The sequence below is a fragment of the Aquila chrysaetos genome, chromosome 2 (genome assembly GCF_900496995.4).
Source record: "Aquila chrysaetos chrysaetos chromosome 2, bAquChr1.4, whole genome shotgun sequence".
NCBI classification, from domain to species: domain Eukaryota; kingdom Metazoa; phylum Chordata; class Aves; order Accipitriformes; family Accipitridae; genus Aquila; species Aquila chrysaetos.
The window spans coordinates 81644615-81716703 of record NC_044005.1 but is presented as its reverse complement, the minus strand read 5'-3'; the positions used below and the strand labels follow the sequence as shown (position 1 = coordinate 81716703).

At 39.9% G+C, this 72089-nt stretch overlaps 1 protein-coding gene across 11 annotated transcripts; it reads right to left on the bottom strand.

Moving 5' to 3' along the window:
• Window positions 1-40905: 40905 nt before the first annotated feature.
• LGSN (lengsin, lens protein with glutamine synthetase domain) lies at window positions 40906-67264 on the bottom strand. Of its 11 annotated transcripts, none has more exons than XM_030007069.1 (6): window positions 66709-67264; window positions 63865-63960; window positions 57672-57734; window positions 55542-56538; window positions 46911-47089; window positions 40906-44670 (listed from the first exon to the last, which is right to left on the bottom strand). In XM_030007069.1, exons 2-6 carry the CDS (start codon window positions 63892-63894, stop codon window positions 43471-43473), a joined length of 2469 nt encoding a protein of 822 aa, XP_029862929.1. In that variant the 5' UTR covers window positions 63895-63960; window positions 66709-67264; the 3' UTR covers window positions 40906-43470. The 11 variants fall into 11 exon arrangements, 10 of the variants coding, with proteins under 10 accessions (XP_029862929.1, XP_029862942.1, XP_029862935.1 ...); XM_030007082.1 differs by having other exon boundaries at window positions 63865-63944; XM_030007075.1 differs by having other exon boundaries at window positions 66735-67264.
• Between the last annotated feature and the right edge of the window lie 4825 nt (window positions 67265-72089).

Sequence of the window (72089 nt, the reverse complement as noted above, 5' to 3'; positions counted from 1 at the left end):
TTAGAAGTCTAAATACCTCTGGCAGTTGAAGTGTGGTGCATGTAAATAATTAAAATTACAAATATCTCTAAACAAATGAAATTGCTAGTGATCTGGTAGCTTGCCAATAAACTCTTGCTCAGTGAATTCACTGAACTGAGAACAACAGAGAAGATGCTGTAATCGGACAGCATATGGCAAAGTTATGTTTAAAGTTTCCAAGTAGTGCTCTTCTTCCAACTCACATTTAAATGATGTGCTATGGAAACAGAGGGTATATAACTCAGCTTGTGGTAGAAGACAGATGTTCCAGGCAACAAGAAATTAAAGGAGTATACTTCAAGCATCTGACTTTATGGTTTTCTTTGTATTTTTATGCCCCAGAAGTAATAACACAGATGTTGAATGTAGGACTTGAAGTAGTTTACTGATAGAAGTCATTTTACATTCTTTAATAGAACACACCTCTTGTTTAAAATAATTCAATGAGCTTCATGAATTAAACATTTTGTAACTGCAGGGTCTCACTTCATTTTTGTTTACTCGTACTATAAGTAGTAATAATATCTTTATATGTGGTAATATATGGTGTACAAATACATCCATTTATTTATGCATCAGAAATAGCCAGAGCTGAGTTAAAATCAGACAGGTAAGGAAGTAAAGCACTTTGCACAAATATTTATGAGATTGTCATTTGGTCTGGAGTGATGGCTTACAGGTCCAAAATTGTTTTCAGTGCACATTTTGGAAACATCTGTGGATTTTGGTATTCAAAGATGTGAAAATTCACTTCCACTTAAAATGCTTTACTGCTGCCTGAGTAGCACCTTAAATAATTAATTTCTTTTTCTATTTGAATAGAATTTCTTCAAAAAAGTCATCTGTCTGTGAAATGTAAATAAACACACTAATAGTCTCAGAGAATAAAGAAAACCTGGCCACACTCACATATCACTTCCATTTTGTGCAAGTGTGATTAGAAATAGTGCTTGCAGAAATAAGATTTACAGCATGACATCAAATTCTGGTCACCTACAAATGGCTATACTGGATGAGAAAAATGGCCCATCATTACCCTATCTCCAGCAGTGGCCATGAACACAAGTCTAGGGAAAAGCAAAACCAGAGCAAGCATTTATGATATGTCCCATGAGTACACTCAGCCTTTGCTTGTTTTATGCTCAGGGGGGTTCCTGAGACTGACTGGACTGTTACTTAGGTCTCCTCATCTGATCTCTCTTCCAAGAACTTGTCCAGTAACCTTTGAATCCATGTAAAATTTTTGCTTCCACAAAATCCTTTGGGAAGGATTTCCATGGGAGTAATACCCACTGCAATGCCCTTGTTCTCCCACTGAGAGAGGTAATGAACAGTTTCTCATCATGCTTTCCCTGTCTCCCATCATTCTTCAGATCTCTCTCATATTCCCCCTGCATCAGCTCTGTCTGGGCTGCAGCAGTCTCATCGAGTCAGTCCTGCCTCACACAGAATCTGTTTCCTACTTCTGATCATTCCCATCACCTTTCCCTGAATCTTTTTTACTTCTAATGTGCCCTTTATTAGAACGAGGAGATCCAAACTGCACACCATGGGCGGGGTGTGGAAGAACTAAAAAATTTATTCCAGTGGCATAACGATATTTTCTGGTTTGTATTCTGTTTTTTCCCTATTAACAATTCTTAACTCTGGATTTGGCTAGATGGCTACTAAGCACTGAGCTGATGCTTTCAGGGAACTACAGGACAGAACCTCAGATCTCCCTCCTGAGAGGTAGCAGCCATCTCAAATGCATTTTGACCAAATGCATTATTTTACATAAAACTGAATTCCGTCTCTTATTTGACTGCCTAAGCATAAAATTTCATAAAGTCTTTTGCAATTCTTCACAACCTGCCCTTGTCTTGTTACTCTGAATAATTCCAAATCACCAGTAAACTTTCTTCCCTCACTTTACACCCTGTTTTACAGATCATGGCTATGCAACATCTTTTCTTCGACCTGTCCAGCCTTCCTCTACCCAAGGTGATATGACACATTAGGATGGAATAAGTTCCTAAACCAGTGTTTTTCCAAGTCACTTCCTAACAATACACTCTTCCATCACCATTTGCTATCTGTTCTCATAGTTATTCTTGTTTGTTTCCAGACAAAGTCAGCACGTGAGCAGAAAATGTATTTAGCAGGCTGCTTGAGATGAACCTTCATCCCGGGCTCCGGTGATGACTGACTTTCCAATTGCAAGTTCTTGCAAATATCTTTGGTACATCATAGCCACGCTTACTAGTCTGGGAATGTTGGAAACAAAATAATGAATGCAAACGAAAGTCTGCCTTTAAAACTGCAGTAAGACCATTGCGACTTCTGTTATTGTGGAGACAGTGATTAGTTACTTTGCGTCTTTTAAGCCTTTGACCAGTTTTGGTGCCATTGGTAGAGACAAAGTGATATTTCTTGAAAACCTCTAAGACAGTATGTGCTGGAAGAGCTGTTATTCACCACTATTAACTGACTATCCTAAATTATTCTGGTCAACATTCATATGTATTTCTTTGTTTCACGGGATTCTTCAGACAACTGATTAGGTCAGTTCTCTTGTCTCGCTGCATGTCAGTATGACCAGCCAATGTTATTCTTTCTCTTTGCTTCTTCTGTGCTACTTTTAGAAGAGAATTCTTTTCTATCTTGTCTGTTGATTTTAACAAATTTTCCTGGGAGTGTAAGGACCCAATCCAGTAAATATTTTTTTGAAAATGGAGACTACCATAGTTATTTACAGCTCTGTGTATTATAGAATTAGGTATAAAAGTTTCATCAGACTTCAATTAAAATAGAAAAAATCTGAGGTAAAGAGGTCTTTCAAAGAGACTTTCAAAGGAACTTTGCAGGGCTCCTGGCGTTGGTTCTGCTACAGCTATTACCGTTGTTGTTGCAATGTTATGATACATTTTTAGCTGTTGATTTTTTTTCCCCCTGTAAAAATATAATATGGAAATTATCAGGAATATGATAAGGAAAGAGTCCAATATTAAAAAAAAAAAAAAAAAAAAACCTCTTGGGGAAATAGTACCCCCTTGACATTTTGTTGCAGGAGAAGGACACCAATTTTACCTGTCCTGAAATAATAGCTCCAGAGGTCACATCAGCTAATGAGATGTGACTGAATATAGAAGAATTCAGTGTGACTTATCCATCTAATTCCTTCAGAAGCTGAACAAATCCATAGGTCAAGGTTTTCAAAGAAGGGTTACGGAGGTCCAGTTCTGAAGTATATATACGCTGAAGTAAAGGTCTAGACCTCTGTCCTAACTCTTAAAGCCCACGAAGAGTTACCGAACACAGGCAGAATTTCCAAGCAAACCATATGCAGAACAGGAGGCTCACTGATCTGCTTTTCAAAAGGTTGACCATTCAGCAGTTCCCACTGAAACCAGCAGGTCCTGGGAAAACTTGGCACTTCTGACAGTACCACTTTCTGTGAGTCCAGCTACAAGTTAGGAGTTAAGCTAAAGATCTGATAATACATTCCTAACATACAAACAGAGGATGTGGGAATGGGTGATTGCATTTAAAACATCTTTACGGATGTTTCAGAATTGTTCATCCATACTGCATACAATTTTCATTTAGTGTGTTAACTCTTAAAACTATATTCCTCTCTTCATTTCTGCCAAACACTATTTTCATTCTCCTAATCTAAATTGAACTGTGTGATGCAGCAAAGTACATTTCCTCAATGATAACTCCAAACTTATGTAATTTTCTCACATCCCAAAGTCTAATGTGAAGGATACAGCATGAAGTAATGCTACTTTTATAGATGGGAAAGTAAAATTAAGATAAAAATGCCATTACTTTACTTCAGGGGAAAATGTAATTGCAAGGTTTGAAAGTAATTTGAATATTATTTGAGAAACTGGATGACTGTGTGCAGAGCTCTGCAGGACGTGGCAAATATCCTTGTTACTCTCTCCCCTTTGAAAGATGCAAAGGTAAAAGATGTTAGCATTAAAGTGGAAGGCATCTGGGGATTTTTACATTATTTTTATTTCATTCTCCACCTGAGCATGGTAACAGTAAGTGTTTTTTTTTTTCCCTGGAAAAAGACCTACTTTAAATTAAGCTTCATATGAAAAGGAAGCTTTAATAAAGATGTTCGAAACATTAATTAACAAGAAATGAAGTAGTCGATGGATAGAAAGCTTCAAGAGCCATGGTTCAGCTACTGACGTACCTGTTTACATGATAAATCCTTATTAGATTGTCATCACTATAGTCTCCAAAAAAAGCAGAACTGTAACATCTTCTGTACATCTCAGTGAAAAATGGAAGTAGTTTCTCCATATTAAGCAAGAAAGGAACTGGGTTATGGAGAGGTGAAAATGATCTTCCTAAGGTCACACAGGGCATCTGAATAGGGCCTTTCTCATTGCTCTTCTGTTTTTTTCTGTCTAGGCTACAGTCTCCTGGGATTAGTGACTGTTTTCTTTTCTAAATCATAGATATGGCCCAACATAATGTGACTTTGTGCAAGTCTGTGTTAAGTGCAAGTCTGCTCGGTGTTAACATGGTGAAATCCTAAATAATGTAATTCATCAGAAAATGAGAGATAAAGAAAAACTGTAGAGAAAAATTAGAAGCCTTAATTTAATTTTAAATATTTCACCTTTTAATTATTCAAGAGAAAAATCAATTTAGACAATTCCATGCTTCATTTGCTTTGGAACATGTAATTTTAAATGTTTGGGTTTGTACATTGTCTCACTTTTTGTACTACTTTTACTGGAAAAATATAGAATGAAAGCTAGAAAGAATATGACAATTACTTAAACTTATTTTACATTGTTTGAAACTTTTTCACAGAAAAAGAAATAAGAAATGTAAGTGAAGTCTATTTTTCTCCCTAGCTTTACAAGTTTCCCAGGCTTTCTAGTGGCAAGAATGAAGAAAAGGGAAATTTGAAAATATTAGAAATAAAATTATTCCATTATTTCTAGAAACCTACATTTTCAAAATTCTTTTATCAGATATGAAAAAAGAAACATTGTGAGAATGAATATTCTCAGTAACTTTTTGTTTCAATTAAACTCAGTGTTTCTCCTTGCATTTCTTGAAGTAAATCTCAGCAGCATTTGATAATACTGATGATAATGAAAGCTGTTTCATGTTAATTTTCTGGCCCTGGGCTATAGTTTCATGATACGAATTATTCAGAGAAAACATTAGCTTAAAGTATTTCAGCGTCCTTTTGTCTCCTGCCACTTCTTTCCACCTCTCAGTCATTCTCACCTACTCCCTTTACTGTGCCAGAAAATTGTTCATAAGGTCACGCTGCATACTAGGTCCTGGAGCGGAGGCACACCAAGAGCGTAGCATAACACAAACGTGAGACCAAGGAAGACCCTTTGTGCTGTGAAACCAAGACGTTAGTCATTGTTAAATAAGTTATTGCAAGTAAGTATATGTCTTTTTTGTCCACTCAAATAGCAGTTGCCCCAACACTAGTCATCTGAAGTTGGGGCTGCTCTCCTAGGCTCTCTATAAGCACTGGAAAGAAACAGCCACTTCTTGAGGACAGTATGTCTCATTCTAAATCCACTGTCTTAGGAGAGATGAGTAACTCTTTCGAGAACCATATTTCTCTTTTAAAAAATTAATTTATAATTAAATGTTTAAAGTAGGTGAGATCATTTCCATCTACCACATCATTCTTGAATTTAAGGTTTTGATGGATGCATATAACCACACATACATAAAGTATATGCATAATCTCAAATGTGTAGACAATTAAATAAGAAAAAGAAGGACCCAGTCCCTGGTTTAGGAATATCCCGCTAAGGAGGTGACATATAGATAAGAGGAAATAAAACTGACTGACTAGTCGAGTCAAATATATCTTTCATGCTGGTGATCCAGGCTTTTCTGAGTTGAAATTAACTTCACGTTTAAATTGAGCGTTTGGGGTCTATACATTTGAAATGTAGGCCATTACCCCAGTTAAGCACCCTGTCCCTGTACTGCAGATCCTGACTTGCAGGTGGTGCGCACAAAGCTTACACGCGCCCAGCTTCTATGCTGAAGGACAGAACTGCAGCAGCATTCATGGCTATCTGCACAGGATACCAGATTTACAGAATCAAAATATGATGGTTATTTGGAGCACATGAGATAAGACCATCATAATATTAGGCACGGTACAGGTACATGAAAATACAGTTCATCCTCCCAGAGCATGATTTAAAGCTACAAGGTGAAACAGTGGGAGGTTACTGTGGAGGTGTGCTCCCTGCTCCCCGCCTCAACCAGACCTGTATTTCCCGTAATCCTGATCAAGCGATAACCACCGACAGCAATCGTGATGGATGTGTCTGGTCATGATGGCTGCATCACATCTCAAAGTGGATTTGGGGGATACAGATAACAATACAACTGCCAAGGGCTAATTTGTGCCCACCTAACCACGGTGCTGATCAATGTCTGACTCAAGCCAATTTTGGAAGAAACTAACACCTGTAGTCGGTATGTAAATATGACTATAAATCAATTATCTCGCTCCATAAATAGTGGGCAGCCCAGGGCCCGTTGAGCAATCCTGCATGGCAGTGGGCTGCATGCCAGGATCTCCCCTTGAGTAGGGATGCCTCTCAGGGTTACTCCTTGAGGTTGAGAGAATCCTTATCATGTCAGATAGTCAGTAAGTGAATTGGGAATAAGTGCGCTGAAGCTTGGAAATCTCAGCTAAGTGATATGAAGGATTGATTGTGCACACATATAATCCTTTAGACATAAACCGTTGACCAAGTCTGGGACTAAGTCTGGACCCAGCCACACCTAAAATCCTTTCTGGGGAAGGGGTATAGAACACAAGGGAGGTCCTTTCTGAACCTTGCAACTCAACGGGAGGGTCTCCCCGACAGTTTTGTCTGACCCTGTCCTCTGTGCAGTAAATATCAAGTGAACCTTGCCATCGAATCTTGTTAAACCACTGTCGCATTTACTATCAAACTTCATTAAATCACTGTTTTATATCAATAAACATATTGCTACTTCTCTCTTTACTAGTGAAGCGCATCACTCCATCCATCACAGTTACATTCACGCAGATGAGGCTTATACACAACACCAGAACTATTTTGGTCAATGTAATTGGCTTAATGTATCAACATTGGTTCAAAAATTTGCAGGCATTGAAGCAACCACCCTTTACTCCTCCTCAGACCAATCTTTTCTAATCAACAGAGGCTGAAATAGAAAGAAGAGGTGCTCAGTGCTGCACTGCCATACCTGCATGGTGCCTGAGATGTTTCTCCAGAAGCACTGAAGCGGTGAGGCAGGCAGAGCAATGGCAGGACCTGCCTCTCCCGGGCAATCATGCTGTGCATGTACGTGCAGTCCAAGAACTCTTTATAAAATTGTGATTCTTCCTTGTACACAAACACAACAACAGTTGCTTTATGCTTTCTGGGGACAATCAGTACAGGGAACGTCTGGTGCACAGAGATAAATGTGCGTGTACACCATCCAACTTGTTCCTTTGTTCAAAGTGGATAATAACAATATGAGCTCAGTGTTTCTTGATAAACTCACTCAAAGGACTGATTAAAGAGAAAATATCCTGAGTGCTGATAAATATTCATAATTCTCAATAAGTCAAAGCTGGCTCCAAAAGGAACAGGGCATACCTTTAAGGGTATTTTTATGAGTATTTTGATTCCCTAACAACATTGTCATAAAGAGACTCCTTATGCCACTCTGCACAGGGAGTGAATTTTACTCTTTATAATAAAATCTATTTAAATTTGCTGAATACTAGCCCATTTTTTAGTCACAATAAAAATGGTATTCTACCATTCTCCTTCTACTTAGCCTAGCAAGCAAACTGAATGCTTGTCTTCCGAGATATATTTGTATACAGAAAATAATTCATTTATCTGTAAATGCAAACAAATTATTCTGCCAACCTGATCTATGGAAAGGAGAGCCAGAAAAAAAATTAAAACATGAAGTGGTCCCAGATTTCAAACACCTTTGAATTCCAGAATGTTTCAATGAACACAATGTAAAAGCACACACCATCTGCAAAATTCATATTTCCTATAGATTGATTGACAGGGAGAGTGGATAGTTGGTTCCAGACCATGTGTGAATGGGTGGCAGATTTTGTTCTCTACAATGTATTTAACAATACCCACATTGACATTTTATAGCATTATCATGCCAGCACATGGCATTATGAGTAGAAGATTAAAAAACATTTAAAGAATTTAACTGACTTAATTCCAGCAACTGACCTTTGCTGACATTACTTAAATGCTGTTTTGCAAAGAAAAAAAAATGTAGCTGCAATTGTTCACAGCCTCTCAGCCTTTCAAATTACTTCAGGAACAAACCCTTTTTTTTCCCCCGAAAACTGGCGACTTTCCCATTGGCCTGCATAGAGGACTGTTGAACAAGCTCAGGATCTGAAGGAGCAAAAGGAGATGCCGATAATGCTGTGGGAACACCGTTAGCAAAAAGGTTTTTCTTCATAGGCTGACTGCACTGCTGTCCTCTAGCTAACCTGAAACTTCAACATATTGCCCAATTCTTTCATCAGAAACCTAACCACCTCCCCATTTTTTCCTTTGGTTGTTTTTGGTCTAATAACACTGCTTGACATTTCCAGGTGTTTGTCCTGAACTATGTAACAACTCTATGGCAGGGTGAAACTTCTGAGCTTCTTCTCCTCCGATATCCTACTGGGAGAAGATATTAATGCCCCGGTAAATGCCATTTATTGTAGCGTTTCAGACGCAAATGGAATAAATAAGCACAATTTTAACTGTTGATGGGGAGGTAATATATGGTTGTTTAGACTAAAAAAATCAAAAGAATTCTCCCTACTTTTTTTCTTTCAGAATATCGGATTTTTAAATAGATTCCTAAAAATGGAGGGCGGTGGAATGGGTAGTTTGGAAACTAAACTAATGTGAAGATCATGTATAGAACAAAAGGATTTAAAATATCAGTTTTCCTATTATATCTTCCCTTTAAGTGTGAAAAGCTATGTTTATTCAGTTTTTTATAAAATTATGCTTACATTTATTTCCATGTTTATAATTTTTTTCTTTCCTTTTACTTACTGTAACTACTTTCATTTCCTTACTTCCTCTCATGTGTTTTCCACAAACAACAAAAAAGCATCATGAATAAATACCAATCCCGTTCCTCTTGGCATCATTCTACTCCTTTCACTTGTGGTAAAACCAACTCAGAGGAGCCCTTTTTGTAGTTCATACATCTGCATTTTCTTCTGACAAATACTTAAAGTATGTTTTTAAGCTTTAATTCTAGCTTATACGAATTTAGCTTTTAAACTTCCATTAGAATTTCCGTGCTTAGAAAAATTAACATTTTTCTAAACCTGAGTATTTGTGACTGCAAGGATCAACCAGGTTGACACACACAGCACCAACTAGCATTTCTAATACCTGCACAGGTCATTACACATCCTATTTAACCCCTAACGACAATGATTTATGTGCATGATCTTTTTCATTATCCTTGTCCACCACCATAAACTGTTCTGTCTTGCTACAGAACTGCCCACCTCGGTAAAATTTTCCTATATAAAACTAAACAGAATTCAGTTTATCATACAATTTTAAAAAAGGATTTGGGAAGGCAGAAAGATGTAACTTTTCCAATGAAAAATAAGGGCAATCAAAGGCATGATGATGGGCTGTCTTCCTGCTACTCTTTTGCTAAGGGCAAAACTGGTCTTCAGCTAAGGCAGCACCAGCAACATGGAAGGTCTGACATTTCTTCATAACTTTAGAAGGGTTCTTTGGGTTTGTTTCTCATTTTTCTTTAAAATTTACATCAGAAATTAGAATCTACTAATTTAAAAAGAAAATTCAAATGAAAGCCCTCATTTTTAGTTTAAATGAGAACCCTGCTCTGGTGGATGTGTATCAGCAAAACAGAGGATCCTTTGCACTGACAACAACTAGATGAAAATACAGAGGTATGATTACTGATGTTTGTGTGCTTCAGATTTGTTAAATGCTGCGTAGCAGCTCGGCATTAATAGCCGTGCTGCCTGGTAGCTTTGTCTACGTTGAGCTACAGTTATTGTTAAACATAGCGATTTTTCAACCCCATGGAACTTTGAAGTGTGTGTTAGTACCAGGACATGCATCCTCTTTTGAAATCTGCCTGGGATCTCTCTCTACCTGCTGTGCTTAATTTCAAAATACAATGCTATCATTAGGAAAGAGAGCTGTTTCCTCTTTTGTCTATGTGCTCTATTTCACACCAATTTCATCAAAAACCTTGCACAGTTCTTGCTATACATTGATCCTATGTAGCCCTGCCTGGCCTTCAGACCTTACAAAGTGGTATTTTTTAGAAGTTTAAAACCTTGTACTATGACAGATCTCAATAGCCAGGGACACATTTGGTCCTTTTGTAATTCCATTGAAACAATTTGATTTATAAAAGGAATGAGGTTTTACACAAGCAGTGCATATTTCTAGCAGTTAGTACATCCCTGCTCACTCCAGTATTGTGCAGAGTGCAATCTGCTTTTATTCATTTGGTTGGAAAGAAAGGAGAAGGAAAAGGAAAAGAGTAACTCCGTGTCTGACCTGATGGTTGCTGCATTGGCAAAAGCACATTACCTGAGAGTTGCCAAGGTGGCAGACTTGGAAGCTTTGCTGGGTCTTCATGGACCTCACAGCTGTATACAGCCTGCGCTAAGTTATATCCTGGAATCCATCTTGCTCTTCAATTTATCTTATTCTTCAATTCATATTTTCATATTTTAGTGCTATCATCTGTTTATAATACCTGCTCCTACAGGAAATATTTTTTATATTTTTTTCCTAATACGTTCCTTCTTTAGACTTCTAGTTTTAAAAGCTGTTATTTGGTACTGCTGTTCATGAGGTTTTGTTAATAGAGACAAAATAAAGTTTGCTTGGCCACTCCCCACCTGTCTTTGATAAATACTATATGTAAGCACATTTCTGCATTTCAACTCCAAATCTCAAGATTTCCAAACTTAAGTACAGGGTTTGGGCTTTACCTGTTATTAGGAGAAAGGTATTTTTACAATAACTCAAGTATTATCAAGTAGTGATTTTACCCAACATTGTTTTAAAATACAATGTTATCAGAAATTAAACACCCTGTTAGAGTAAGGAAGGGGCTGAAAAAAAAAAAGTGTTCTTGAACGTCCCAGCACAGGCAGAGTAGCTTCTACAGCTCCGCTTCATAGGACACAAGCTGGTTTTGTAATGCTAGAAAGGAGTGACTTTATTAGTGTCCTCCAAATACCTCCTGTGAGCACTGCATTCCTGGGAGAACAGAGAAGATACAGCCTGCAAGGCACTCTAAGAAAACCTCACACTGTCTGCCTAAAAAGGAAGAACCCTTTTTCTCCAACTCCAGAATGTTTCTGGGTGAGGAAACATGATTAACATGGCTCTGAATTGTTATGATTATTATTATTCCACACAAAAATGAGGTCTGAAAATACATCATATGTAAGAACTGATTCTGAATTGGTTATAAAGACACTGTTAAAATAAAACCCTGGAGTTTCTTCAGATGGCTCTGTAGTGAGTTTTATGGGATACAGTCAGGCAAATAGCATTAACTTCATTGGTCTGCTGGGCTAGAAATGTCAATATTGACCCAACTCTGCAGTTCTGTTAGAGAGGATTTCAGTGGGAGTTTTCCTGGAATTACAATACTGGAGTCATGCCCACTGTCTCTGCAAAGTCAAAATGGCACCGCAGATTACTAAACATGTCTGTTCACATATCACGGATCCATGCAATATTTGCTCCTATATTTGCTTTGAGAATGTCACAGTAACACAGATGGTGCAATTAGGTGGTTGGCTTTGATGAGTTGCACCTGCTTTTATGGCCTCAGAACATAATGTCTCTGGCCATTTTATTTCTTGCAACATCTTTTTTCCACTGGTGGAAAAATACTTCTTGTTGTTTACATTGCAGTCCTTCTATGGCAGCAAAGTAGGTCTTTACAGGAACATACAGCCACTTTTTTATTTACTGGTGATAATGGGACCATACGACTTTTACCATCAGCTGGAAAATGATGCCACAGTGTGATGTGTGAAACAAAATTGCATTTTGCTTACAAACACTTTTTCTCAGTGAACTCAAAGAAAGTCTGCAATGACAAATGTTCTGGCTAGTAATGACAATCTACCTTTTTAAATTAAAATAGAATATGTACTTTAAAAAGGAGTTAAGGGAAAAAAATAGTAAGACGTGCTAAGTGCTGCAGCTAAATAAAAGCTCTGGTTTCCAGGTGAAGCCCTTTGATTTATTTCCCTAGACTACAGGGACTTTTTGATTGCCTTCTGCCATCAACTAAGAAAAAGGAGCTTGTTATTTTCATAGTGGCAGTCCAAGCATTCCCAGACCTCTGGAACGAGCGAACCAGAGGTTAAGGGACACCACAGGACTCAACAGGGATTTGGAAAAGACTGAGAAGTAGGTGAGGCCATAACTTAAACCAAAGAGCAAGGAAAAGTCTGTCTAGGATTGAGAAGACAGCAATTCTGATTACTAGCAGAAACTTTGTCAGCCCTGGATAACCTGGAAACAAGCCCTTGATCCAGGGAAGACCCTCACATTTGGTGCAACTACTGGAAGTAAATGTCTTTAAGGAGATCGTGCTCAAATTTCCTCCCCTTTAGATCACTAATAACTAATCAGAAGCTTTTCCTTAGTGTTGTGTCTTTTTCCCAAATCAGACAATTTTACTGTGTCAATCAAAAGACTTTTCTAACCACATCTCAGCTCTCTACAAAATTATGGGAAATATTAAAATGTAAAAAGTAAATTAGACTTCAAATACCAATCAGAAGAATCATGTATGTGATTTTAACACCCTTTGCACAAAACATGTAGCTTTAGCAATTAGTTAAATTTAGCTGAATTTTTATTTCTTTTAAGACTGAATTAATAACAAAGATCCCTCTTTCATCATGATTCCTTTGTCAATCAATCTATTTAAAAATTAAAAGGGGGACTCTCAATGAAATTATATAGCATATTGTCTTTCCAAATTTTCCTCCCGTTCTTCAAATGAAAATATTCTTTCAGAACTTTTTATATTGCTTGAAAATTGTACAGAACTGAACACACAGAGTCACCTGATTTCCATTTCACAGATAAACCACATGCAGCATGTGTTCCGATTCGTACCCTAGTGTTTGATAGACGTGTCTCACCTCCCTCTAACACATGCAACTTTGGTAGTTGTAGCAGTGCATAACAGGGAAACGTAATTTGTTTAAAATGCTGAGAAAAGGAAGTGTCTTATGTCAGACTGGTAGCAAAGCTGGACATGCAGAACATGAAAATCTGTGTTCTTCCTTTTTCTTTTACACCTGCCGCCACAAACGCACAAACAGATCAGCAGCTAATCTCCCTGCTCTTTCTCAGGCCAGCTAAGTGTTCATTCAAGACCAACTTATGCTTTCTTGTAGTTTAGCCTGAATCTTAATACCTTTACTTTTCATAGAGAATCATGTCTATTAATTACTTCTCAGGATCAGTATCCACAAAACACACTGCACACACAAGTCCAAATCCAAAGAAAATGAATTGTATATCAAGTTACAGACTCAAATGTAAATGTACAAGGGAAGAATATTCAGGCCTCTTAAATGCAAAATTTTGTAAAACACCTATTTAAAAATATGTTCTCTGTGTACGTGTGTGTGATATACATGTATGATGCTTTCATATTGTGTCATATAACTTCTCCGGTCTTTATGAATGACGAGCCAATTCGCATGGTCATAGCCCAGGGAAGCAGACACCAGCAGGTAGTATTTTTCCCCACAACGTGAACTGCAGATGTATTTGTTTTTCAAAATACAAAAGATTTGATTTTTTTAAATAGCCAGGAAACTGGGAGAAGGTACAAATGGCCATGCATGTCAGAAACGTGTCCGATGTGTTATTGGACAAACGGATGACCAACGCGCTCCCCTTCCTCGACAGGACGAGGGGAGGATGTAAGATGACAAATTTCGTGAAGGAGGTAAAGGCAGGAGGTGGCCGACCAGCCCCCGCTACCGTCACCGTGAGACCTCCACCCGGCGCAGTACGCGGGTGTATAAAGCGTGGGTGGTGGGACAGCCAAACCCGCCTGAGAGAGACTTTGCCCCAAACTCATCGCGCCAAGGAGGAGCTCCAGGCCAGCCGTCGGTCAGAGGAAACACTAACCGCGAAATTAGAAAGAGACTGGGGAAACTGCCTGAAAAGCAGTGGAAAAGAAGCGGAAATTTGTGGAAGGTGCTGGAAGGGGCCCTGGAGCTGGACGAGGCTTAGTGACCCTGGCTGGGCACCGCCAGGCCTCGCCCAGTTGACTATGTCATTGCCAGTTAACTGTGTCATTAATAAATCAATAAACCCCTTTGATCCTGATTTGATTTAAACCACGTGAGTTGAGTAGTTTTTCCCTGTGACACATATGGTCTATTGCTACACTGATCCAGAAGCCTGAGTCCCACAGAGGAGGACACAGGACCATGCTTACATCCATAAATAAATAAAGGCTCTTAGCTCCAATGGTTCAGCAGTGGCAAGGTTAAAAGCAGTAGAATATGGAGGGTATAAAGCTCTAGAAAACAGAACTTCCCGTTGTAACCCCACTGCTAGGGAGAGGAATTTGAGAAAATTATACAGCGTGTTTTGCAAACAGCAAGACTCCATATGCTCAGTAGTTACTATTTTTTCAATTTATTGAACTACCGCATTTTCCACCTGCTATTCGCTGTCAATTTATAAAGAAGCTAAAAAGTCTGTGACTATTTTGGCTTCCATAAGGACAGATTGCGTTTCAATTACTAGTTTTGAATGTCAGTGCTTTGTTGCTGAGTATGATTTCAAACACTCATGGACGAGTTTGGTTATCAAACACAACAAGGATATGCAATGGTAACCACCATGTAGAATAGATAGGTTAAACCAAGGAGGGGGGATTACAGCCAAATCTTCAGTTTACTCTAGGGACAAACCTCTCCTACAGCAGGGCACAGAGTCACCCAACCGAGACATTAGTTAGAAGGAAAATCTGGATCACGCTTCTCACTCAGAAATCAAATGTATTTGAAAAATTGTCTGAATATTTATCAGGTAGAGGAATCAGAAAGCCAAGAAAGATAAATGAATTTTAGACAATGAATTACTGAAAAGGATCAAAAATTATATGGAAAACTTCTGCCCTGAATCATCCCTAATAGAACAAAGTTTCATGTGAACAGACAAAATTTCCCAGTGCTTCCAAAACACTGAAACAGAGCGATCCCTACTGACATCCCAGATCCTAAACAGAGATTGTGGGGCAATTTGGTGTTTAATAGATAATTAGACCTCGTCTCGCAGAACATCTTTCTATTTTACAGTAGGCTTTAAAAGGAATGCTTGAAGGAAGAACATTTGCTGTGATTACTTTGTCATACAAAAAAATGAAACCAGAAATGAGACTGTCTCTGCAACCCTGGTAATATTTTAAATCTAGCGAGACCAGAAACAAACATGAATTAGTTTTGCTTCTTCTCTATGTATCTGTTGGTAATTGCAACCAGAGTATTCTACGTGAAGATAAGAATATAAGGAATCTGAATTTAGAAATCATTTAATTTCATAAAGTTGATCTTTAATAAATGCAAAAGAAATATTCAACTTGAGAATTTTTTAAAGCATTAACATACAACCTTTCTACAAATAATTAATAAAAAATATTTGCTTTTATTTTGGATACAATTTGGTTTTGACAGTCAGTCATAGGAAAAAAATGTATCTGTAATTAAGATTTTTTTTTCTTTCCAGTTTAGTTCTGTTGCTCTTCATCCCTAGATAAAACACCTGATGTGCTGAAAATCACAGTTATAAATGCCATCCTTCCTTACAGTCTAAAATATTACAATTAATTTATTAGTGATAAAGCACGATCAAAAGGTTTGGCATTCTGGTTACATTCAGGTGAGAAAAGATGTGGGTGTTCAGTTGTACTTTAACTTAAAAATCCAAACAACTGGAAAATGCACAATTGGACCAAAAAATCTCCTGTAAAGGGGTTTCTGTATGCAATTTTAATACTTCTGGCTAATGGCTGAGCTAAATAACCAGTTTTGTTGGATTTTGACATCTGAATTCTACAGTACTATATCTTACAGAGTAAGAATTGTAGAACTGTTAGCATATTCATGAGATATATTCATAGTTTCCCCCCTCTATCCCTCCATCTGAGTTTTGTATCCAGATTAAAGTGGAAAAAAAGTAAAAAGAGGAAATTGCATTTCAAGGCCAAATTTATTGTTATTATTTAATGCAAATTGTTGATGAATCCGAACGTAGCTCCCATTGAAGGAAATCTGAATAACTGCCATTTTTATTAGCACTATGGGCAATATCCTCTGTGGCATATCAGCAGGCACTCCGGTAAATTCAATACGGAAATGGTACAATCTGATTCAGCACCTTTGTAACAAGAGAAAGGTGCAGATAAAGTATCAGAATAATAATTAAGTACTATGTCTATATAATTTGTCCCTTTTAAGGTTGGTTGGCTGTTCTGCAGAAAGCTTAAGGCAGTTTAAGCCAACTGAATCTCACCTTGCTCTTGGCTACAAGTTCCCAATCTTTCTCTTGTGTCAGCACAAGTGCTTATGCGATCAGGCACATGGCTGCATCCTACTGGTTCTACTGAAAAATATTTTTTTCTGCTTTAGTTTTTAGCAGAATGAACTGTCAGAGTTGGCTGACTGCAAGGCCACGCAAGTGATGCTGGCAGCAGTACACAGCAGAAACACACCATGGAGAGCAGGCTGAGAAAAGCCCATTGGGAAATCCCTTCTTGAGACCAACTAGAACCAACTCTGCTCTTTAAATCTGCTCTTTTCTGAACTATGTAGGCTATCACATCATCCATATCACATAGGTTCTGTGATAGTGTGATAAATAATATGGACAATTCTAGTAAATGTATTATGCTATGTCATGCTCTGCATAAGAACAGGACAGCGTATGCAATATAAAATTAGGTCTGGAATGCAGAGTTTTTCTTTGTGTTGTAAGAAGAGTTGCTTTTGGAAAGAGTTGTTGAAGAGGATTCCAACACAGCTCAGATTAGGACTGGCCTGGTTGAGAAAGACACTTTGCAACAGGTTGAAATTTTATATTTTTATTTTTCTACTGTTACTGGCACGTGCATCTGCTTATTAAGGAGCATAAGATGGAAAAAGATCTCCTTAATTCTCTGATTCAGTTCCTTGCCATTGCAGACAAGTATGCTACATAATCACTTTCAGAGTTTATCAAGCTCAAATTTATCAAGAAATTTGTTAGGTTTCTTGTCCCCAGTACTCCTGTGAGGAGAGTTTTAATCCAGCTTTCAGCGTTGACTGGTAATAGACAAAACACCACACAGTCCTTGAGTACTGGTTTTAAACACCGGACCAGCAAGGAGTCTTCCAGTTTCCTCCTCCAAATTATAGATACATCTTTCTCATGCTGCCAGTCGTCTTCTTCCCTACAGGTTCTGCAGTTAAAATGGCTCTTCTGTGTTTCTCTTTCTTCAGGAAGCTACATTTCTCTGAATTCCTTCAAATTCTTTCAATACATAGCAGCTATACTTGGTTTCTTTCATCTCCTGGGGATTTACTTCTCCCTAAACTAACATTTTACAAGAAACTGCCCTCACCTGGAATGCATTATCATCATCTCTGCAGTTTATTTAGATACTAATGAAAATAATTAACCTGTCACAGGTAGACATAACAGCACTACTCCCTTCTCATCTCTTCCCAGCTCACCTACCAAAACCATTAAGAGACAGTTTAGGGTGAAGACAGGTAAGATATAAAGATAGAATCATCCAGAAAATCAAACTGCAATTCATGAAATATATAATGCTTATGATGCATACTGACTTTTCTGTCCCATCAAATAAGAATATCACATTGGGATATCACCAGGATGTTCAACAAAGGTTTTGCAAATGAGACTTTTAGAAGCACTTTTCAAAGAAATCTTTTCTTCTCTTACCTTTCTCAAATCCAGATGTGCACGGTAATATCAGAAAAGTAAAGAATTGTGCAAGTGCCTTTTCTTGAAGTCAGCAGGAAGTATGGCTTAATCAAAATTGATTATCATTTTGATTATCCTTTCACTGATTATATTTCCATATCAATAGAAATAGTAGTATATAATTTTAAATAATTTGATCTATTTTGTAATTTGATCAATGAATCAATTATTTAAATCAAATGTATCAATTTCTTCTCTGAAACTTTTAAACTGCTTGTAAGGCCCCCACAGAAATGGTGTGGTGGGTTGACCCTCGCTGGACGCCAGGTGCCACCAAAGCCGCTCTGTCACTGCCCTCCTCAGCTGGACAGGGGAGAGAAAATATAACGAAAGGCTTGTGGGTAAAGATAAGGACAGGGAGAGATCATTCACCTATTAGCATCACACGCAAAACAGACTCAACTTGGGGAAAACTACGTTAATTTATTACCAATCAAATCAGAGTAGGGTAATGACAAAAAACCCAAATCTTAAAAAATACACCTTCTCCCCACCTCTCCCTTCTTCCCGGGCACAGCTTCACTCCAGAATTCTCTCCCTCCTCCCTGCCATGGCACAGGGGGATGGGGAGTGGGGGTTGGGGTCAGTTCATCACACGTTGTCTCTGCCGCTCCTTCCTCCTCAGGACTCCTCACTCTTCCCCTCCTCCAGCGTGGGGTCCCTCCCATGGGAGACAGTCCTCCACGAACTTCTCCAACGTGGTTCCTTCCCACAGGCTGCAGTTCTTCACAAACTGCTCCAGCGTGGGGCTCTTCCCCGGGCTGCAGTCCTTCAGGCACAGACTGCTCCAGTGCGGGCTTCCCACGGGGTCACAGCCTCCTTCGGGCATCCCCCTGCTCCGGCGTGGGGTCCTCTCTCCCTGGGCTGCAGGTGGAGATCTGCTCCCCCGTGGACCTCCCTGGGCTGCAGGGGGACAGCCTGCCTCACCATGGTCTTCCCCACGGGCTGCAGGGGAAACTCTGCTCCGGCGCCTGGAGCACCTCCTGCCCTCCTTCTGCACTGACCTGGGGGTCTGCAGGGCTGGTGCTCTCACATCTTCCCACTCCTCACTCCAGCTGCAGTTTCTGTGTCCCAGCAACTTTTTTTCCCTTCTGAAATCTGTTCTCCCAGAGGCACTACCACCATCGCTGATGGGCTCAGCCTTGACCAGCGGCGCGTCCGTCCTGGAGCCGGTTGGCATTGGCTCTGTTGGACATGGGGGAAACAGCTTCCAGCAGCTTCTCACAGAAGCCACCCCTGTAGCCCCCCCACTACCAAAACCTTGCTATGCAAACCCAATACAAAAAAGGAAAAGGAAGGAAATTCATATATGCTAGACATCACCATATGAATGCAAAATATTTGAAGTTATCTGTAAGTCTACTACAAAGCCCTTAACGACCAGCAAGTAGAAAAAGTTTGAAAAAAACCTAACCTATACAAAAGTCAACAAATCCCACTCCTTCCTGGAATTAGCAATGTAGCAAGTAAAAGAAACACATATCCGGAAAGAAATAATTACCAACAACATAAGTATTAGCATAATTTTAATATTACAGAAATTAATTACAAAGCAAATGCTATTTTAATATGTAATACTAATATTACATATGTAATACTAATATTACATATTGCTACATTGGTGTGTAATACTCCTTGCTACTCTGTAAAATGTGTATTTGGAAACTGGTGTCCTAGAATTACTCAGGAATAGAAGGTATAAAATGTACGTATTGAATGAGAAATACTCTTGGTCAGAAGAAAAAACTGACATTAATCTTCCTGAATCCTACATCTCTGTCTTCTGTTTGCACCCAAGCCAGCCACTAAAGTGAGTTCTTCTAAGGATTTTGATTCATTATTCATAGTGCTGGCTATTGTTGGCTCACCCACAACACAGCACAGCTCATGTCTCACTTTGCAACTTCTTGGAACAAAAAGCATAGGGAAAGCGAAAAGAAAAAATATTTTTGTGGAATCTTAAAAGATTAAGTTGTACTTACTTTCCTCTTATGCACAGGCCACGGAAGGATTTCCATCTGAATTGCTCAGCCCTGAACTGGTCCATATTCGCATATTCGGGAGCAGAACATTGCATCTTTGGAAGATGTCATTTTCAAAATGCTTTCTCTTTATCTTAATAAATGTGGACAGTTAATTTACTGTCCATTTTATGACAATGATGTTCTAACACTTGGAAAGCATAAGTCCTAACACAGATTGCCCTCAGCTTACCCTCTGCATCATCTACCTACCCCATCTTTGCTCCACCGAGGTACAACAAAATGCCAAGCTCTGAAAGTTCACTTGTTTGAATTAAAAAATTGCAATGAAACCTGACAGAACAAATAAAACAGCTCATCTCTGAAGTGTACCTTTCAGTCACCTTAAAGCAAAGACCTTCAAAACCTGTAATGCGTCTTTCATACTTGCGAGAGAAACATTATACTCGCACTTCATGGGTGAAATATTGCATATTTATGATTCATTGAGCCATATTCAAGCATACTGGAGTGACAGAGGTAACTGGACTATTTTTTTCCCAAGCACATGAGAAAATAGAGCTGAAACATGGTGAGCACAAATTGTCATAATTTTAACAGGGAATTCAATACTTATGCTACAGGGATATTGTGAACACTGTGACTTTAATTAGGGAAGTGCTAACACCGACTTGCATATTGCATGGTTATTTGGGTACCTTCAGCAGATATTGTTTTAAAGAAAAAAAGGGTTGAATTCCACATTAGATTTCGGCAATTTGTTTCGTGTTCTAGACATTTAACATAAAGACAGATCTTTAAATCTGTGTTTATCAGTGTGTGAAGTATTAAAAAAAAAAAATTGAAAGAAGATATGGTGGAAGATAGAAATACCTTTTTCTAGCACATTTCTACACAGTAACATTTTCGCTTTCTGCAAAAGCCTGGACGTAGTAATCTTTCATGAACTACCACAGAAAAGATACATGTAAGCAAACCAAATCACTCTTTGCTGCAGATCAATCAGTTGTATGATGCTGCAAATCATTACAAATATTAAGGATAATTTGATGGTCATAGCCTAATGAAGAAAAGTGCCCTGGAGTGCCTTTCCCAGCTGAAAACTTTAGTATTTGGAAAATGGGGTGATTTTGAGCCTTATTGTCTTGTTAGTGTCTTGTCTGACATTTTTCCAGCAATGCGCAGAAGAGCATAATTTAAGAGGACATGTATAATTTAAGAAGAAACACACTTTTTATTTGGATTGCCATTATTGATCCAAATATCAGGTCTCCGGTCTGAATACATTTGGCTTTATAAGGAAAGTTATGGTACCTTACATGTGTACTGGACAATTCAGTAATGAACAACTGCTAAATAGAGTTTGCTGGAGCTGAAATAGTACTGGCAGAGTTTTTACGTATTGCTTTCAGCAATTGAGTGTAATGGCATTATTCTTGTCACATCCACGCAAAATATACAGGTAGATTAGATGAGCAGGATTAGTCTGTCCAAATGAAGATGCCTATAACACGAATGTCTGAATTCGAGCTAGACCCTGTGGGATCTCTTTATAGCGAATGGAGGGATAATAAGTTCGCTAGGGTACAATTAATCTAATCCTGAACCTGAAGTCTGTAACAGGTCAGATGCTTCAAAATCAAGAAGGACTAGGAACCAGGACAACTGGGTTAGAGGTAGAACACCCACACGGTGTACATCTAAGGTAAGCCGAGATGGCTGATGTACACTTCATACAGGAAGGACCAAGACTGACAAAGTCCAGCCACATGCCTCAACTTCACTGAAGTTCTGCTGATGCCCAGCAGAATTAGTTCAATGGAGAAAAGAAATTACTCAAAGGAGCTCCAGCTGAATTCTGGGAGCTATTGATTCTCACACTGTTGGGGGTTTTTTAAGAGAATTCAAAATTAATTTAGATCTAAAGGAAAGTAGAACTGAAGAAAAGAAGAGACAAAGGGAGGAAAAAATATTCCTCAGCTCAAGAAAACAGCTTTGCAAAATAAAATATGCTATAGGTTGAATTAATACTCTTTTTACTGCTGCTTTCTTCCACAGATAGACAAGAATGCCCTCTAAGTTACACAGTTTAATAAACTGGGGCTTTATACCGATCCCCAAATCAGAAAATTGGAAAAACATGGAAAAATGTCTGAAGGCATATTTGAACTTTTATGAAGGAAAATAAAAGAAAGTAAAATTTCCAATTGGTCAATGTAATGGTAAGCCTGGCAGGACATCGACAGCACTTTTCTCATTCAAAATTAATGATCAAAGTCTTTTATGTCTGGCTAGACATGGAGAAATTAGGACTGGCAGAAAGGGTTTGTGTGTTCAGTAGGCTCACTGAGGCTTGCTAGGATTGGTAGCATCAGGTTCTGGGCTATGTCTGTGAAAAAGCTGGATGGAAATGATACAAATAAATACCAAACTCATTCCCTAAAAGGAGCATCTCCATCTCAGCCACTGAGCAGGGGGATGAATGTCTCTAATCTCGACAGTAGCAATTCAGTCTGCAGTTAGGACACTCATGAAATACCACTGCGAACCAAAACACAGATAAATACGGATGGGCTCCTAGGAGGGTCTGTTATGTCAGTAAATCGACACGGGAAGCCATTGTTCATCTCATGTGAGAAAGATATGCGTTAGCAGGACGGAGAAGACCTGATGTAAATCTTAGACAGAAACCCTGAATCACTGTTCTACCTACCCAGTCGAAAGTTTAGTGACTGAAATACTTAGCACTATGCTAAATACTACGCTTTTTGGTTCAAGCGATTTCTGTTACATGTCAGAAGTTAATGTGTGTGTGCGTGCGTGTTTGTACACATGGTTCTTTCAAGCAAAGGATTTTGCTAAGAAAGCTCTGAAGGAATTTTGTGCTGGCAAAGCCTCTGGAGGGATCGGAAAAAAGCATTTGTATAACACTAATATGAATTGCAATTTGTTCCATTCCTGCCTTGGGGTTCCTAGGTGTATTTTAGTCAATAAAGTCACTGATAAGGTGGTACATGCAGTCCCTGGGTTGAAAGCATAATGTGATATCACCAGGAACAGAACCATATTTGAGATTCAGCTTTTCTGACAAACTCATTAGTGCGATTCTTGCAAATATTTAAATATGAGAGACGCTGACCTGAGAATACAAACTTGAGGGGCCATTTCTTGTTATCTTTGCTCTGTCTCCCAGCTTGTCATATGCAAGGAGTGAGACTGCACTTGAATGCATTTTGAAAACATCTGTCTTTTCATGGAAGAGCAGAATTAAGCTCACTCCTTTTAACAGTAAGAGACCACACTTCCAGTACATTGCAGCCACATACAACTTTTCTTTTATGATCATCAGAAATAGTGTACAATGCGCAGAACCTACCATGGGAATCATGAAATGTTCATTCCCCCTCTTTGCTGCAGAGATGGGGAAGAGATGGAAATCCATCCTAATTTAGAATCTGCTTTTGTCTTCCTTAACATTTCACACTCCGCGTGCTGTAACTCTTGCTTTAAAGCCTGTCAGGGTTGTTTACAGAAGCATCATCCCTAGAGCAAGCAAGATAACCAGAGCTAACCAGTTCAGAAGTTAGGGAAGAGAAAAATCTCAAATGTAGGATGATGGGGTTCTGCAGAGTGGACGTGGATTCTTTAATCTCTCGGTATTGTTTCTCCGGGGGAAAGTTTCTCATCTATTCCTTTTTTCCCCCTTTTCTTACCCACAGAAAAAGGGTTTAGCCCTCGTGCCTTCTCGTGCCTGCCCTTTCCATCCTCCCCCACTCAGGCACCTGAATATAGCTCTTCTAGAAAACGCAAGCGATAGATTCAAAGGCCGGGGTGGCGGGGGAGAAACAAATATAGTGAAACGGGAATATTGCATTTTCCCAAGCATTCCACTGATCATTTTCCCTCAGATGTCTGCATTTTGTTCTGTCTGTCCCTAGTTGCTCCCCGGCCCTGTGCAAGCCGTGTAAGTGAGCAGGCTCAGCCCGCCCGCCGCGGGACAGAGGAGCCCTCGGTCGCAAGCCTAGCGTGCCAGCCTTTTCCTATGCCAGGGGACGAACTTTAGGGAAAGCGCTCCCCAATACAAGACAATTACAATTTCAGAATAAAGCTGTCTGAATCATTCTATTTAATTCAATAAAATGTAATGGCAAATGGTATTTTTCAAAAAACTTCATAAGGCAGTATTAAAAAAAAAAATCAATAAAAATCTATTTCCCTAGCTCCGCTGGATCATTACAAAAGCTGTACTTTTTGGATTCATATCTATGGGACTTTATTAGTTTGATCCCAATTCAATCTTATAGTATTCTTCCTTACGGAAAGGGCGGGGCGGGGGGGGAACAACTCAACAACACTGTTATAAGGTCCAAAATTCACATTTTACAAAAATACAAAATCTCAGAACATAATGTTCAGTTTCATATTTTTGTAAATTAGGTCACTGTCAAGACAATAAACTCTAATAATGGGAGACGTTAAATTTCAAAATGTCTGTTTTTCAACGGTTAAATTACCTGTTTTCCTAGTCATTTTGTCAGGTAAGGCAAAAAGGTATGCCTGATGTAAGATTTGAAGCTGAAATACCCCTATTAATATGAAGAAAGCTAATGCATAATAATAAATGCATAGTCGGAGGATTCAAGGCCATATCCTACAAATATAAAAATCAAAAAGGATAAAAGAAGGAAAATACCATTTTTTATTTCACTGTCCCCAACACGAGATTCAACATATAATATAAAATGAGCTTTCAAACACAGAAACCTACACAGTTCTGAAAACACGTTTGTTTCGGTTTCCAGGCTAGTGCAGAGGAGCACCAGGTCTCCTGGCAGAAGAAAGCAGCGTGCCAGGCCAAGCACTTCGCCCTGACGCATGAAGTCCCCGAGCTCTATCTAGTGGCTGGAAGGGAGCGGACTGCTTTCCATGGAAGAGCTGCTCAGGGCTCCTGCTTGCACGTCTGGATGTAACATAAAGACCTTCTCTTTTCACTTTGGATAGAGTTACACCGGCTATAAATGGATTCAAGCAATAACACAATTGGCTGTATTCTTTTAGAGGAATACTTCTGTTTTCCTCTCCTTGCCCTGTGCACAAGATAGTGCTCAACAAACAATAGTGAGGTGGGTTTGTAGAGAGGAATAATATTTTATTAAGCAACTGATATTATTGGGAAAAAAGGGGACATTTGTTTAGTCACATATATTCCTCTCTGGAGCTAAACCAGACTCGTTTATGTTTCGAACCAAACTAAATCTTCACCCCAAAAGTATTATTTTCCTCTTTTTTCTTCTCTTTTCCTGCATTACTGGTATATGGTCATGAATCTTTTATTTACAAAGATATTGCTTCTCTCCCCTATAAACAGTCTTGCATAAATATCATGCCTATGCCAGTAATACAAACAAGAATAAATAATCATTATTTGCTATATCATGCAGAGATTTCATATTTTTATTTTCGCTTTTTTTTTTTTTTTTTACTTTTCTTAAGACAATTTAACACGACATCCTTTTCATCATTTTGATATATTATACCTACATAAACAAAATAAAAGACAAGAGGAGAGGAAAACTTTAGATGTGTCTATTAGCTGCCCACAGCGTTCCCTCTGGAAACTTGCCTGCAAATCCAGCCAGGGCTTCCATCTATTCCTGCAAAACCTTGGGCGAGCAGGAGGATCTGCATGCGGGTTCCGAAGCCCGGAGCCCAGTGAGGGGGAAGGTAAGGGATCCTTTCGGGCCCCGAGGGAAAAATCACCTTTCTCATTAAATTTGAGAAAGCGGTTGAAACTAGTTGTCATGTCCCCTCACAAAAGCAAAGAGGAGTTCAATCAGATTTCATGTGAGGTCCCGCTATACCCGCCTAAGCAAGAATACTCATTTCTAAGCAAGGTCTTTCTCAGACTAAAGGACGTGGGAGCTGAAGTATTGTTGGAGTTGTTGTACCATTTCTTTGTTATTGCCATGCATTGCACAAGTTTATGCATATTTGGGGTCTCCCAAATGAACTAATGAGATGTTTGCCACATGAGCTATTTTTGAAGGCCTGCAAGAAATTTATACTTGTGCTGAACGTAGCTGCCAACTTGTTTACTGGAGTGAGAAATAAGTCTTTCTCTTCCGAGGACTCTCGTTTAACTTTGCACAGTGTTTGGCTTTTTGTTTTGATCTGTAAATCCCTCTATAGTTGAAACTTCGTGTACTGCCACAGCATTGATCTGCTGAAACATTTTAACTAACTTAACTTTCCCACAGAAAGTCTTTCAATGTAGAAAAAGTTTGTTTGAGAAGCCATCAAATCCTTGATGCATTGCAAATTGGCAAAGGACTGGTGCTGTAAAATTCTTGGAAGTGTAACTGCAGTGAGAACCACTCAAATCTAAATAAACCAGGACAATCTCAGGAAAGGAAAAGAGAAGTGAAGGGAAATGAAAGATCATAGGCTTTGCTGGCATTAGAAAAAGATTTATTGTACAGCTGTAAGAAGAGACATTTCTAAGTTAGATACGTCTTTTGGCAGTGTAACATATCCAGCTTCACTCCAACAAACTAAAATGCACTAGCAAAAACATTTTTTTCCCCAGTATAGTTGTGTTTACATTAAGATTTACAACTACAAATATTATAGAAAACTGTACTGCTAAGTATTGTGATTTTTTTTAGGTGATACAGTAATTTCTTTAGACCAACTGACATAGCTTACAAAAAATAGGCAAGTTTTATCTTCAAAAATGCATCATTATTTTTAGTATAAAAGTTTATCTAACCAAGATACTCCTTCTCCTCCCAGAATTCATACCCTCACAGCTACAACCCTAATACCTGCAACTAGTATCACCATATCAAAAAAAGATTCTAGCATGGACCTAGCCTTAAATCGGTATTTTTTTACTTTTTGGTTTTTTTAGCATTTTTCAAAGTATAGACACTTTGAAAGGTTTTCCAGTAGAGATAATGGTTCCTGTAGAGCAAATTTTAGCTTACGGTCCTTAATTAGCTTTAGCAGACCTTTGTTTAGACCAAAGATCTTGAGAGTCCCATGGAACCACAGATTTGAATTAAACTGATCTAATTTGAAACAGTAGATACATGCATCATAGTTTTCATAACATGTAATTTTACCTACAATCAGTCTGAGGAATTGCTGAAGATCAGAGAGCAAGTAACTGGCAGAGATGAGAAGAGGCAGCCTGGTTTAGTACTTAGCTGTACACCACTCAAGTCTTATCATTAATTATTGGTTTTGCCTGAAGCTGAAGAGAATGTTAGAGGAAGTCTGGTGAGAGCACAGCGCTATCTTGGGAGGGGATGCTCAGAAAAAAATTGTCTACAAGGAAGACGCTGTTATGCTGGGGATGGGAACATCTCTGTTCTGTCTGGTGCAAGACAGTGGTCCATCGGAATCATATCAATTCTAATACTTAATAATATTGTTAATAAATAATACTAATGTTGCTCTATCCTGTTAATATTGTACATGCAATCAGATCTTGTTGATTTTGCTTGTTTCCTAAGCCAAAAAATACATACATATTCACACACTTGAGATTATATAAGCAACTAATTAAAATTAAAAGCTGGAATGAAAATAGGAATATTATCACAGTTTTGCAATTCAATGATTTCACAGTCCAAAACTCTACAACATGGGAAAGGATTGTAAAACTGCAAACTACTTTGATGAAAAATTTCAAAATTCCTAAGACTTTTTTGTCCTTTGGTGAGGTTTTACAGATAATTTGAAAACTCTAAATATAAGTAGATAACAGTAATGTATTCTGCATAGCCTGCCACTTAATTGAATTGTAACTAGCATAGTTGGAGCTACACCCTGAGGACCCTTTGAAAATGAGGAATGAACCCGTCAGATTATTTCTTCTTGATTAGGAAAAAAAAAAGAGCGTAAAAGCCTCTACAAATCCTGAATCCTTTTGTTGACAACAAGAAGTAGCTGTGCATAATGCATAGGTACTGATTAGACATTTATTTGATTTACCGAAACCCTGCTACTTAACAGTTTGCAATACATCAGCCTCCTGAATGGAGGCTCAAACTACGGTGTGTCCGTAAAGACAAATTTTATCTTCACCGTTGTGAAAACCCACACTAGGAAACTCCCAGAGAAATGAAATGCTTCTGGTCTTTGGCCGAAACATTTTTGACATTCATTTCTCAGGCCTTTATATCACTATTCATTATACGGGTGAAGGGATACCATTTCACCCCCACCTTTTTAAATTATATAAATAGCTACAGAGATTGTAAGCCGTATATTTCTGCCTCCAAGTGCTGCCTCTACTGTGCCTTGCCTATTAGGGTTTAGTCATTACTAGAGACCATGGGCTTCATTCCCAAATTGTTTATGATTGCAGCTTCGCTTCTTGCTTGCGTCCAGACATGCAACCGCAAATATGGTAAAAAACAACTGCATTTCTTATAACGCTCCCTTACATCTCCTACTGTCGCTCTGCTGCCAGTTGTAATTCCCAATTTGCAGGCTCCTGCTGTAGGCAGTCCTGCAACAGAAATAACGAGTCACGCAGAGCAGTATAAAGTGCCTGGGCAAGCAGGTGAAATAAGTTACACGCTCAGGAGTGCTGCCGTCAGGGAGGCAATATGTAGACGTTAGACGGTGGCCATACGTCGAAGGTATAGCAGAAGATATAAGCCCTCTCCCTCTCACCTAGCCAGACCGCGGCTGGGGAAGATGCAGTTCACCCCGAGAGCCGCGGCTGTCCCGAGAGGCCAGTAACAGCGGCTCGGCAAGACCAGCCTGCCAAAGGGAGGTCAGACAGACTGCCAAAGGGAGGTCAGACAGACTGCCAAAGGGAGGTCGGACTGCCAAAGGGAGGTCAGACAGACTGCCAAAGGGAGGTCAGACAGACTGCCAAAGGGAGGTCGGACTGCCAAAGGGAGGTCAGACAGACTGCCAAAAAAGGGAGGTCAGACGAGGGGTCCCCGGCTCTCCAATGAGCTGACAGAGGGGAGCCAGCGCGTGGAAGGGAATGGACCCCTTGACTGAACCTTAAACAGTTCAGCAGCAAGAAGGGGGCAAAAAGGGAAGAGACTCCCTTTTTAAGGCTCATGTGGAGGGTGATATATTGTATTGGCACAGTCCTGAGCTGCGATTTATAGGGAATAACCAGCATGCCTGATTCCAGCCTCTCTCTAAGACAGACGGTTCTGCTAGTGAAGGAAGAGCTAGCAATGTGCCCCAGGCATAGGCATGGTCTTCAGGACTAGGTCTAAACTGATAATTGGAAGAGATCTTCCAGCCACCGGTGCCTCGGCCACAGCCCGTGTTATCCTTTACTGGGACGTATATTGATGTGCACTAGCTTCCTCTCATCCTGCTCCATCTCACTTTCTGTGGGATGGAAACCTGGGCATCCCCTGCCAGAAAGGGACCAAAGCATGTTTTAACCTTTCCCCATTCTGGATGATCAGGGAACAAGGACTCTTGTCCTGTTAATTCTTGTGAACACAAACATACATGTAAGAGTAATGACTCATATTCACTTCCCTTTTAAGGGGGAAAATGTAATCCACTCTGTCACTAAGCACAAAAATCACTCCTCATCGCACCTCTGACAACACCACCGCGTCAGTAACACTTTGTAAGACTACAGCTGGTATTTGTTGCTGGAGACCCAGAGCTACCCCTCAACGGTGTAACAGCGCAAAAGCCAAGAGTCTGTACCATAAAGGGTGAGTATGCCAAAGCCCGTGCCTCCCGAGAGCTGCCCCTTGCAGTAGACTCACCTGAAGATCTAATTGCATCTCTTCAGTTCGCTCTGTAGAAGGAAACCACGAAATAGACCATTCATGAAGATGAAATTAAGGCTGAACTGTTGCATTAAATTCTGTTGTCACTGTGGTGTAAGTACAGAGCAGCTCTACTCAAGTAGGTGGATTTAAACTGATGTAAAATGAGGATAAGTAAAACAAGGGGCAAGTCTCCAAATACTGAAGAGGTTACTAAGGAGTAATACTACACTGTTGGGTAGTATTATGTAAAATGAAGGCATTCGGGAGAGGATTTTGAAACAAAAGGGTCTGAAAAAAGAGTACCCTTACACAGATCAGAGAGGATTTTCACAGCCTAAGGTCTGATATGCAAAAAGCTGAGATCGTAGCCTACTATGTCAGGAATCATGTTTAAAGAATCAGATGAGCTAGAATAAATCTTCTTAAAGCTAATAGTTTCTTTCATTTTTATTATTTACTCAGCAAAATGATGTATTGATTTTAAAAATGCAGAATAAGCTGCTTTTTCCCCCTCCCCCCCCCCCACTTCTATCTTTAAAGATGTAAAATCTTACAAGGCAACAGCCTAGAGTTTAAACAGGTTAAAAGATATCAAGGAACTGAATGATGTGATTGTTTGAGGTCATTGCACTAAAATAAGTAAGATTCTGTATATCTCATTGGAAGTGCGATTTGTTTTCTGTAAGAATCTTACTTTTTTTTTTCTGAAGTCTCCACATTTAAATTCTTAATCGTAGTGTCTGTTCAAACTGGTTTTAGAATTAAATACACATAGTTGGTGTCTACACTATAACAGGTGAAGGAAATATTTAAAAAAAACCCCACAGCATTTGTGTCAGACAGACTATAAGATGTCTCTGCCTGCATGCTGTAGAGAGGAATGGCTAGGCAGTAACTCATCCAAAACCCTGAACAAAGATAAAAAAATGTAGTAAGTTATTATGCACTCAGTTGGCAGAACAGCTCTTAAAAGAAGAAACGACAAGTGAGTATGATGAAAAGAGGATATTTAAAAACCTCTTAATTTTACATAAATTTTAACAGCATAATTAATGATAATTATGATAATTAATAGCACCGATTTTGATTGGTATAAGAGAATACATAAATATTAAAAAGTTATATTCTTGCATGGGGAAAAAAAAAAATGCATGCTTAAGACACAGTGATACACAGACAGAAGACTAAGTAAATACTATTTTTATTTTTCTTCTTTCCAAGACCAGATTCAGCAAAACAGAAGAAAATCTATGAGAATAAAAACAACCTTGAATTTCTTTTCTGTCTTAGTAGGTGGCAATTACATTTTAAGATTTTTTTAGGTGTGGTACTACGCTCCTTAATCATCCGCTTCTTCATGTTCCCATCTCTACATGTAACATTGCTGTAGGAAAAAATATTTTTATAGTTCTGTTCCAAACAGGCTCACTTGAATAATTTGGCCTTACTAAAAAAAAGCTATATAGATATTAGTAGTACTTTTAGGTTTTGCAAGTCAGCAAGAGACACTGCAAAGTTAAACCTCAGACTAATTTCTTCTGTGACCCAAGAATCTTTAAAATAAAAGCCTCTTCAGTTTTCAGGACTCATGGAGGTACTCTCGTAGCCACCAGATAAACTAAGCTGGATACAAATATGAATGCCATCAAATGTGTGAGTCTTCTCCCTTAATCTCTGAAATCAGGCCAGTAAAGACAGCAAAATACCAAACTGTACTGTCATTCCATTGGATCTCACACCTAAGAAAGAAATCTCGTGGGAGCTTTTGGGAAACATTTTGTTGCTGCAGAAATTGTATGCTGTACTCTGAAATGTGCTGCACAAGCATCTTCACGTGGTGGCAGGTTGCACAGAACTGCTGGGACAGTCATTTCCCGAATGAGACAAAATTAAGATGGTGACAACGTTTGACTGTCAACCTGGATGTGTGCTGTTTGGAGTTTCCCGGTCAAATTTAAATTTTACTATCTAAATATTTCTTGTGCTTAAAACAAGATATGATGTGACAGGAGCAAGCTATACGGACGTTCCTTCTATTTATTTTGTTCTGAGTTTATCGGCATTTATCCTGTATGTGGCTCTGTAAGAAGAATCCGTCTAACCTCATTTTTAAAAGAAATTATGTGCGTGATGCGTGGGGAAATGATATTGTGCTGGATGCAGCAGCCCGAGGGAGGTGAGGCTGCCCGAGCTCCCTGCGGCAGGTCCCCCGGCGCAAGGCTGAGCACAGATCCCCAGTAGGCACGGGGACACAGAGCCCCCGCAGACACCACCTTCGGGGTCCTGGGACAGCCCAGGCAGGGTCCGGGCAGGGCGCCCCTTCCTCCGGATCCTTGCGCGGGGTTCCCGCCCGCCTTTGGGCTCGGTGCTCCTCGCGGACCCTGGAGAAGGAGCCGTGCTGGGCTGAGGGCTCCTGGGCGGGGAGGACCCCGAGCAGGGGTCCCCTCCGCGCGCCTTCGCTCCCCGGGGCTCCTTCGCGGGGGGCGGGCGAGCTTTTGTGACATAACGTACAGGTGCTGGTGCTCACGCACGCTAATTTTGTGTCTGGTAGTTAATTGGCCCCAGGAAGTGCCACGCTGAGAACGTGGGGAAGGACAGAAAGTCTTAGGGTTTGCCTTTGGGATTATCTTTGTTCCCAGAAGCTTTTAGATACAGGTTAAGTAAACCTCTGCCATGACTCTGCCAGCTGCAGTCCTGGGACAAACAAGCCAACGTTTCAATGCCTCTTTCAATGTAATTTCCACAACTTCACAATTTTATGGAGCAACGCGTTTCCAGCTCAGTGCACCCGGACAGAGACACAGCACCCTCTGCTATCGCAGAGGAACAATAGCTGACCTCTGTCTTTTCCCAAGATTTGTGGCTTCAAACAGAGGGTAAAAGGTAAGGCAGATATCATGTGATAATTCAACAGGTTTCAACAAAACAAAACAGATTTCGCTTTGCATGCTGCCGTTTTCAAAGATGCACAATGCAGTACATAAATGGACAGCATATCTCGTACAAGCAGTGTGAGCTGCACGGTTTGTTCTGACAGGATCAATGGAAAGACCTGCTCCCCTGCTATCAGGAGAAGCAGATGGTGATAACACCCATTTCTGTTCATTAAGGTTCAGCAAGGTGGGTAGCGCAGACTTTTCAACCATATACTTCCTTCTGAGCAAGTAACCCAGATCCACAAAAACAATCCGCTGATGCTTTGTGGCACCTCAAGACTTAATGAAAATGATGCAAGATGACACTGGGCATTTCCCTGGTCGCTCCACACAGCTGCTTCTGAAATCAGCACTGAGCATTTGGTTTGAGCAGTATGACAAGAAAAATGATAACACGGAGATGTCACTGGCATCCAAAATGCTTGGCATACTGAAGGCTACCCATAGGCTCCAAGAAATGGCCTGTATGGTTTCTAGATTTTAAAAATACATTAATGCCCTTTCCTCCTACATAAGAAAGAAATAAACTAAACAACGTATAGATCAGCTGATATTGCAAGAGACTTTGGCTGGGCCCTGATCCAAATGACAGGCTACACTGTCATTCTTGGGGTCAAGCACAGAGGCAAGGGGATGAAAGACGCATTTCAGCTGCACGGCAACACCCGTGGGACAGAGCAGGAAACTTTGGGCTTATCAGATCCCGCAGGATTCAGCTGAAGCAGGAGCTGAGCAGACGGATAACTGCTATCTGCCAGATGCCATTGCAGTGCCTGCTTTTATTGTCTCTTTGTTGAGTTAGGCTAGATCACACACTGGTCCTACAGCATGCAGGGTCTCTTCCAGGGCTTAGAGCCAGACCCTTTTTAAAATGACAGATTAATTCATCATTTACGCTCAGAGGAACTCCAAAGAAGCCAATGATTAGACTGAGTAACCATTGGTCTCTGTATGGCTTCTATACTAATATTCGATGTTTCAGTGCAATGACATCATTTGACACTGTTGGTCACATGTACTTCAAGGTGAAAAACGTGCTCTGAGTGCAGAAGCTCCATCAACATACTGAGCTTCCCAAAGCTTTGTAAGCCATCTCTAAAATAACTTCCACTTGGAAACCGCCCCTAGATGCATCCTTCTCACCGACTTCTTGGTTGGTTGGTCGAGTGCTAGGTATTCAGCTGGATGAAGGATGAGCCCTTTTGCCTGAAGCAGCCATATGAACTCTCTTCATTTTCTTTTGCATTCCCATGATCAACATCAGCTTTTCTTTCTTGTTCTGATGGTTTTATCGATGCCTGTTCATCTGCATGAATTTTTCCTTTCCCCTGCAAACCCCCAGCACACCAGAATTACAGTGCAAACACTTCTGTAAGCATATATCCTTAAGAGTACTCCCCTAAGATTTCAATGAAAATATTAGGAAAAGAAAATGTTAGTGACTATGATCTGAAGCTACTCATCAAAACAAAACTAAAGTAAGTTTTAAACTGATGTTTTCACAGAGTTTCTTGCAAATACGCCTTTGCCAGTGTCTAGTGAAGACTTCACTGAATGGCAAAGTATCCCCAAAAGAGAACTGAAAGTTACTTTTCACTTTTTACTTAATGAATGCATACGCTGCTAAGGCAACCTACAGAGCCCCAGGATTAGTTCATCCTCACTGTGAAGTGAGGTCAGCAGGTCAGAAGTGATGGAGTAATGTGCAGAATACCTACGCTAAAGAGACCATCTCACTGTCCTTGGATGTTTAAAATTCTTTCGTTAATATGTCCCTGTGTGTTGCAAAGCTACCGTGTTTCCAAGCAGCACTGTGAGCGTCCCAAAGGAAGCACAAATTTGAATCATCGAAAGGTGGCCACGTTCCATGTACACCCTCAAAGTCAAAGTGATTTGCCATTTTCCGTAACTTTACCTGTCAATGACAGATGCCCCCATATCACTACAGCAATAATAATAATAGCCCAAATAAAGCAAGGTGCTTGATGGGTCTTGCTGTAACTTAGTGATTTATCATATATTACATGGGAGCTTAAAGGTGAACCCTATTGTGAATCTCCATGATTTAGCGTATAATACAGAGAAGCTTAGCATGTAATTCTGTTGTAAATTTATATTGATTTGCTGTACAATATACAGAACCTTATGGTGCAGCTTCATTGTGAGACTCTTCTTACTCACTTCCAGTATCATGCAGCTGTAAGTGTAACTTCAGTATGAAACGCTCTGATGTACTGGGAGGCACAGAGGATTCCTCTGTGCGGCTCGGTTGTGACCCTCTAATGGTGTGCTCACCGAGTCCTGCTGGAGAATAGGCTGGACTTCAACAACCCACTGGTGCTGCCATGTGGCAAAGAATATCTGCAGCCAAAGGAATCTCTAAATATAAAAAGCAACCTCCAGAGCACAGAACCTGGATTAAAACACATTGGCTGCTAATCTGTCCACTAATAAGGTGTCATACAGAAAAGATCATTTTCTCCGAGACATCTAATGACCAGGCATAGAAGGTGTGCTATGTGTGCCTCATATCTCCCAGTTTTGAAAACCGTCAGACTTTTCCACAGAAATCCTAGTATTACTAAGGCTACACATAATTATTCCCCCTCCAAAAATTCCAAGATTTTTAGCTAATGCACTGTCTTTCACCTGGGGTTGTCCAGGGCCAGGGGCACAAGTATTCAAATAACTGTTAGTGGTGGGCTGACTGTGGCCAGCAACTAAGCCCCCACCCAGTCACTTGCTCACTCACCCTTCCATCAGGATGGGGGAGAGAGCTGGAAGAGCAAACACGAGAAAAACTCATGAGTTAGGATAAATACAGTTTAGCAAATGAAAGAAAGAGGGGAAAAAAAAACCCAAGTGATGTAAAGGCAATCACTCACCACCTTCCACAAGCAGATCAATGTGCAGCCAGTCTCCAAGCAATGGCTACTTCGGAAAGACTACCTCCCGGATTTATTGCTGAGCAGGACGTCCTCTGGGGTGGGATGTCCCTGGGGTCGGTCGGGGTCAGCTGTCCCGGCTGTGTCCCCTCCCGACTCCTTGTGCCCCCCCAGCCTCCTCGCTGGTGGGGTGGGGGGAGAAGCAGAACAGCCCTGGGCTCTGGGCAAGCACTGCTCAGCAGTAGCTAAGACACTGGGTTGTTACCAGCACTGTTTTAGTCACAAATCCAAAACACAGCACCGTGTGGGTTGCTGTGAAGAAAATTGACTCCATCCCAGCCGAACCCAGTACGCTGTTGAACGATGTCTAAGAAAGCAGGTTTCAGTAAGGTTGTCCTTAGCCTTAACTTTAAAGCCACTGCACGAGAGCTTAAACAATACAGTATAGAAAAGAATATAATATTTTAATCGCCCTTTGGAGATGTCTGTCTCTTGTCACTGAGAAGCCAGGGGTCCCATGGGAGCTAGGATCCTAACTGAGCTGTACCACTTAAGTGCCTAAAATTTGGTGGGGTGAGTCTGTGCCCAATAGCTCTGAATTCAACTTAATATTCTACAGAGAGACCATGCAGAGTGTGTATGGAAGAGGCACAAAACAATGTCATGGATTAACTGCAGTTCTGTGAGTGGTGACAGGTTCCATCTCAGGTACTGCAGCCTTCTAAGCCAAACAAAAAAAAGAGTGAAAGACTAAGGACATAACATTTACCAGAATGGAATACCAAAGCCAGTGTGAGATGGTAGAAAGCACTATTTGGGGATGTTATGAAGAGAGCTTAGTGTCAGCAAAGAAATCAAAAAGCACTCTTAAATTACGGATTAAATTGAACAATTGTTGTTGCATACCTTCAGTCAAAGAAAATGGCTCTGTAGCTGCAAACTCATCCAAGTGGTTTCTCACCTTCGACCAATCATTCTTCATCCAGGAGCTGGCCTCCCGACCGCTGCCTCGCCGGGTTTTTCTCAGATGATGAATTACAGCTTGCGCAAAGCACTCTCACCTGCTCAGCCCTCTTCGCGTCTTTCTCCCCCTGCTCAAGTCTAACAGACGTGTTTAGTGGAATTGCTTGTAAATAGTTCCTCTCCTCTTTGCTTCCTTTACTGCCATACCCTGGGACCACAGTTGTCTGTTTTCCACAGATGGTGTATTAAAATGCTTTAAAACAGCAAAGTTTCAGAGCAGCTAAATTAACGCTCTGCGACAACCTTGCAGGATCAATTTTTATTTTAAACATTTGAAGAACTGTGAATATAGTTGAGCTCTTTAGTTAAAAAGGATCACGAAGATGTTACAAAGAAAGGGTTGGAGGAAAGGGATTGTTAAGACTTGAATACTGCAACTTTGTGGAGAGATTTAATATGTGAAAAATGTGAGTTGTGGAAGCAGACTTGCAGAGCAAAGCCATATATATATATATATGTAGTCAGGACCACTTAAAAGTGTCTGTCCCATGTACTGACTGATATCTAGAATGTGTAGCTAAATTCCAATTATTTAAATTCTGGGTAGAGTTAGGTTTCTGCTCAGAAATAGAAAGGTGGTTGGAATACGTGTATCTAGGGGGCATTTATTCACTATGTATTCATTATTTTCCTCCAGCATAGAGGAAGAAATGATTTGGAAAGGAAGGGAATCAGTACAGGTAAAATCGCAGTGCCTGTAAGCGAGTAGATTTCCCAAAGTATTTTAATAAGATGGAAGTATGAAAGAACTTCTGGCAACGGCCTACCTTAAATTACAAATACTGAATACTGCCATTAAATGATTTATACTTCTGTTGCAATGTTGTTAAAGAATACATAAAGATGGTACACATGCACAGACAAACATAGACCGCACCTTTTACTAGATTAAGATTTATACAGTGTTACCAAGAATTAAAATAATATTTTGAGTCTTATGGTGCATCCTTTACTGGAAAGGCTATGCAAATTCAACAGTTAACTAAGCTTAGCTAAACAAATGACAAGGATATGCATTAGCTTTCAGCTGCCATACCACCTTTTTTTAAAATACGGTAAGTACATACACAAAATAAATAGGTATGTATTTATGTGGCATTTTTCAGCACAGAGTGAGATGCAAGAGGAAAGTCGCACAGAGTACTGCTGCCCTCTGGCTGGAGCCTGGAAGAAGAAATTCTGCATTTTCATGTGGGTGCACAGGTGTCAGCGGCTTGACATGCTGGAGAAATGTTAGTTAATAAATCAAATTCTCTTTTCATATCTCACAAAACCTGAAGCCTAGTTAGAAGTATGGCATTTCCAAATTCAAAATGAGCTACTGTATGGAGGGCTCTGTTGATTTTGTGTTATTTTCTGACACTATATCACGAAATAGATCAAGACATGATGTGTAACAAGGGGTGTGAGGCGCCTTCATTGTTCATTGAACGACATAAAATTTACCTGGGCAATGATAGCGTAGTGTTTCAATACATTTTCAGTGTGTTCCTAGCGTTTCATTACATGGCATGTCTAACTGTAGCTGTAAGCCAGTTTTTCTGACTGCTTTGCTAGTACGTATCTTCTGGTCTACCTTCTTCCCTGCATACACACATTATTGACAGAATTCCCCCATTAAAAAATAATGTGATTTAGCTATTACTTTTATGTTCTCATGTAGATAAAGTATTTTTCTTTCCTATAAAGTCAGCTATGAGCACAGTCTAGCAGTCTCTTCCATGATCACCCAGTAACATGAGACCCCAGCAAAGAAGGAAAATGAGCCAGTTTATTATACCTGTAACGTCATGCATCTAAGGATGTACTATCTTCATGTATCATAAATTACACTTTAGTGTCCCTTATCAAAACCCTGCCACTTTCCACAGACATCTACCTGGTACCAGGTTCATTCTTCTTAACGCTATAATGTTTTCCAGACTGTCTAGGCTAAATCTTCCTTGATCCAAGTCTGTTATTTGGTTCTAACCACAATGGACAGGAAGAAAAGATAATATTCTGCTACTCAGCTACATCTTTTACATGCCTGAAAACCGTTATTAACACCTGTACTCTATCTCCTCTTCCTAAGCTGAACAGTCATTCCGTTCTTCCCAGTAAATAGGACCTACCTAGACTGATGATCGTTTGCTTTGGTTCCCTCTGGATTTTCTCCCATTTAAAATGGGAGTGTGTTTAAAATGTGTCACCTTGTTATCAAATCCCAAGAAGAATTTAATTGAGCAAAAGGATCAGTTTCTGGTTCTTGCAAGCTATACCCTTGTTTCTATTGCCTGCCCTGCCTCTTTGAAACCACTGAGCTAGTGAAACGACCACAACCCAGACTCCTCTCTGAACAAACACGTACTTAAGCGCTTCACATCCTTGTCTCAATGTAATACCTTGCACTTACCCTTGTTCAAGTACAGGGTTTTTTTCCCAGAACATTTCTCCAATTTGGTAGCACCTTTTTTTCTTTTTATCTTGTCTTCTGACATAAGCTGGGGGGAAAAAACCAAGCTTGGTGTTTTCGAAGCCAGTAAGCCTGTTCTCTGTTTCATTAGCCAGGTGATTGGAGAAAACAATGAACACTGGACTCCAGGACAGAGCCCTGTCAAACCTTATTCTATACATTCTTCCATTTTGGCAGGTGAATCTTTTATAATTATCCATTTCTCTTTTCAGATTGCTCTGTAAAATTTACTTCATTTGCTGTTCCACTGAAATCATACATGGAATTCTCATCATGTTTGCTACTCGTTTCAGATCAACTGGGTGTTTTTTTAAGAAATCACTTTTCAAAAATATCACCTAAATTTACGTTCTCCCTCTCTGGGATACACTTTCTGTGGAAAAACTCCCACTTCACATTATAAGCAAGACTGTAAGTTTGCTTTTCAGTGAAAAGATTTGTTGATGTATAGTAATGATGCAAATAGTAAATAGGTTATACAACTTTTGCAATATTGAATATTCTTCCATAAAAGTCTATATACCCTAGCTGTTAATTATAAAAAGGTTTTCTAACTTTTTTGGTAAAAAAAAAAAAAAATCCTTCCACTCTTTTGAGGAAATGTTTATTTAATGATTATTAATGGTATTGATCAAAAAGCTTAGCTAGCCTAGCAACGGTTGCAAGCTACCATAACACCTTTACCATGCTGGTATTGCAAAATCCACCTTCCGGTATGTTAAAAGGCCTAGGAGTTTATAGCAACGCTCCTTGTAATTCTGTATGTCATGGAACCAAGGCCTGGCATGGACAATCATGTAGAAAAAGCAGTCATGACATAATGCTATGTCAAACATAGTACCACTTTGTCAACAAGGATATAAATCTATAGTCTGCGTAAAGCTGAAAAGATTAAAACATGCTTTATTAATATCAGAAATTTCTTATATAAAGCTTTGCAACATCTGACTCTAGTATCCTGGAAAATCAGCAGGACCGTATACAAAACTACAGATTTTAAATGTCTTTTTTTTTTTTTTATTAAATTTGTAACACTGCACAAGTTTAAATTATCTAACTGATAGATAAATTATCTAACTGATCCAACTGATCTTGGACCTGTAGAACAGTGAAGAGTATTTTCAGACAACGCTTCAAGATGAAATGTTAGCAATACAGCAGTCAATAGTAATTCATTTCAATTGAGCAGTATGAAGTAGTTATCTTTTTCTTGTTGCCTTTCTAAAGAATATGCATGAAAATTTGGTTGGGGATGCACACAACTTTAAAAATTCATAACTCCTTGTTTTGAAATAAATATTTTTTATGTTTTCCCACAGAGTTGGAGTTATTTTATTTTTATTATATAGAACATATTTAAGAAACAGTATTGAACAAAATAGTGACCAAAATTTAGGACACATTAGCTTCAAGCTGAATTTCTGAACCTTCTATTTAAAAAAAAAAAAAAAAAAAGGCATTAATTTGCCAGAAGCATGAAATGTCTTTATTTAATCATATAGCCACTGTCTTTTCAGACCCTATGTCACTGGGGACTACTTAGAAAATACACGTATATTTATCTTACTATTTATCATATCTTGCTATAAGATAACCTGTATGACATCAGTTCTAGTCAGTTGTTTTTTGTTCTAAATAATGGCTTTCCATAACCAAATTTCATCAGATAGTTGGATATATACAGCAAAAGGTTTAGGTCTGATGTTGTTATTTCTTTAATGTTGTGATAGGAAAACAATATGGATAATACATATAGTATATATATAATGAGCTTCATGTTCATCAAATCCAGTTATGGAAATTCATTATGTATTATCTCTTTAAAAGTGACTGTATACAGTGACAGATAATTATGAATCCAAGACAAACCACAAAGTGTCTTATAAAGCCACACAAAAAATTGTTTGAAAATTGGCATAGCAAGCACCATGACATCCTGCAAATATATATATAAAATGAAGAGAAAAATACACGGTTTTGTCTCATTCTTTCATTCATTTTGCCATCCTTATAAGCAGGTCCAGAAGTACAATCCAGAAAGTGAACCTACATATCTTCTGAGATTTCCATTTGGAAATGTGGTCAGTGTTATGCCAGAGTAGCTTTCCAAGCCCCAAAAGAATTGAAAGAGCAATGTAACTCACTTTTATAATGTATTTCACCGAGAATGCTGAGTTCACTTATGTTTTGTTTAATATGCTTTATTTTCAAAGAATAATTTGTGAAAAGGAGATACGGATCTGAAATTGGATTTTGGAAACTCTGGTGTGGGAATGTGTTTCTATTTCAAGATCAACTTCTAGATAAACTCTAAAATTAAGATCATTCTGCCTGCAGAAGCTTAATACATGTTCCATAGCCATTTCTGGTACAGCTTGGCTTAGCCAGTGTATTTACTACCATACAAAAATCCTGTCACATTAACACACATCATACATGCAATGCTGTGCTTTAGTACGTCCTTGCCAGATGAAGAACCAAGGAACAGCTATTAACCTGTGTGACTGCTGGGACTAAATAATGACTATGGTAAGTAAGTTGTCTGAGCAAGGACTTTTATGGGTGTCTTCTGCCAAGAGCTTGTGAGGATGAGAGTGGGAAATAACCAGAAAGAGAAGACAGGTCAGAAGACAGACAGATTCCCAGAGCCCCAGAAGAAGTGCTAGGGCAGCAAAAGAGAAGCGTTTTTTCAGAATGGGAAGCTCTGCTTAAATGCAAGTCTAGACCTGCCCAATGTAAATCAGCCTGGAGCAAAGAAAAATAGTCCCATGATCTGGGGTACCCAAAAAAATGTGCCAGGTGAGTAAAGTAAGGGAGAGAAGCAAATCCACCCACCAACCACAGACTGAGACAAGGGAATGCATTTAGCAAGTTTCCTTAGATTATTTATTTCCTCTTGCTACCCGAGTATAAAGTGAGTTCTTCTTTGGAATCCCACAAAAAGTTTTAGCGTACCAGGTGCTACATTTCAAGTACAATACTTTGTAGGGGAAGAGTGGAAGATCCATCAGTAGGCACATTTCTGTTCACACCTTCTAGTTCTGCAAGTTGGCAGAGGCATTGGCTGAATCTTGTTTTCACTTCATTGATGACCAAACACCTTCACTCACAAATTCCTACACATAGATGAAAATATTGTGACAAGATAAAGAACATCAGAAATCACTGTTAATGTGGAGGTGGAGTACGAAACGAGGGTTGTCGTTAATAATAAAGGATGACAGCGGCAACAGCAACAAAAACAGAGAGCAAATCTAAAACCCACCTCCTGCCATTCCAAAAACTTTATTTTTCTTTACACCAGCTGCCATTTCTAATTTTAGGATGGGTCTTCTCTTCCTCTGTTTTAACCACTATTGGCCAGTCTCTGAATTCACATCTTCACTCGTTCCTTCTGCTTTTAACCCACTCTTTCTGTTCCTCTCTTCACAGTCGTCTTCCTCATCCTTGATAACATCACGTTTCCCAATAAAGTCCAGTTTAAGCTCTTAATTCTCTGGCTTCTTTGCCCTTTTTTTTCCTCATTTGCCATTCAACTCTGAATTAACCCACTAACTATCAAAAGAGACATAATACCAGCTCCTTTTTTATTGCACAGTAGCCTGACACTCCTGGCTCTCTATGGATCATTCCCTCTTCAGGCCACCATTTGATTTCTTTTCGTGTTTTTCTCCACTATAATTCTTGCAAACTTCATTCAGCAGCAGAATTCCTGATGTATAGATTATTTTATAATCCCTCCTGTCTTTTTATTTAAGCCCATTAAGATACTGACCCCTGACTCTCAGGTTCTACAGCCTCAGTCCTTTGCCCCTCTCTCCACAATGTTCACCATTCTAGCCTAAGTTTTAAATCAAACTCATTCTTCTGGTTTAGCAACCCTTCAGCTACTGAATAGGCTGGGAGAAATCCCATAACTGTGCCAAACAAGAAATTTCCCTCCTTCCACAGTTCTCCTACCCGCCCTCCTGCACCATCCCCATTATTCCTACTTTTCTGCACATTATGCAGTCCTATTACAGTTGTACAGTTCTCTTCTCCATTTCACCTCTTTTCTTCTTTGCATCAGCAGATCTGTTCACTTAAATTGAAAAAAATACTGTTTTTTAAAAGCCAGTTAATGTTATTGTATGAATATCATCTTTGCACTCTCCTGAATGTACACAGACAATAAAATGCAATCACCGTGTACTATACAAAGGAGGGGGGAAAAAATCCCAAAGCATTAAAAACATTTTTAAATATATTTACTAATTTCAAGATTCTTAGCCATTCACCGTATGCATTTACACAGCATCACTACAGAAGAGTGCTCCTTCTAAATAAAATAGCCCAGGCATTTATTCCTTTCGCTATCCATTTCTTCAGTTTCTAACTCATAATGTTTCATAGCAACAAAGTATCGGATAAAAGTTTCGCCTAATGCTTCCTTAATGCATGAATCCTTCTCGAGTGCAAGAAGAGCATCTTCTAGTTTCAGCGGGACTGATGAATGTTTCAGGTCAGCAGTGTAATTTTCTTCTTGGAGCATATCATCATACCGAAGTCCTCTCTTTACTCCATCCAGACCCGCAGCAATAGTAGCAGCAAGCACAAGGTAGGGGTTTGCTGTAGCAGAACTTAATTTATTCTCTATGTGAGTGCCTTTGCCACCATGACATTTGACATTAAAGGCACAGCTGTTATCATTATATGCCCATTTTGCATTTACAGTCTCTTTTGATTCTTTACTGTATTTAGAATAAGGCTTACGGCAGCTGGTGGTAGGAGCCATCAAGCAGCTGATAGCTGCTGTGTGTGCCAAGAGACCTGATAACCAATTTTTTCCAATATCTGAGAGCTCCTCAACTCCATAACCAGCAGAAAACAAATTCTTCTGGCCATTCAAATCCCACAGGCTATGTGACAGAGCCCCTGAATTGTAGAATCCCGATTCTGAGAAAAAGCTAGCCACGTAGTTGTACTTCTTAGCCACCTCTTTAATGCCTGTTCTAAACGTGAAGGCACTGTCAGCAGCATCTATGCCAAACACTGGATGAAAAGTGATCTCCATTTGCCCAGGCCCACTGGAAGAAGAAAAGCTTTCAATGTTGGCACCAGCATAATACATTCCTTCAATGAGCTCCTGAATGAAAGTCTGGTCGTGGTTATTTAGTATTGTGGCTGCAGGAAAGGATATTGTCTTCGAATTTACAACCTCAGTAATGCCATAAATACAAAATTCATAAGTGAAGGCAGAGTGCAGAGAAAAGCCATTGTCCTGAAGCTGGCTCAGCTGTTTCTTGGCAATGTGCCTCGGTGAGGTCATTAGCGGGTTGCCCAGCACGGTGAAGGAATCACATATCACTCTTGCAGTCTGCTCAGTCCAGGGTAGTATTCGAAACGTTGATAAATCAGGGTTCAGGATTATGTCACAATTAAAATTGGTTGCATTGATGTAATCTAATTCATTGTCTTTAGGATTCAGCGTCAGCTCAAGATAACTTCTGGGCATGGCAACGCCATGAATTGCCTTCTCCTAAACACAGAGCAGAATGACAGATTTCCAAATGAGAAAAGAACTCAACAGCATTTTTTGGTATGTAAAATATAGAAAACTCGGATTCTCAGTAAGAACAATAGTATTTTTCCTAAAAGAACACTAAAAGGCAGTTTTCACTAAAGTGGAGGGCAACAGCCAATTACTGGCATTATGGAGCAGAACAACCTTCTACAAGATTGGTATGTAAACCCTGGCATCACGTATCCCAATGACCATTTTTTAAATTTCCATAAAGAGCTGAAAAAATGTTCAACACTTACCTTGCATGGTCTTTATACAATTATGGGCATCACCAGTTAGGTGGAAACTTTGCAAGTCAAACTTCTATCTATTGTTACTCTGTCCTCTGAGCATTTCTTTTACATAGATCCAAGCGACCACACAAGACTCACGGCAATACAAACTCAGGCTGTGACTTCTCTTCAAATGCCGTACCTCACTGTTTTTCAGGTGCAAAGTTTAACTGAAAATTCTCACTTTCTGGACTTAATAATTTGGGGGGTGAAATGCAGGGAAGCACTTACAAGTGAGAAATTTTTCTAATGTTTCAGCACTCCCCTTCTAGGTAGTAAACAAGATAAACTCATAGTTACACTTTCTTTTCCATTTGAACAGAGAGCTTCAGCTTACGCAAATGAAATGTAGATAGGACCACAAGGAAGGATCATTTGCCTTCAAACAAGCACCTTTACAACTTACCTTACATTCAAACCTTTAGCTGATGAAAACTGCAATTATGCCAAGTTCTATCAGTGAAATTGGGGTCATGTTTACTTCTTACCTTTATTCTTCTAAGGGAAAGGATTACCGTCTGAGTGAGCAGTGAAGACAGAACAAACCTAGAAAGGGGCAAGCTCAGAGCTGAAAAAACAAAGTTTTGCCTATCAAGATGGAAAATTGTTGAAATACTTCAAACTGCATACAGTGGCTTCTCTTTAAATAAAGAAAGCCTGCCTTCTCTTAAGCGGGTGGCAGTCCAGTGGTAGCAATTCTCCGTGTGACAGCCGTAACCCAAACTGCACGTATGGTGAGTACTGCTCCAAGGTGTCTAACTGTCCTTTTGACACTGAAAAGGTGTTGAAGGTGACTACCCTATAGTACTACCCTCTCCCTCCTCCAACCCCACTACTGAAAAATTGAAAAGACAAAAAAAAAAAGGAAATTACTCTCAGTTGCTCTGTATGTGTACATATGTGCGCCTGTGTCTGTGTGTGCACACATACACATTTTTTTAGTGTCCAAAAATGTAGACTGTCATGCAAAGTTCCAGTTTGTTCAGATGGTGAGTAAGGTAAACACAAAAGCTGCCTTTGAACAAGCTGACCTAAACATTTGCAATTTGACATAGCAACTGAAAGAGAAGTTGCAATTAACCTACCACCCCTCACAAGAATTAAAATGACTGAGAGAAAGTTTATTTTGATAAAATCCAAATGACATCAGAGAGAGCAATTTGTATCGAGATGACACAGTTGCAGTTTAGCAATGTCTAACAGGGAAATAATGAAAACATGGCTTCAGAAGGAACTTGAAACAAAAGTGCTCTACATCTTTTCATGTTCTTATCTTTTTTTTTTTTTTGATCAGTAAAGCTTAAAATATTCATAGGGATATGTGAGTGAAGTATAATGTAGTTATGCACATGAAGCATCACAGAAGCAATATATTGAGAGGGTTGATTGGTCATGGTTACACATGGTGAGGATTGCTTCCTAATTTGGTTCTTATTTCCTCAATCATTAACACGGCAAATATTGCTATTAAGTCATTATGCAACCTAATGGTATTTTCTTATGCGATTGATGACTATAAAGTTTCTCATAGATAGTGATTTTCATTCAGCCATTTTCTTTCTTTCTTTCAGTGTTTACTCATTTCTTTTTGCAATTTACAGATGTTCAATAAAACAAAATCTTTATAATGCGTTGAACCTGAAAAGATAATTCTGAGGGAAGAGATTATTAGAACTTCAGAGTACTGAAATTACTAGCCTTATTTAATTAGATTGCTGTTTGGGGGAACAGAGGAATAGATGATTGCAGGGATGAAAAAAGTCCAGATCCTTTGGGAACATTAACAAGTGGAGGGAACAGGTAATTTGTTCTAAGTTTGAGTTTCTGCCTGCACCATGAAAAAGAAATAAATAAACAAATAAATAAATTAAGGACAGGGCCATGAAAACACATGAAGGTACAGCTAGAAACCAAAAAACTTACGTGAAAAAACCGAGAAGGAACATTCTTTGATCTTGACACACCATGGAGGTCTATTGATTCAAATCTGACAAACTGTACGTTGTCCCTGGCCATCTGCTGCTTAATAAATTCAATATGAGAGAACAGGTGAAGGAGAGTCGAACTTCCGAGGCCGTTTACATCAGGCTCTCTGCTGGACGCTATAAGTGAAGAGGAATGTTCACGTCAAACAAAATAATGAGTGCTGGAATACAGGCTGTTCTCCTAAAAAGTGCAACAGTGGGAAACTGTGACATTGAGCGCAAAAACAAAAATAAAGAAAAGATATGGATCACACAACATTTTTTTAAATAAACACACTTTCTTTTCCCTGAGGACCTGTGTAAAATCCCGTATGTTTTGGAATGGTCGATAACTTAAACTTTTTTTGAAGTTCATAACAGAACACAGGGGAATCATGGGGTAAAGCCAGGAATTTCTGAGGGATACCTCAGCTGGTTTGTTGGGTGTTCTTAGCAGTACAAATAGCAGCTGGATACCTATTTCCCACCGAAAGCTGATAGAATTCAGTTGCTGCGTTTCTTCAGTGCCTTTGAAAAGTGCATGGATACAGAGACATGATAAAAAGGGCACTTGTCTTCTGCTAAACCTTTCTCAAGACCTCCCGAGGAGGACTGCAGCCTCCTCCACCACAGGCAGCGGACTTTTAAGAGAAGCTTATGCATTTGTGCATTTGCTGTTATGGCATTGTCTTCTTAACTGTATTACAGCAGCTGTAGGACTGCATAAACTTCTTGACACGAAAGCAGTAATATCTGAGTGTAACTTCTGTAATGGAGCAGAGACCTGGGCATAGTAACTTCCTTACACAAACCTCTTAAGCTCTCCGCCCTCTTTTCTTTTGAGTATTGTTATTGTTCAAGTTAAACTACCTAAGGTATTAATTTCCATTTAGTACAATAAACTAACTAGACCAAGGGTAAAATCTGATATTAAGATATGAAAAAAATGTGAAAAAATGGGTTTTTCTACATTTCTCAGAGGAAAGTCCTCCATTCTTCCTGAGAATATGATCAGATGAATTTTTGCAGAGCTGTCAGTTCCGCAGTGGAAGATCACCAACACCAACCTTCAAGCAGAAGTCAAAAGCTTCGTGCTGAGGCACTACGGAGGTTGGTGGGAGCACTCCCAATCTTTCCAGTACCAAACTACCCAAGCCAGAGCAGATCTCCTTTAGCAGCAGCCGGCAGGCACAAACACCTCTTCTTGACCTCTCCTTTGGGGCAAGCAGGACTGCGAGCTGCGAGGCTGTAAGGAGGCTCGGCAGGTAGCCCAGCACAAGGCTGTCTGATTATTCCCTGAGAAGGCAGCAGGCTCACCCACAGTCACAGACTTCTCAGAGCCTTTGAAAATTACTGGAGCTTCCTCCAGCTTCGGATGGCCAGGGAGGTGACAAGGATACTCTAGGTCAGTAAAGTAAGAAGAGGTTAAGTACTAACAGTGCTCCCGGAGGAATGACAGGTGAAAGCACAGGACAAAATTTTAAGCAAATAGAAGAGTCTATAGGAACACAGGGTAAAAATTGAAAAGGTAGAAGCAGGAAAAAAAGAGTTTTGTCACATCCACTTCTCCTCGTGACATCTTTCCCTTTGGTCTGCTTCAGCTGTAAGCTGCTTATGGAAACAGCTTTTTTCCACTGTCTTCTATAAACACTAGGGCACCATGTCCTTTAACAGATGTACGTTAAAGAAGGAAGTCCTGCTACAGATGCTGCCAAAACACTATAGCAACCAGGGAGGATATGTAAACTGGCCTTGTCTTGCGTATGTCATCCAAGTAATAGTTATTTGAATTCCACTTCAGTCATCCCGTAACGTTGTTTTACAACATGAATGTTTACCGACATTTAGCAGATGTGACCTCCGAACCTGACCATCAATTAGAAGTTGATTAACTGTGGCTATTTATTAGATCAATAGAATTAAAAAATATTCTGAAAATCTTCCTACAGATTGCAGCAAGTAGTGTTTTCTTTCTTCAACTCCAGGGCAAGAAGCCTGAGGTTTTTGCCTTTGTAAAAGCAGAGCTCAGTCCCTTATTCTGCACGTCTTTAATATCCTGTGCAAAGATGGTAGACATTTCCCATCTACCACCTGTCACATGGAGATTTTTATGTCTTCATCTTATGCAAAGTAAAGTTTGACTGGCAACCCTTGACATCAGAATATTGTCAACTTTTGATGTAAATTTTGCAAGTATTTCTTACAATGTCCTGAAATGTTGCCTGTTAAATTTGCATTTACTGAATAAACATTTTTAGGTAAAAACATATAATTCATGAAAAACAACAACTTTAACTCTGACCCAAGTAATTCTTTAAATCAGTATTCCTAAGAGATATAAATGATATAAAATCAATATCTAAGAAAAACACAAATGAGATATGCATTCATATTAATGATGTACGAATTCATTTTAACAGTAAAGCTACAAATATACTTAATTTAAACATCTACCAATGGTAGGTGATTTTCCAAATTTTATATCTATCTGTTGTCTTCAAGCTAACTTTACTTGAATAAATGCATAAATACGTAATTAGAATATAAGAAATAACATAAATTAACAGAAAGTTCCTATAAAGTAACGTTTTTAAAGAACATTAAGCAACCAAAAATTATTAACTGAAGAAGCAAGAATTTGTATTCTCCAGTTGGACTTGTTATGATTCATGATAGCTCTTTTTAAATGATGAGACCAGAATTTATATATTGGTCAGGTATTAGGCTATATACCAGTCTAGACAGCCCACTAGTTGAAAGACAGATACTTCTTCATTTACAATAGCCTTATCCAAAAACCTGTTAGAATCAATAGAAACACTCCCGCAGCTTTCACATACTTTTTAGAGGCAGTTTGTCTTTTATATCATTTGCAAATTATCTTTCCCATTGAAATAATAAGTTTCTGTAAATTGTATGATAGATAAAAAAATATCATAGTGACTTAATACCTCTGATTTTGGAAATATGAAAGGGGATTTGTTTCTTAAATAATATTTAGTGTATAACTACTGACAGTACTTAATTTTCTCCAGGACAGGTCCCAAAATACGTTTTCTTGGTAGCCACTAAGTAAATCACTGGCAAACTACGTCCATGAAGCCAACGATGAGTAAAGTTTAGAAAGGGAAAGTTTTTTGGAAAGTTTTATAGTAGGGAACTGAGTACTCTGTCTTTTCCCAGATCATACAGTCATTATCCAGAGCATTAGTTACTGGAGATAAGGAAGCTAATAAGTAAGTATTAGACAGGTCTAGCTGATTTAGATTCACAGTCTAAGAGTCTTACACTCTTAGGAGGAAGGATTGTGTTCATGAGTATAACTGTTTCCCTAGCTCTCTGGGCCCCTACAAATAACGGCATCTTTATTTTCATTTCAGAAAAACCTACTTATGGAAACATGTATGTAAATTTCACAAGATGCTCAGATTTTGGTTCAGATTTTCATTTTAAAAATCAAATATAAATCCAGACTGGCCATGTTTCTTCAAGCAGAATGGTACATACAGATCCTGAGATATCTATATCAAATCAGTAGTACACAGAAAAGCTCTTAATGTTTGCTTTTCTATGGTTCCATCTGTATTTCCCATTTAAGTAACCACTGAGAAACAATTAGTATTACTCATGTTTCTTTCGTAATTAGTACAAAATATCTACAAATATAAACAAATTATGTTTATACATTTAAAAAAGATTAATAAAACAAAACTAAAAATATTACCCCCAAAATCTACAGATTATTCAAATTATATTATTATTATTTCTAGCGGAAGAGTGGTGCCATTCTTAGGTTATTAATATTGAAATCGTTCAGTTTGCTGAGGGCAGCTGACGCAGGGCTAGGGCAAACAGTTAACATCAGCTTTATCTTCTCAGCAACAGAATAGTGCCACGTTAGAAGAAAGCGCACACGTGCCAGACCTATCTGTCATTATCTGCTTGTTCAAAGAAATCCTTTCCCATGGTCCCTTATTAAATCACACCGCATCTAAAGCAAACAATTTCTCAGCTGTATAAGAGGTGACTGTGTCAAACCGATGAAAAGAAAAGAACGTGCTACATGCTGCCAGGGGACTTGACAATGACGGGAACGGGCTGACCTGACAAATGTAGTAATATTGGAAACTCTTCACTGAGAAACACGACCACCAATGTAGCGTAAGGCGATAACAGCAGACACCAGCAGGGAGACTCCAGATACGAACCGTGCACTGGAGAGGGAGACGTGTTTCCGTCGGTCCTCCCCCAGCCTCTTCCTCCCACTGCCTCTCCAGCTGTGCCAGATGTGCTCCCTCCCGGCACATCCCCGCTGCGGCCGCCCAGCTGCTGCCCACCCTCCTCCGGCCCTGTGAGAGGGGTCTGGGCACGCCGGAGAGGAGCAGCGAGCGGAAAACACCGTCCTAAGTGATCCCCAAAGTCAGACGTGGTTGTTCTGCAGGAATGACTGCAGAGGCAGTGCATACGAGGTGCCTGGAGCGGGGACTGGGTACCTCTCCTGCGTCCGCTTCTACCTCCCGGCTGTCCGCTTACAGCTCCCAAAGAGCCTCCGTTTCCCTTTGCTCCCCACTGACTGGTCTCACCGAGCAGAGTCCGTGGGGACAGACGTGCCTCTTCCAGGCGAGCGCGGAGGACAGTGAAACCGCACGGGGAGTTCAAATTTTAAATGTTAAAAGTGTGGGTTTAATTTCAGCGGAGCAAAAAAACGAGCTATCTGTTTTGTTGCAGACTTCTTTTTGGAATTCTGCCCCTAAATACCAGGTATCATAATTTGTGACTGTCTTGTTACTAAAACTAAGAGCTTTAAACAAGTTAAGAGTGACAACATGAGGTTATTCATTGCAATAGAAAAGGGAACCGCTTGTAGGGCTGATGAAATCCACTCTTAAGTATGAAACATAGCCTGTTAGTATCTACTTGATAGGCTTTTCTTGAAAACAACTTAGCAAAGGAACTTAGTGTTTGGGGTCAGCACCTGCACAACATTTAGTGTGATTCTTGGGGCGTTCAAACCTTCTTCTTCTGCACACTTGAAATTTCAACAGTCCCTCGGTAGCTACTGATGCCTGCAGATATATATATAAATATAGCTAAGACATTTTTTCTTTCTTCAGAAATGTCCTTCTCCCTCCAACAGTTCCTGACCCTGTGCTGGTCATATTTCCATGCCCTCAGGTGATGGATGCTCAGGAAGGTGAGCCCTGTGGAGAGGACCTGCTCCTGGAGCAGCTCAGGGTTCCGGGGGCCCAGCTCTGCAACCTGCACACAAGCAGTTTTGAACAAACTTTTTTATCCCAGCTACAGACCAAGACGGACAAAGGGAATTTGAAGCCGGAGGTGACTGCCAGCCTGTTGCCCACCTACAGCTACCTGGAGGTGCTGCTGTCTGGTCAGGTCGAGAAGAGAGACGTAGGCAGAGCGGGTCCCTGCTGAAGCCGCCTGCAGCCCCTGCCCCCTGTGACAAGGAGAACCCCAACAGCGTGGTGTATCGTGACCCTTGGGAGCGTCACGTTGCTCGAATAAAGTTATTTTCTTTGGCCTCCTTTCTGGCTACCGTAGTATAAGTAGTCTAATTTAGTAGCATGCAGAGCAGCGTGTGCTAGGATCTGACGCCAGAGAGGTCAGTATAGCCTCGCGTTGAATGCTATGTACACCATACCTCTAGTACATGCGTGCGCTCACGTGTGCATGCGTGCACATGCTATGAAGTGTTATATAACGCTAAATGCGTGAAATTTCATCTGAATTTTTACTGTTTCCCAAGAATGCAGGCGCTGAACAGCTTCAGAAGCACCTGATTATTAATGACTACGTACCATTTTGCAGAAGTGCACACCATTATCATGTATAGATACTTATGCAAATAAAATTCCTAAATTCATGTTAGTGCAGTCAGTATATTTGCCTGATTAGCTACATGTGTTAGTTTCTCTCTTTCCATGGTGACGAAGTAGATTAAAAGGGCTTTAGCTTCAGCTCCAGTTTCACGGACACTGTCCAAGTAATATTTTTCATACTGAACCAAATATCTTGCATCTCTCTTTCTATTATTTTTTTTCCCATGTCCAAGCACTTCTTTTACAAAAGAGCTGACAAGCAATGGACAAAATTCATATGCAGTAATATTCCCACAATTTCCAATCAGAATTTTGGAACAAATATTGGATTTATTATTTTAGAGAGGTGTTAACCACATAACTAGCATGATTGTATTTCAGTCCTCTGCATTACGCTGACTCACTAAAGCTCAGCTACATTTCTTAGCCTTTCTACTGCTGACCTCTAGAGATTGTCCCTTAACTGTGTACTTTTAGAACAGTAAGGTATATTCCTGCTTTGGCTGTATCTCAACACTGAGTAGATCTGAAATACAACCTCTAGTAATTTTTCCAAACACTTTGGACTGATATTTCTGATTTGAGCAAGTTCGAATATTTGAAAACTTGCAAAATACAGGAGGTGGTATTTCAGATCTACTCCGTGTCAAGACATGTTTAGATCCAAGACTTCAGGCACTTTAGTAACTAAAATATTTACGATAATATTTTAGTCATAAAAATAAAATATTTAGGATTTTCTTTTATCGATCTTAATAAATTATCACTGGCAGCAATGAAATACTGTTTATGCAAAGGCTCATTAAAGAGTGCAGAATTTATGTAAAACTTTCTTCTCTTAAGCTACTGAATGTATTCAACAAAAATTAAATTTCAAACACATACATTTCTAATTAAGTAGAAACTATTTCTGTGCATTCCATTTACTAGTGGAAACTCATACTGAGCCCTACAATTTGTTTGGTCAAAGCCAAATGGAATCCAAACCCCGTGAGATTCCAAAACTTCTGGGTTTGGATACGTTTCTGATGAGACAAAACCATTTCCCCCACCTCCCTTCCTAGTCGGTTCTCATCTGTAGTTCTCTGACAGTCACTGCCATCGCCAGTGATGCAGAGTAGGATTAAGCCCAGGCAGCTTTAGGTGTTTCAGAGTTAGGCAAATAATCTAAACTAATCACCGTGGGACTTCTTCCCCATTGAGTGGAAAGAGATGCCCACCTCCAGCGGTCAATTGCTCATCAACCCCGACCACCTCTTTGAAGACAAAATGCCTGTCGTTCTCTACTGACTAGGTAATGAACTTGGATTAGCCACTTCACTTCAAGTGGCTACAATCGGGTTGAAATCTCCTGGTGGAATCTGCAATTAATCTCGTCAGTTCCCTGTAAATGGTGTTATGACAAATAATTATTCCCATATTTTAAAAGTTATTTACTGGTTTTGCAGACAATGAGGAAACAGTACTAACCTAAATTTGACAATGCATTTCACTAGCCTTTCAGCAATGTGAAAAACAATGTAATCTGGAAAGGGAACAGCATCAAGTGCAGCCTGAGAAATAATCCTCTAACCTCTTTACAGGAATAAAGAGTGGTTTGCATGTGAAATATCTTTTCAAAGGTTTATATTTCTCATGCAGTGCCCTGAGTTAGCACTGATAATGTTCATGGCTATCTTGTCCAGACTTGTTCAAACTGGGTAACACAGTATGTCTATTGAGAAATCCTGCTGTAGCTAACAACATTTGATATATTCAAATTGTCTGTTTTCAGAGTACGTATAGCAATTCTTCTACCCATCTGAACAGAGACTTTAAAAAAAGCAGGGTAACTTCATATTGTTGTAAAAATGTAATTGCTACTATTATATTTTATTACATAGTTAATGGTGGACAAAGTCTTTCATCAATGAAGAGAAGAGATTCGGATTTCTGGTGCCAGTGAGATAATTCAGAGGGCAAGATATCTATCCTGAAAAGTTGATAATATGATCTGAGCCTGATGCTCCTGGAAATTTATTAATATGATATCTATTCAACTGGCAAATTGTTGTTTGTGTGCTTCCTGGAATAGACACGAGCCAACAAACTGCTCAAGCCCATTACATTATCATAGCTAATAGTAGCTTTCCGTTTGCTGATCCAGCTAGCCCAGAAGTACAACTTTTACAGTTTCAAAGAAATCACAGCCTATTAGTAGCAATTAATTGGCTCTATAAACACTTCCGAAATGGACTTATTGAACAGCATGAAGATAAGTGGAAGTTCTCTGCCTCATTTGCTTTTCTTCCCCTATCGTTTATATGAGATGTTTTTGCATTCCAGTCCTCTCACAGGACAGATAATTGAAAACATCATCCCTACATGGGAGCAATTTCCGCTGCTGGAAATGTTAACAAAAAGGAAATTTTAAGAAGCCCAGATGCCATCAGAGCTTTGCAGTGTCTAGCAGACCTTCGGGAAATGTTGCCTGCGCTCAGTTTAAATGAGGAAATATTTCAGTTTTAGTGAAGAAGACATGACCACTTGCGCGTGGCAGTTTTTGGCAGGCAGCTGGGCTTTATAAATGCCTTAGTTAAAAAAAAAAAAAAAGCCACATAGGTGTAGAGCACAACTTCTGATCACACAGAAACCACAGGTGTCAATTCTCTCATGCGCTAGCTCTGACTAAAATTTGCAGCTCAACAAAACCCCACAAAACAACAGGAGCCCTTTCTTTAACAGGAGAGCAGGTGATGTTTAAATATCCTTACCGGCGTGGCCTGCAGAGGCGTCAAACTGAACCTCGGGAGCCGTGCTTTCCGCGTGCGTGGAAGGTGCCGGTAGTCCCAGGATAAGCTGATCCACGTCACTGCCCCCCGGCTGCTGCTGGTCGGAGCCGGCAGAGCTGAGGACCAGGAGAGGTTTGCTCTGCTGCCCCGCTCCCTCCCTGTGGAAGCCGTGGTACTTGCGATTCTCCTCTCCAAAATGGGGACCAAAAGTCTCAAAGGGTCGGCCCTGCTTGTCAGCTGCTTTCTCCCAGGGCTTCGAATTTTTCTGAGGAAAACTGCCGCCTGCCTTCCCACTGTAACTGGGCCCATGAGCGGGCGGAGGACCTTCACTCAGCAGGTTTTTCAGCTCTTGCAGTCTTCGCTTAGAAATCTCAGGTGCCCCGGCGCAGGACTCTGCAGTACCGCTTCCTTGTGTCGTTACAGTACCGCCCAGCGAGCCCGTCTTCGTCACGTGAAACTTGACATCTTTTTTTGCCATCCCACCCCGTTCTTCTTGCTTACTCTCTGCCTTCTCACCGCCCTCCGCCCGGCTCGCCGCCTCTGCGCACCCGGCTCTCCCTGCGGCCCTGGCGGGCTGCATGCCCGTGGGCTGCTCCGGTTTAGCCGGTGCATCTATTTCCTTCTGCATTTTTCCTATTACTCTTTTCCCGGTGTCAGCATTTTCCTGGATTTGTCGTGTTTCTCCAGACACGTCTTCTTTCACGTCGCTGCCGGTACGGGAACTGTCACGACCCCCTCGGTCCTTTTGTACTGGAGGAAAGCTAGCCGGGTGTTGAAGAGACGGGTCTGATGGTGGTTCCGAGCAAACAGCGGTTCCTCGAGGCGCACAGGGATCTCGGGGCTTTGAGGTGCGGGACAGCTCCATCTTCTCATTTTCTAAAGGAGGAACGTACTTTGTAGGACTTTTGCCTCCCTTTTTCTTTCTGAAACCACATATATTGTTGCCATCAACTTCATCATTGTCACTTTCAGGTGTGTTCTGTAACCAGCAATAAAATATACAACCAAATAACATGCATGAATGAAACAGGACATGGCAATGGAGTACTACCACCAGCTGCATTTACCTTGTAGCACTTCCATTGCTTCTTGCTGATGGAGGTCTCTGTGGACACTTACTGACCCTCAAATTCTGCTATTTTGATTATAAAAATTCTCACAGAACTCTTTTTCGTATGTATTAGAACAAAAATGGTGAAATTGCCTTCATAATAGAGTTTTTAGCCAGATTTAGTAAATTAAAATATAAGACATCATACAGCGTGTGACGTAGTTTGTCAAACATGTGCCCTTTAAATGTGAATAATATGTATTTTAATGATTACATTTAAGTATATTCTTGCTCATATTAAAAGCATTTGTATTTATAAAGGAAATGTATTGCCCTGAAACACTGAACACTGGCAATCCTTATAAGTATGGGGAGTGAAACCTGAAAATAAACAGCTTTTAAATGAATTTCAGGATCTAATTTGGCCAAATAACTGAATTTCCAGGGCAGTGGTCAAAAGGACAAACCCATATTTGGATGTGTAAACAGGAAAGAACCAGAAGACGATGTTTACCTTTATATATGGCATCGTTATGATTTATATTGTAGTGCTGGGAGCAGATTTTAAAATGGATGCAAACATGTGGAGAAGGTGCAAAAAGGAGCTGCAAAAATTAATCTGCTTGCATTACCCCAAAGAATATCAAGAAGTGTCTGGATCATCGTCCCTCCTAAGTATCCTGATCCTACCACAGGTGTGATTAATCTGATGGTGACAGGGAAAAGGACAGGAAATCAAAACCAAATACATTCAAATTAAAAAACAGCAGAGATTTTAATATCGCGGGTGATTAATTATTTTACAAACTACGAAGGTAGGGATTGAATTCTCCATCTCACAATGTCTTAAAAAAGACTCCGTGATACAGTTTAACCAAAATATAAATCACTCCATAGCCGATCACAAACTGGTTTATTGCTTCTGAATACCTACTCAAGAAGGTATTTAAGACCCAGTAGCTTAACCAACAGCCCTTGGTTTGCTTGGCTTGGGCTGGAAGTAACACCTGTAAAAACACTGGGAAATTAAGAGTTATCCTCTGAATGAGACCGTTCTTTACCTTTTCCACAGAGGAATAATCTGCACTCTCTCCAATTTCTGACTTTCCAGAAGAAGTAGGGATCTGCACAAAAGCAAAGTGAATGCCAGTCTGGATAAGGAAAAAGAGACTCCTGTTGGCAGACAAAAGCACATAGAAGAAAAGGCAGCAGCATCTGATGTGCATGTGGAAGGAAACAGTTACGTGGCTTCCATTAAGGTCATTAACGTCTCCCTTTTCCTGTATTATTCCTCCCTATTTTCCCTCTTTTCTCATTATGCTATTTTCCATCATTATCTCGTCAAAAAAGGCTAATGACTTCTCTCCTAACACAGAGCTCACAGAAATATTTCCTTCCTCTCTCGCCCTTGCTCTAAACTGCTGCGACATGGGGTATTTGCAGCTACTTGGGGCACTCGCCGGGCGCTGCTGTGCGCGCGGAAGGCATCTGGCTGCCAGGTCTACCGGGGCGATAAGCCACTCGGTGCCTGTAACGCCCAGGCACATATCTTCATAGCGACATGCTTGTGACGCCCACTTGCAATCAAACAGTTACTGGCTCGTTCACAACAGAAATCCTTGCCTACCCCAGTTTTAGCAGTCAGTGTTTAATGAACCCATTTCTTCATCTAAAGGCTATGGTTTATTCCCATAATACACCCTATAATACCCCATAAAATAATTCTGGGTGTATTGCTGATACCTCTACACATTCATCCATGTAGAATAGGCCTAATTCCTACAGCTCTGCATCATTATGGAATATAAATGTAATGAAGGAACTTTCCTGAATAACGAAGCAGACAAAAGCAGCTTATAATGGAGACTCTTAACAACACCTTCATTAGTAATACAAGAAGGTGAACGAAACTGGGAGACAAACAGTAGGGGTGGAGGAACCAGTGTCTGCCAAACGGAAACCCCCAAATAATTCTGAAATAAGAGAGGCATCAAATTAAATTTCTAGATGTATAAAATTATTTTTGAGATAAAAGAGATGAGTTCCAGCTATGAAAGCTATAGTCAGAAAAAGATTGTATTTATGAAAAATATTTACTCAAATATCTTTTGTTGCAGAGGTTGCCATCATTAAAATATCCTGATTTCCACTTTATGAAGTTTTCAGAGTTCTTTTATTTCCTTTGACTAACCCGCAGCCAGTAACACAATCATAACACCATCTGCATTTCTGCTTTATAATGTATTCCCACTCTCTGTGCTCAAAGATAACCATCGAAAATTTTAATGTTAGACTAAGTTTTTGCCTGTTGTCCCTATTGTAGGTCTCTGAAAAATGTTCAGTAAAATGACTCAAGGAAAGGTGAGCACATCCTTTTTTATAACACCTGTATGCTGAAGTCAGACAAAAAGTAGTTCATGTATCAAAAACAAAACATCAGAAAACTGCCTGTTCACATCATTAGCCATTCTAAATGGTTTCATGAACACAAGGTACCATCCCCACATTATAATTCTTACCAAAACAAATTTCTTCTGAGTAAACATGAGCAGGATAAGGACCAATCACTTGTAAATTTGTTAATGGAAGCATTCATTTGTAATAGAACTCTAGTAACTAATGTGTTTATAGTAGTGTGCAAAGGGTTTATTTTCCATGAAGAAACTGAGACTATGGTATTTCCTTTTGATCATAGACCTGAAAGAGATGCTGCACCCATTGCTCTTAACACCAGTGATCATTTTTACCTTCAAATAAACAAAACTCTTACATTTCTACAGAGAACAACCCATGCATTACTGAAGGTCTTCAGCACAAGGCACACTGACTTTGTGCAGAATGCCTCTTCATTTCTAAATAAACTCAGACATTTATGGACTTTTATTTAGAAATCATTCACAGCATTTTCGGCAGTGAATTAAACAGGTCTAGATTTGTTTCAAGGTACAAATACAGCCTCCCTTCATATTAAAGCCAGTCATATGCATGACTTATGACACAGCCTTACTTGTCTAGTAGTTTCTGTGGCGTCTACCATCAGAAAAGGCCTAGTACCTGGGCACAGAGGGGAGAGCACCCAGGAAATAGGACTTACAAATTATCTGTTTAACTTTTTATTTCTAGCAAGTTTTTTCTACAGAAGACAGGGATGATTAAGTAAAATAGCCACTTGAAAGAGTTACAGTGCAAGTGACCCAGATACAGATCATGACAATTTCATGGAACCATGTGTTCTGCTGTGCTGCAAGGAAAGCAAAACAGTCATGGCATTAATATGGCAAGAGTTCTGATTATTTTTTATTTCATTGCTGAATGTTCCTACAATTTTGTGGCTATGTAGCAACAGTAGCAGGACATACCAAAGGTACTTGAAAGTTCTTTTAGCCAGCATTTGTTTCAGCATCATTCAATTTTTGTTTGTGTGTTTTCAAATATTCACTGGCACCCTAAGTCAGAGGTCTTGAAAGTTTCGAAATTTGCTTCTCTTTCTTAGCAAGTGAACACTCTGGTGGTGATTCAAATATTCCTGCCAGAAGGAGTAGGTCCAAAATATAAACAGTGTGGGCCACACTACGCAACGAATCTACAATTTAGATTTTTTTTCTTTCTAAAGACGTATCTGATGTTAATTGCCATTGACAGGTATTGGTACTCCCCCAGGTTCTGATCTCCATCAGGACTTCTTGCCCCAGTGCTGCGACTCGTGCTGGTACACCGATCCCCTCTGCACCGGGGTAAGGTTTCAGTAGAGGTGGACCAGCGCAAGTCCTACAACAGGCGGGAAGAGTAGTGGTGGATCAGACTTCATTTCCATTATGGACAATCTCAACTCATACAAACAACAGCCTTGCTTGTCTTCACTGGGGACCTACTGCGTCACTTCGGGTACGCAAGAGTCTGGACGTCTGTGACTATCAACAGAGCGTAAGGGCTACGCTCATGCATTACAGCAGCGTTTTCGGGCAGCGTGCAGGTAGGAAGAGGAGAGAATAGAGGACAGTATCAGCAAGCAAATATTTCAGCACTGTGCAGATGAAATTGCTTGCTCTACTTAACCTGGTTACATGCCACTTCTGGCATGCCATCAGGCTTCTACAGCTGATAGACATTTTATATCTTGTGGTAACACAGAAAACATACATCTAAAGCAGGTTTTCTTAATCAGTTTGTGTTCACTTTTAGGCTTTGTACAAGCTCTGAAGTGGAACATTAACTATATCATGAAATACAGCACTGCCAAAAGGCAGTTCATCTATAAACCTGCCAACCCACAAGCTGAGAGCATTTGGAAATGTAAAGTGTTGCCTTTGGGAGGAATAAGTGCTGCGACTTCTGGTGTGTGAAACACAGGTGAAAATCCAAGGCAATTCTTGAACTTTTGCCTTAAAAGGATTTTATAGGTGACTGAAAATATATCTGTAATGTTTTATGAGGCAAATTCAGAGGCTGCGAAGGGGACCTCCTATTTTTCTCCTACTCTCTCTTTGCGTCATGACCTCAGGCAAGACTGCAAATGGTATTGGGGTTTATAAACCTCTCAAAAACATAATGACGAAAAGACACGGGGAGAAAGGGAGTTAGTTTAAAAGATGCTCTGAGTAACTGTAGATGAATAGCTGCAGAAGGATTTCTATCACAGAAAAGGTGAAAGAGGCAAGGTGCAACTCTAGCCGCAGCTTTTGTATATCTATTCAACAAGATAACCCAATGTTCCTGCTGTTGGCTACCCAAAAAAGTGATGCAAACACTCAGCAAAATGCACGGGGTTCTCAGTCATGTTCTCCTTTTCTCTTTTGTTTCAGATCATTAACCAATTTTAGCCATTATTTTAACTGATTGTTAAGAGGTCAAATTGTGATGATCTTCCTGAGTTGTTGCTAAAGATTTTTCAAGAATGAAAGATTAATTTTGCGAAGAACATCAAAATGTTAAAATCTGGTATAACTAAGAATTAGAAAAACATGGGAAGCTAAAAGAGAAAAGTCAAAAATATGTAAGATTTGGTTTGCTGAATTTTTTATTTATGAAAAGTTAAACTGCTTCACTTAGGTTTGACTTTTTTTTTTTCTATCACATAAAGCAATGTTGAAAAACTGAGACAAAACATTTCCAATCTAAAAAAATCTAAAAATGTTGTTCAAGTGAAGTTGACATGTGACATTATTCACATTGTCTGAACTTTTTTCCAGCTTTATTTAGAAAGTAACGCAGTTTTTCAAAGTATTTCAATTGCTATGAAACCGTCAAAGCTGAGGAACTTTTTCTGGCCCACTCTGGCTGTTACCAGGTTACCCTTCACAGCTCCCCCAGGTTGGTACGGTCAAGTTTAATTAATCTTTTTATGTAGTAACGACTTTCAAAAACTAGAATTCAACAGGAGGTGCTGCTTGAGACCTTACACGACAGTACCCATAAAGCAAGTACGCCCGTGTCCAAGTGCCTTCCCTGTCCCTTCCGCGACAGATGGAAAGCATTGCCCAGCTGCTCCCCCAGTAGCCAGGCAGCGGAGGAGGAGAGGACGCAGGAACAAATTGTCTACAGCTGGGAATTAATGCAGCTTCACTGGAGTCACCGGAGCTGCACAGATTTGTACCAGGAGGGAATCTGGCCGTGGAGTCGTACGGAGGACAACGGACACATTTCCAGGGAGTAGCTCCAGGCACAGAGAGGGGTTTTGGCTCTTGCACCCTGTGCTAAAACCATGTGTGCTACGATAAACAGACACTGGTGGCTTGTAAGCTAGACACATGAAAACCACAGCACATTGTCAAGATATTGCTGTGACGAATTTCTCCCTCAGTGACCTTGTTTGATGAAGTGGCTCTTTGAGAGTGATTTACTGCTACAAAAACCTTCTAGTGAAGGACCTGAAAGTGGCATAAGTATTAGGTACATGTCATTATTTTGCAGTTAGGGAAGCTGAAGCACAAACTTGCCATAGGTCACAGGAAGATGTGTGGTAATGTTAGGAGCAGAAGCAAAGTCTCCTTTCTTCTTTGAAACTTTTAAATATACTCAAGATTATTAACGTACTTCATGTGAAAACGAATGGAATGAGTTTAGCTCACAATATTGTGTCACTTATTTTCACATCTGACATTTGCCTTTATCTGCTACTCTCATCCAAAGCCTTCATACTACATATGCAATTATTACGTGAGCTCCTCAAGGTCATTGATTCTCTTGCTGCCTCAAAGCAGCAGAGTTGTCCTTGTGGCAAGGTTATTTGCAAATACTTTCCCTTGGACTATGCCACCTGCGCCATGTAAAAAAAAAATCCCTGAAGTAAGATAGAGTCTCAAAATGAAGCAGCTGATCCTGTCTTCAGAGTGATTTGGGACCACAAGAGTAGACTGGTGGTGTCATCTCCAATTTGCAGCAGTGTAAATGAGATCTAAAAGCAGGATCCATTTAACAGTTGACTAATCCTCAGGAAGACATTTACGAGGGAATGGACTTAATGATCTACAAGACTTTTATGTCTAATTTCTATGACTCATTTCATACACAAAGATGGTCTAGGAGACAGTCAGTGACTCAGAGTAGGTGCATCTCTGGCATATAAAGTATCCATTTGTTCACCTTGATAAAAATGTGTAGTAGCCTCAGGAAGTCAGCCTGCACCATCATTTCCAAGCCACATCACTTTACATCTTTCTCTATATTTTTAATGAAACATTTTAATTTCACGTTTTCACAATGAGATCTTCTGGACACTACTCAAAATAACAGGTAGTTTGTTTGGGTTTTTTTTTTACTTTATTGGAAGTATATATTACAATGTCAAGACCAGAAACTGTTTTAAAATGCACTTATATAGAAACAGCAGCTCCATTTAGGTTGGTAGCTTGACTCAACAGTGTCACTTTCTCATTCAGGTCAGACTCTGGTCCACAAATTGTAGTGCTTTCATTTACATTAATGAAGCTAATCTTTTTTCCCACAAATATTAATGGGATCAGATTTTAGACCTCTATTTCTATCTACTTTTGATAGAGTTGTAAGTGAAAGACATAGGAAGTTAAAAGGCGTTAGATTTGCTTCCTAAATCAAATGGGTTTTTTTAGCTTAAACAAGAAGCCTTTCTTTGACCTGCATTTGCTTCAGAGTTAGACCATGCTCAACATAAATGCATGAAGAGCCTTGCACACAATCCACAATGAAGTTTTCACTCACTTGAAATCTTGAAGTGAATGCAAAAATTATTTTATATCAGTGTATCTGCTCAAAAGTCATTCACAATCAGTCTCTTACCTGCTGAGTCAGATCTTCCTTTTTGTTCATGTCCACTTCATTCTAGTTCAGGGCACCATTAGAAATGGCCTAGTAAAAATCTAGTAGAAAGTCATCCCGTATTTATAGGCATAGATACAATAAAGGTTAGTTAAAACAGAATTGCTGTAAAGTTCTTTTCCCAGAAGGCCACGTACGTGATGAACCATAAAGAGCAGCCCCAACATGTCGTGGCCAAGGGCACTGCTTTCTGGAATAGCGTTAAAGTAGTAAACTGACAAATGCACATTATTAGCTGCCTGCCTGCCTGCCTGGAAACAAAGACAACTGAGTATAAAACTGTTTTGCTCAACTTCCTCACAAAAGGCTTTTGTCCTGTAACAAGCCATTTCTGTTCTGGAATAGAAGCTATTGTTAGGCTCCTTAGAGGTAAAACCTATATTGGGCATTATAACAACAGTATGTTATTGAGGCACATGGACAGGGATTTGAAAGACACAGCACACTGCAAGAACAACATGTGGTACTAGCCTGTTATTCTAGGTGCTTGGATGTTGTTAATTAATATTAGTAGATCTGGTTGTATTAGAATTAGGGAGAGGGGTCTTTTTTTGCATTAGATCTCTAAAAATATTTCAAAGATTAAATAGTTAAGCTTGTCTTTCTTATGCTTTTTTATTTATCAGGTTTAATATGAATTCAAAGGACTGTGATTAGCTGGTATTTCATTCATTCAGGTTCCTTTAGCTGACATGACATTACAGGATGACCATACCAAGTGTGCTTACAGCAACCCTTCCCGACAACTGATTACTTAATAAACACAAGTAAGCATGATGTTAGGATTGGCATTTAACCCTGTGAAAATGCAGGTTCAGCATTTTTTTATACTTTCAAAAAATAATAAAAAAATTAGTTTGTTAAAGTTGCCACATCACAATAATAACTATGGGTTAGGAGCTATAGTTCACAAAAATCTTAGGCATCTCCAGTGAAACTCGTAAATGCAGGTGCCCAAGACACACGCTGTGATTCTGAAAATCCTTCCTTGTCTTGGAGGCACTGAAAGGCCACAGCTCCTAACTTTGTGACTCCATCTGCACAATTTCTGTAACTGCCCCCGTTCTGAACTGCCCCACTTGTCGCAGAGCAGAGCAGACAACAACTGGAAGTTTACTAGTATTCAAGAAATAGGCTTACTTACAAGACTTGACATTTTGTCAAGCAGACATTAAAAAAATCAGCAGCCAGCACACTCTATAAGGCTGGGCTCCTGCAAGACTGATAGGATGGAAGTCAGCATTTTGCTTGCAGAATACATTTTCAAAAAAAATTGCCTTCAGACTGTCATCACACAACAATTAGCACAATTGTATAGATCCCTTTTTTAGGCAACGTACCAGTGTCACAGATCTATAGCTTGCCATGGCAGAGTTGCTTGTTGGTCTGTATTGTGATGAGCTGTGCCAAGAGGAGAACACTTCTCAGCAGAACTACTCAGACCAAATACTCTGAGAAGCAGAGGCCAGACAGAAACAGGTCTTCGGGCTCTCCGTTTTTTTTCTATTTTGAATGCAAGCCTGAACAACTTCAGCTCATAGCTTGGAAAAAAAAAAAAAAGTGCTTCAGGTTAAAAATCTCACTCTCCAGAGCAAGAAAAATATTCTTCACAACAAGGGTGGTCAAACACTGGCACAGGTTGCCCAGAGAGGCTGTGGGATCTCCAGCCTTGGAGATATTCAGAACTTGACTGTACAAGGCCCTGAGTAACCTGATACAACTTCAAAGTTGGCCCTTATTTAAGTGGCAGATCAAACCTGATGACTAGCACAGGTGCTACCCAGGCTAAACTATTCTGACTCATTTTTACATTTTTTTAACAAACTTCATTACATTTTTGTTAGTAGAAAATATCTCTACCATACTTTGTATTCTGTTCTACATAAAAGACAAGAAAGAACAACTCATGCCTTAAAGAGTATCATTTTTGAAGCACTAGCCTGGCAAACACCGCTAGTAATGAACAATCTTTTCATTAGCACTGGGAGGATCAGCTATTTCCATCTCAAGTGCCTATGAGATCCTCCTAAAACAGTGTTGTTTTGTTTCGTTTTGTTTTCTGGACAGAGTGAACTGGGAGAGGGAGAGGGTTCTCTGCCAACACGTGCCTGCGAGAGGCTGCTGGCGTCAGTAGAACTGTGCTGATCAGAGAAGCTGAGAATCTGATCCAGAAACTGGTGGAAGCCCATTTCACATCTGCCACAATACACCAGCTACTGCAAAGAGCACAGTTTGTTCGGTAATGCTCATCATCTTCCCACTTCTGGCAAATAAGATAAATCAGGCCAAATCTACTGTGTCTGCATGAGGAATATGCAGGTTTTTGTAAAGAAACTGGATTCAGAAAGACATTTTCTGTCAGTAAGCTTTTGCAAAAAATCTGCTTTCACATGGAGGAAGGAGTACGGCTTCATAAAAACAAACCTCTCTACAGTCTTTCCCCCAAAAAAGCTCCAGAGATGAAGGCATCCCAAGAGGGAGAAGTATTCTGTTAGTACCCAATATAGAGAAGGGAAGATAAAATGAACAGGACCATATTTATTTTACATTTATTATTGAATTCTGCATGAGATGCATTTCTGTTAAAGGTAAGTGCATTGTACAGTACTGAAAAGTTTATGATTGTACAGAAGTCTAGTTATAACTACACTTACCTGTGCCCAGAGTGAATGGCCATTGTTAAAAGAAGTAACAGCTTCCAGCATCAAGATGCAAAGTTAATATGCCTAGAAAATTAAGGTAGGCAGTAGATTTTGGTGTTGGCCACCAAAGAAACGGTCAAAGAGTATGGAGTAAGGGATGCACCTGCGAGAAACATCCGCACCACTGACCTCGGTTCCTGGCAGACAGATGGGCTGGAGCAGACCTGCCTCTCAGGCTCTTCTTCTTTCAGCTGCTTGTCCCATCTGCCCTCCCCTCCTCCTTTTCCATTTGATTACAGAAGCACCTTTTCCAGTCTTTAATCCCTGCAGGTTGGTGTAGCAAAATTTAGTTCATCTTCCTTGCTAAGAAGCCTTCAGATGGTTTAAATCTTAACATTAGCATAACTCTGTGCTAAAAATGTTTTTTCCAGCTTATACTGGCTACAAAATCATATTTAACATCATTATTAGTAAACCCAGTTCATCAAGGGTGTGCATCATGTAGTCTAATATTTGGATAGCTATATATTCTTTGTAGCGTCACTGGAAAGGGAGCCTCAGAAGAACAGTCCATAAAGGTGTTTTCTGGAGGAGAAGCAGAGATTTACACAAAATGATCCCTTTCTTTTAGAATGTAGAACTGATATCATGGGTTTGCACAATTACTTAATTTAAATATGCTGGGTTTCAACCACAGTTTATCAAATACTAATCTAAAAACCTAGACACTTCAGAAATATAATACAAACCAAACATCACAAAAGTGATCACTTAATACTTTAACTACAGATACTTCGTATGCACTGACTATGATGAATAACTGGTAATGAGAAAGTGCAAACTGCTGATTATCCCATTAGCGGCTCTTCAGCAGCTAATAAAGAGATACAGCTTCTCTGATGACAACTACTGCGGCAAATCACTGCCAGTTCAGGGGAGCTCTCTGCTGGCGAGCTGCCAGCAACCTCCATACATACAACTTCACCATCATCGTAGCTTAGAACTACTTCTGATTCCAATGTCAGGGTTTTTTTCATCTATTTGCAAAAAAAGAGGTTAAAATTATCACTACTTGTACTCTCCTCCCATTCAGGTTGGTTTTCCAGAAGGGGAAATTTCTATATACTCTGAATTAACTTTGGTTTAAGTAGCAAAGAATCAGGCCTCGGGGCACCCACCAGGAAACATCTCTTCTCCCCGCTAGCGTAGGTTACCTTCAGCTGTTAATTTCAGTGGGTTCCCTGCAATTCCTAAATTGTTCAAAAGAAACTTTAGAAGGTACAGATTTTGTATCTGGGATAGGTCTTGGATAGTGCCCAATGCTTCTCAGGTTGGAGGAAGGGAGGATTGCATCCTGTAATTGCTCATGGGGCTGGAAAATTTCTCAGAATAATTTTATCACATTTTTCTATCAACAGTCGCCTTCTCCTTAAAGACAGCTAAAGTAGGTAACTGAAGTTTGACAGAGAAAACAGTACAAATCAAAATTGTTTCCTCTAATTTCACAAGCCTTAAAAATAAAAGGTCCTTTAAAGACTTACAGTATTCTTATAACACGCGGACATTTCCAAACTGGCACCAACTGGCTAGTGCCAACTAACTTCCACACTACACAGTACTGTACGGATATACCAGCTAAGACGGATTTTGCACAGACCTTTCTCAGGAGCTTTTGAGAACAAAGACCCTTGAGCTCCCCAGTTCCAAGTCCGGCAATTACATGGCCAGTAAAAGGAGATATTCACTAAGTCTCTCCCTCACCACCATAAATCTATAAAATTCTGTACTAATATCTAAAGGCTGGTGTTACAAAGCCAAAGGAGAAATTCAAAGATCAAAATCCCTTCAGGAATATCTAACCTAATGTGTTCCTTCACCAACAGGATATATTTCTGGTTTTACCTCTAACCCTGTGCTGTGCCATCATAATTAAACAACACTGTAGCTTGTCTTGCACAAAGTGTCTTTTTCTTTGCCATTTCTTCAAGCTGACATAAAATATTATTCAGCATTAAGATTTGGAAAAGACTTCATCTAGTTAAATTCCAGTTTATATTACCACCTAGTAAAATATAAAAATAGAAGAATGATTGGAGCTTGGAGTTGTACTGATCCTTACTCCATTACTGTAGCTACCTTTCTGCTAGGTCCTCTCTTAGGATTTCTTCATAGGGTTTTCTCTTCCCGCATTCTTGCAAGTATACCTTCACTATGTGTGACTGCATTTTTCCGCTATCCCCCGTTTGTTGCCCAGTGTTTCTTTCTTGATTTATACTCCAGATAAGTAGCTAGCCATGCCACAACGAAGCGCTGCTCACTCCTCTATTTGCAGGTGCTAAAAGGTAGGCACAAATGGTACTCACAGACAAGGATAGGACTGAAAAATTGGCCTAAGATGTATTAGAAGTTAATAAAGTTAACTTTTACATCAATGGCACGTATAAGAAATCTTATCAACAGGTAATAAGTGATTATTTTATACTCATAAGAACTACAGTTGTCAGAAAGGTTGATTATTGGAAACTGTAGCACCATTTGTGCTTCAAACGATGCCTTAATACATGCTTTCCATAATTTCAGCATTAAAATGAAATGCCAGACCTTATTACACTTTTTCCAGTTCTTGCTCTTTTATATATCAAATATGCAAACAAAATGCAGGCACCTTTTATTTATTTTTCTCTTGACAAAACATTTGATTCATTTTCTATACTGGAAGTTTAAAATTACTTTTCAAATTATAAAGAACCACTGATTAGGAGATCATGAAGAGTCTGTCATTCTATGAGTCAAAGTGATACAGCAACAGCCAAGCCCTTGTGAGTTTGTATCATTACTAATAAGACAAATCAAATATTTTTTCATCCTTTCCATTGCTTCTTCTGTCTTACTAAGTGACTGTAAAATGTTCTGTTTCTTCTATCTATTGCTTTATTTTTTGCTGTCGTTCTCTGCCAAAAATAGAATTCCTCTTCCAGTCTGGAAGCCAGTCTGTTGTCCATATATTAAATAGAGCCTTGTGCCAAAAGTCTTTCCTCATAGGCCAGCTTTTACTTGCAAGGCACATGCTCCTTTACTTGCTCCTGCATACAGCTGCCACTGTGATAGAATCTAAAAAAACAAGTTACAGAATAAAGTTAAGGGTTTTTAGGCAGGTGACGAAGAAGATTAAATCGGAACCACAATAAGACCGTAGCTAGAACAAGAGTCCCTGTGCCCCCGTGCTGCCCAACACACCTGCCGCCTCCTCCTCCTCTTTTCCCACCACGGTGGCCATCAACGCTCACTCCCGGCAGCCACACGCGGCCGCGTGGCAGACGCTGCCGTGGGTGAGCCGCTGCAGAGCTGTGCAGCAGATAGAAATTTCCGTCCGTGGTTTCCTACGCCTTTTCCCACACGGGATGAGGTGGGAAGTCTGCCCTGCGGCGTCTCTCCTGGTGAGGCGTGGGCAGGGAGGCCAGCCAGCAAGGTGCAGGACGCTCCTCCCAGCGAACCTTAGGGCTGCAGCGGGCCCTGCAGACTGCAATTAGCAATTAATCTGGATTAAATTAAATCCAGGTAATGCTTGAACAGCTGCTAATCCTGCAAAATACGTCATGTGAGCGTTAGTACCAGTATTCCGGTTTTACAGCTATCTCCGGAATGCTGTCGAGCTACGGCGCACTCTCTGAGGTGGACTGGAAGAAGCTGCCCAACAGAAGCTGCCCAACAGAAGCCCCAACAGCACCTTCTGCGGCAGCTGGGATTTTCCACATTCATTTACCGTGCAAATTCCTGGCAGATGTAACAGACCTCACTTGACTCATCAACACAGCAGTGTCACAGGCTGAGCTGCTGTAACTACAGATCTTGGCATCCTGCGTAAAGCCTTGATAATTCCTTCCAGAACCATGCTGATGCAGGAGGCCATGAATCTGCGCAGCAAGAAGGTTAGATGGTTACCGTTGGCTGTCAGCATGGACCATGACCACTGCATTGTGATTTGATTCTTGTTTACCTCTTGTCACTTGCCACCACCTTCCACAGCTTTTTCCTTTCCATATCCAGTCAGTCCTCAAGAGCCTTTTCACACTTTGCCTACCAGCCCCATTTTAGCAGAAGGATGGGAAAAAATTCATTGTCCTCTTATGGCCTTGTGCTGATTTTGGCTGGGATAGAGTTAATTTTCTTCACAGTAGCTGGTATTGTCCTATGTTTTGGATTTGTGACCAAAACAGTGCTGATTGCATAGGGTTGGTTTAGTCACTGCTGAGCAGTGCTTGCCCAGAGCCCAGGGCTGTTCTGCTTCTCCCCCCACCCCACCAGCGAGGAGGCTGGGGGGGCACAAGGAGTCGGGAGGGGACACAGCCGGGACAGCTGACCCCGACCGACCCCAGGGACATCCCACCCCAGAGGACGTCCTGCTCGGCGTGTAAAGCTGGGGGAAGAAGGAGGCAGGGGGGACGTTGGGAGTGATGGCGTTTGTCTTCCCAAGGGACCGTTCGGCGTGCTGGAGCCCTGCTGTCCTGGAGAGGGCTGAACACCTGCCTGCCCAGGGGAAGTGCGGAATGGATTCCTGTTCAGACTGGATGTTAGGAAGCATTTCTTTGCCGAAAGGGTGGTCAGACACTGGAACAGGCTTCCTAAAGAGATGGTTGATGCCCCAAGCCTGTCAGTGTTTGAGAGGCATTTGGAAAATACCCTTAATGACGTGCTTTAACTGTTGGTCAGCCCTGAAGTGGTCAGGCAGTTGGACTAGATGATTGTTGTAGGTGTCTTCCAGCTGAAATAGTCCTATTCTATTCTATTTTGTTCTGTTCTGTTCTATTCTATTCTAAATCAGGCCAACAGCTGCTGTTGCTAATGGAATAGGTGACAAAGGTGCTTAATCTTCCATGTTAAAGTTGTTCCACTTGATGTAAACTAATTACAAAACTATTGGGTCAGATAAAGGGAAGATATATAAGTTTAATTCTATATATCACTAGGAAGACACTCTTCTAGACAGAGGGAGCACCGAGTTTTATCTCTGCCTTGGTAAAAATTATGTATTTTATGTTGAAGTTGTTGTCTACCTAGCTTTTCTGCCAGGCAGGTTTTGAATTCTATTAGGATAGAATAGATGGTTTGGGTCCTGTCCCTTTGGATGATATTCTTTCAGTCCAAGGGGATTACACTATGATCTCAGTTGCATCAGCAGGAACCCAGCAATATCTATAGGATGTTGCTGAAATGATTGGAATGACTTTAGTAACTACAACCCAATCCAAACAGTTCAGTATTTTAAATGGTTATATGAAAAACATTCATCAAGGGCCATTCTCTTCTAGTTCCCATAAGCTCTAGTCTGACAGAAGCAAGGGAAAAGTAAAAAGTCATGTTACGTTTAGTCACACTTGGACATATATAGTCTTCAAATGTTTTCCTGATTAGGACAACAAAACTAAACCAATCATAAGAATACAGGGGCAAACAGATCACAGCTGTGAAAATGTAAGCCTAGTTACATGAGTTCAACCAAATTTAACCTCAAAAATCTAGTTTTTTCTAGGAGTCACTGAAATC

What these genes read in the sequence shown, in the direction of transcription:
- LGSN (XM_030007056.1), bottom strand. Translation starts at nt 57,836, where the DNA reads ATGCACATCAGATGCTGCTGCCTTTTCTTCTATGTGCTTTTGTCTGCC. An exon ending in CGCCTCTGCAGGCCACGCCG is followed by an intron (nt 47,090 to 55,541) that starts GTAAGGATATTT and finishes CTTCACTTATAG; the next exon opens with CGTCCAGCAGAGAGCCTGAT. An exon ending in TTCCTTCTCGGTTTTTTCAC is followed by an intron (nt 44,671 to 46,910) that starts GTAAGTTTTTTG and finishes CTCTGTGTTTAG; the next exon opens with GAGAAGGCAATTCATGGCGT.